The following is a 71,886-nucleotide window of genomic DNA, read 5'->3' as shown; positions in this document are numbered from 1 at the left end:
CTAACCTACATACACTGTCCATACATTTCATTTACTCACAACACATTAACATAGAAACATCTGGGGATGTTAAAGCTCCATGTACATTTTAGTCAAAACTTTCCATACTCGAATCACAAAGTGAAAAAAAAAAAATCTGAGCCTAAACTGATGTGCTTATAGGAATTTAAAAAAGATGCAACCACAGCCCCCTTAACTGGAAGAATTAACAAAGACTGAATCAAACATGCAAGTAATAGCCTATGTCTCATTCATTCTAAGGGTATGAAATCCTTTCTCAAGGAAATAGTGAGTATATTTAATGTTGTACATGGGTCATATACAATTTGGTGACATTTCAGCTTTGAAACTTAAAAAAAAATAAAAGGTTTCATCACTAAAGGGACATGCCAAAAATTTTATTTGTCATACCGGTAAAGCTAAATGATTAAAATGTTGATGTCCATCCAGTTAAATGGGCAGGGTCAGAGTGGAAAATAACAGGGTGGACATTCAGTGGATAAATTAGCCACTATATGGTCTGTGAATTATATCTAGCCAACATATTTGTAAACTTACACTATATTAATAATTGTACTTCTGTTCACATAAATATATTGAAATGTTTAAATTACATTAATTTCCCATGCCTGTATATCTTTCTATAACATAAAATGTTATGCTTGACCACATACTGTATGACTAACACCACAAAATGAAAGGAATCATAAATGAAACAAGAGTTAAAAACTTCAGATAACTCAAAATAATTTTGATGAATGGCTGATGTCCACCTAAAGTGTGTGTGATGACATTTCATAACATACTGTATGTATATCTTCAGTTAATGTTCATAGTATCATGACATAACAGGGTGGAAAATAAATCAAAGAACACACAAAAAACTCCACTGTCAGTGTTAAAATTACACATTTACTTGTTAGTGAGAGAATGTTTACTAAACTCATAATTGTATGGGGGAGGAATAGAAATCTGATTGAATTTTTTTTTTTTTTTTTATCATTGATGTGTTGAAAATTATTTATGTCTTAATTTTTAATTTTTTTATTTTTACCAAGCCTATTCAAATTGGAATCAGGTGAAATTATATAATATACTGTAAATACTACAACTTGTACTGTGGGCTTAAATGTCACCAAATTGTAGGATGAACCACATACTGTACTACAAACTGTATTCAATTTAGCGGATTTCATTTTCACCTATGCTTTTCACTTATGCTATTTAACAGCTAAAGATCATGAGAACAGCATCTGTATTTTGGCACTAATTCATCCCAAGTAAGTATTTTTGTAGACCGTGAGTGCAGCATCTTATGTAAACAACAGATTGCACTTCATTATTGAGCATATCTTTGGGAGGAATGGCAAAAAAGAATTCCGCTCCTTCCTCCTCAGTTTTTGGCCCTACCGTGAGAAATGAACTAAGAAAAGAAAAACATTATAGTCTGGGAAAATTCCAGAGGAAGGAGAGCATCAGTAGTCCTCAGCTGGAAAGAGAAAGACAGAGATAAAATTTCATTAACAAGAAGAAGAGGTCCCAAGTGGAAGTGGATGAGGAGCGTACAGTCTTTTTGAGGTTAGTGGCGGCATGAGAAATATCAGCATGCAGGTGGTTAGTGGAGACGGGGACAGCTTACTTTCAATCGTGAGAATGCAGGTGCTGGCAGCAGTGCCTCGGCTGTTGACGGCTTTGCACATGTACTCTCCTTCATCCTCGGGGAAGGTTTCTGGTAAGTAGAGGCAGTAGGTCTCCCCTCTTTCAATGTACTGATAGTCTTCCGAGTCTGGAAGCACCTCACCCTCAAACCACCAGGTGACCTCTGGCTTGGGTTCTCCTGTGATCTTCACTGTGAACCGTACAGGCTCAGCGTCAACCACTGACTGGTTCTTCAGGGGCTTTTTAAACCATGGAGCACCTGACCTGGCATGGTCCTCTTCGTCCTCGTAGGCAGCAGAGCCATTGATAATACTACCCTCTTCCTCCTCCTCTTCTTCCTTTTTCTGACAAGACACATGACAAGGGTTGCACACTCAGTCAGTTGGGAAAAATAGCAAAACAACAGAAATCAAACCCTGACACACACATGCAGTTCTGACATGCATTAGTGTTGTCATCATGTCCAGTAAGGGCCACCCTTTAGCTTTTAAACAAAGCAGCCCAGGAGAGGTTTACTTTTTGCAGAGCAGCGTCAATCTCTTTTTGTTCGAATTGCATCCTCTGTAATTTCTGCTCTTCAACCCTCCGCTTCTGTTCCTCTTCTCTGGCTTTTGCCATTTGTTCGAACCGTGCACGCATGTCCACTTTCTGTCTGAATGGTACATCCTCTACTTTTGTTGGAGTTGTTTTGTCCTCATCTTCATCCTGTGGAAGAAGATAGCAAATCATTCATTTCAAAGCTCCAGTAAGGGTATGTTTTTGGAGAAAATTTAGGTAATGCACAGTTTCTCATGGGTTTTCAGTTGGAATGGAAAAATGACATGAACTTTTAATTTGATATGCCCCCTTGCTCTTACCTCTTGACAGCGCTCTGCCTCTCTCTCCTTGATTTTCTCATCAATTTCTTTCCTCCTTGCTCTTTCCTCCTCGATCTTCTTCTGGATATCCTCCTCTGTAAGCTGCTTGATCTTCTCAAACTTGGACTTCAGTGTCTTGGCTTGGATGGAGCCAGTCCGCTTCAGCTTTGTTAGCTCTTCATACTCGGCACTCACCACCTCAGAACTTTCATTGATCTCATCCTGAACCAAAACAACAAATCACATTTATATAAGTGGCACGTAGGGATGGTTCAAAGATATAGATCAAACCTTGTCTGATTTCTCTGTTAAAAAAGAGTAAATGACAGTGTCACATGTTGTTGAATGATATATGACTTTGATTTGGTCTTTAATATTTATAGCCCTATCCTAAATATTTTCAGACACCTAATATTACATATTAAACAAGCAAATATGGGAGACTGGGGCTAGTTACGAGGGCTAGACCACTAGCTACTTTTTTATTCCAGTGAATATTTCTTAGTGTGGGTTTATTTTTGAAAGTCAAGTTTTCCCTTTCAAATACCTTAGTGCTTTATACAAAAAAAAACTATTGAATATTTTCACCATTATTGCCCAGGACAAAAGATACAGTTCATTGAACACCCGTTGACCTTTTTGTGACAATTTGCCCCAGTAGTGGGGCAGACTATGGGGTAAGGAACCTGCCATTAAACCAGTGGTGTAACTTTCATGTAAACATTGTGGGGACACGTTTCCCAACCCTACTACCCAATCACCACCACCAAAGCAAAATCTATGTTTCTCTTTCAAATCTACACCTGCATTAAACTACCTATTTTTGGCTTTTTAGGAACATGAAAAACAATTATGAAGCGCAAAAATATTCCTGAAAGAGCAAAAATGGAAAAGGTAACACCAAAATATGCAAAACATATTGTAACCTAAAAAATTATTGAACCTGCTATGGAAAAAAAAAAAAGCTACAACAAATTTACTTTAGAGGGTAGAATTCACTAAAAATAATTTTAATTTAATTAGGTTATTAGGTAATTCAAGTTTTGAATTAGGTGTTTGAAACCAACATATACAACCTCTGCTACAGAAAACACACATTTGTGCAATTGACTCTATTTGCCTTGGGTTTTTTTTTTGTTTTTAGAATGTTTTTAGATATAGCCATTGTGACAAATGGCCCGGTCTCCCCTATAATGATCATATTGGCATGTGAAACCGACCTCGCCCATCTCTTGCCGCAACTGTTCAAATTCTTTCTTCTCCATCTCCATTTTCTTGCGTTTGGCCTCCTCTTTGCGTTTCCTCTCTGCCTCCTCTTTCATCTTTAGCATCTCCTCAAAGTTGATCTCTAGTTTTCCAGAATGTATTGCTTCCTGTGACTCTGTCCGCACCAGAGTTTCATCATCGTCCTGTACCTTTCACCAAAATGGGACACACAGACCTCATCAAAGCTCAGTTCAGCCCTTAATATATTGCATTTGATTAAATATTATTTTTATATTTTTTGTTTATCTGCTTTACTCATAGTCCAGTTCTATTGTTCTATATGTTTGACTGAGAATAAATAACTATGCTAAATGTACAATCAATACAACCAAGATAATTAAACATTTAGATAATTAACCAGTAATCAAATAACATGTATACATTTCCAATTAAAGGGGTCATGACATGAGAAACCAAATTTGCCTTGATCTTTTGGTATATAAGAGGTCTTTGTATCATTAAAACGTCCTGCAAGTTTAATATTTTAAGACGTCCTCCCCATTCTAAACGAATCATTTATTTAATCAAGCTCAAAATACAGCTCGTTCTGGATTCATGGTTAGAAGTGACGTATCGGTTAGAAGTGACGTAACAGCGTTTGCATATGACCGCCTCCAGCACAAGATAACTACGCTTTAAGCGCAAGACAGCTACGCTCATTTCGTATCGCCGTGCGCATTGCACAAGTGTTCAGTCGATGGACAGCGAGCTCTGACAGAGACTACTTGTGCACAGGAAAATTACGATGCCACACAGATGTGCTTGATCCTGGCTGTGGTCAAACAAAACCTCTGAATAAGCTGCCGAAAGATCCAGACGTCAGGGAAAAATGGATGCAGTTTATTTTTTGCGGACGTTCCAGTCACGGCAGTGTTAACTTCAGCGTTTGTTCTGTACATTTTAAGGATGACTGTTTTGAGAACAAATCTCAATAAGATGCTTTCTTTGCCAGAAAACTGTTGCTCAAAGATAAGTCCGTGCCGACTATTCTGGGAACAACGACGACGCAAACTGTAAGTAATCTATTTTAAACTTTAAACTACTTTTTAAAGCGCAATTTCATTCATTATGAATAATCACAGTGTTTTTACTTAGTTTACTTGCATATTGTTCTGGCTGGGGGCGTCAATAATTGATACATAGGCACTGACGTTAGCCAATCATAACAGTGGGCGTTAACACTGAAGTCTTAAATGGAAAACGCCCCCAAAACAGACTGTTTGAATCAGAGGATGAGAAACAGGGTGGGAAAAGGTCATAAATCACTAGATTTTAAAAGTTTTTCTTAAAAAAAAATATATTAATACTATAATTGCACCTAAGGGAACATAATAATACAATAAAAAAAACCATGTCATGACCCCTTTAATAGGAACACGATATTTTTACTCTGATAGACTAAAAATACATCAAAACACTGTAATCACATAAAGCCAAGAATGCAAAGCGCTACATTATTACAGTTTGTTACTTGTTACTGAGAGCAAAAGTAGGCTATACAGCAGCAAAACATCTGGACCCCTTAATTCTGTTCTGTATTAATATTTAAATATAGATTCCAATAATACTACACTGCAAAAAAGTATCTTTGTCATATGTACAGATAAAAATATGTAAATATCCTTAAAACAAGACAATTTTGAAAAGGAATATAAAGACTTGTTGTATTTTACTTCTAATTTTCTAACAGACATTTTTTGCAGTGTAATCAATCCTTGTTGCAACGCTGATCTTTAGCAGGCTTACAGTTTCAGTTAAAAAAAAAATCTTACTTCTCCATCTCCACATCCAGTCATATTATCCTGATTCAGTCCAGGGCTCTTAAAGACACAATTTGAAAAGCGTAACAGACAAGCATTGCAGCTATACCATTTGAGCACACTGTATTTTCTGACATGAGCTGTGTGCCTCTTCACATTTGCAATTGAATTAATTATTTTAGATTAAATTAGAGACCTAAAGTATGGACTGAAATTACCACTGGTTAACAGTTGTTAGCTGACTAAACACATGTGCTCAGATGATAGAAATATATTTAGCAGATTGCATTTCAGCTTACATGCAGCACAAAGTATGTTTATGTTGAAGAATGTTATTAATCAGAACAGCAATTTTATAATTTACTAAATAAAAGCCTATTTATGGACAACCTTTGATTATTTAAAGGGTTAGTTCACCCAAAATAAAAGTAATCCATAAGACTTCAGTGGTTTAATATATGTCTTCTGAAGGGAAGCAATCACTTTGGGTGAGAAACAGATCCATATTTCAATCTTTTTTTACAATAAATCTCCACTTTTACTTTCAGAATTTGAAAGCATGTGAAAGTGAAAGTGGAGATTTATAGTAAAAAAAAAAAAAGAGAGAACTTAAATATTGATCTGTTTCTCACCCACACCTATCATCAATTTGGAAGAAATATTTAAACACGGGAATCATATGGATTACGTTTATGATGACTTTATGTGCTTTTTTGAGCTTGAAAGTTATGGTCATCATTCACTTTAATTGTATGGACCTACAGAGCTGAAATATTCTTCTAAAAATCTCAGTTTGTGTTCTGGAGAAGAAAGAGAGTCATACACATCTGGGATGGCATGAGAGTAAGTAAATGAAGAGAGAATTTAAATTTTTGGGTGAACTATTCATTTAAGATGTAGTTTCATTAGTTTAATCTTGCCACATGAATTAGTGTAGGACATTGACACACAGGGCATGCAAACATGAGTGAATATGTTACATCCCATGTAAACATCCTACCATGTTCTTGCGAGCTTCTGCGAAAAGTCTTTTCTCCTCTTCCAGGCGTCGCTTGGCTTCTTCCTCTTTCCTCTTCTGCTCCTCTTCTCGTCTCTGTCTTTCCAGATCCTCAAAGCTGATGGCCAACTTCCCAGGTGTGGCCCCATCTGAGTTTATCATGGCAAGCAGGATGTCGTCATCATCATTTAAAATCTAAGGGTTAACAGAGTTATGGAAAGAAAAATTAGTGTAGAGCATTTTATGTCTAATAAATATTGTGCTCCCACACCTTACAAAAAAGAACTGTGGTGGTACCATGGTAAAGTAATATCATATTTTGATATACTGTATACTTTGGTACTTAATGATTACCATGTACATATATTATATTCTTGACATTGTACTCCAAGGTACTTCAAAGAATACCATGCAAATACCTTAGTGTATGTCCAAAAACCCCCATAAAACATGTTATTACACGTTTTGTTTGTAAGAGCCTTTTCAGAAGCTCATGGATGAACTAACCATGCTTTTTCTGGCCTCAGCAAAGGCCTTTCTCTCTTCTTTGATGCGCCTTTTCCTTTCTTCCTCCACTCGCTTATGTTCCTCTTCCAGTCTCTGTTTTTCCAGCTCCTCAAAGCTGAGTCGAAGTTTACCAGGCCTGAATTCTTCCTTTTCCCCCAGAGTAACCTGAGTGTCCTCATCATCCTGGAACTGTGATTAATTATTTATTCATATTCAAAGACTTTAGCACAACTCTAAATGAGCAGCTTATTGCTCACTATTAAAACCATATCACTTACACTATAGTTAAACCTAGACATGCACAGTTGATCTGATTTAGTGAAACTTTTTATCTACAGGCTGTGGAAAATATACCCACCATGCCCAGCTTGGCCTCTTCAAATGCTTTTCTCTCCTCCTCCAGTCTGCGTCTGGCTTCGTCCTCTGCCTGCTTTCTCTGCTGTTCCTGTCTCTCTTTTTCTTGTTCTTCAAAGGTCAGACGCAGTTTACCAGGGGTCACCTGCTCCCTCTCTTTGGGCTGATACTCTGTATCCTCCAGCTTTTAAGAGACAGAAACATTATTACTCATTAGTTTTTATTAACATAAGGTCAAACAAAGCATTATTTTATTATTTTATAGTTCACATTGTCATCTCTAAAACCAGGTCCAGAAAAATGTCCTTTACCTGTTCAGCTATGGAGCGACGCTTGGCCTCACGGAAAGACCGTCGGTTCTCATCGTATCTCTTCTTCTTCTCCTCCTCAGTCTGCTTCTTTAGTTCTTCTTCTCGGCTCTTCTCCATGTCCTCAAAGTTGATCTGGATCTTTCCTGGTTGTTTCTGTGATTTTGCAGGCACCACTCTGACCAAAATACTGTCATCTCCTTCCTGTCATGTCATGAAGAGGAGCCCAAGGCAATTACATTAAGATCAATCTTAACATTGGAATCAACACACATCGTACTGAAAGCATTGTTACTGCATTCAAAAGTCAATGTTAACTTCCTATTTTTTAAGATTCTTTAAAAAAAATCACAAACAGGCTTAATCTGAAGCAATAACACATTTTTTAATTTATACTCCTTTGACCTGCATGATTTCATGCCTGAGCACTTAGACCGGTTTGAGATAAAGCCTGGCAGCAGAGGACATTCTTTTGGTGCAGTTGCTTCCATTTGTGTCATACTAGACAGAGATATGGGACTGCTAATTCAAAGAGTAGGACCTACAAGTGGTGTGGGAAACAGTTGCCAGTCACATGTTGTCCACGCTTGTTAAGTCTGGCTCCATAAAGTGTGCAATTTTCCTAAATTTAACACCTCTGTGCAATGTCAATGCAGCATTGTATAAAACTGGCATGCCTTTGTAATGGACAATGGACCATTTGGTGTTCATTTCAAATGATTATATTAAACTTTTGTAGTTCTACATCTAAATGCCCAAGCACAAAATGTAGCTTTCTGTTCTTTATTTACAAAACATAGGCAGTTCATATATTGCTTAGAAGTATATGTTCACTGTTTTGTATTCCACCCAGATTTCATATGCAAACATGAGTATTCTGTTTAGTAAGAATAATACTAGTATAAAGCTGAACTCCTGTGATATGAATCCAATACGAGCATCTGTCCTCCAACAAATTTAATTTAAAAAATCACAGTTCACATTCACAATGTTTTAGTATGCTTGTTAAAGGGATAGTTCACCCAAAAATGAAAATTCTCTCATCATTTACTTACCATCATGACATCCTAGATGTGTATAACTTTCTTTCTTCCGCTGAACATAAACAAACATTTCAAAAAGAATATCTCAGCTCTGTAGACAATGCAAGTGAATGGTGACCAGAACTCCAAAAGACCAAAATGTAACTCCTTTTTCACTGTACATCTTGTCACTGCAGTCTCTAGGCATGATCATGATTTCAATCTCCATTACACTTCCTTGTACTTGACACATGCGCAGAGCACTAGGTGGCGCTAAAACAAGTGTAATCGAGCTTGAAATCATGATCACCAATGAGACTGCTGTAAAGAAGTAAAGTGAAAAAGGAGTTATATTATGGTCTGTTTCACCCAAAACCAACAGGATTGCTTCAGAAGACATTGATTAAACCACTGGAGTCTGAAGGATTTTGTTTAAGCTGACTTGAAGTTCTGGTCACCATTCACTTGCATTGTAAGGACCTACAGAGCTGAGATATTGTTCTAAAAATCTTTCTTTGTGTTCAGCAGAAGAAAGAAAGTCAATCTTATTTTAGATGGCATGAGAGTGAGTAAAAGATGAGAGAATTTAAATTTTGGGGTGAATGAACCCATTAAAATAACGTGTTCCCGGGCGTTTATGTGCTTTCATTGCTACTTAACTCCATTCCATCATTTTGCTTACATACTAGCAGGTTTTAAAATAGTACTTTAGGTTATAACAGAGGATTGTTTGAGTGATGGCAGATACTGTATGCTGCAGATGGTGATTTTCCAATAGTGGAAGTAGCTGCAATTAAATCTTTCCTCCATAGTGCTTACAGCCACACCATGTTATCATAACATCCTGACTCACCTCCTCTGCTTTCTTGGCCAACTCTTTCTTAATCTTGGCCTTCTCCATGGCCTCCTGTTTAACTCGCTTCTTTCGCTCCTCTTCTGTTCTTTTCCTCTCCACCTCCTGCCTCTGTTTCTCCATCTCAGCAAACTTGCCCTTCACACTGCCTATGAATGGACAGAAAACAAACAGTTGGCATTAGTAATGGGATTACATTGCTGTTACAATGAATACGCTTGGTCTCTTTTTGAAATCAAATCCCTCCATTTTCTTATTTTGCCTCACCAGTAATTTTGGGAACGTAGGATTTTTCTATCTTGGTCGGCTTCACCTCTTCCTCTTCATCGCTGGAGGCAAGGAGTTCCTTTATCTGTGGAAGATCAGACAGACTTTTTGTGAGGTTAGGCGTTTTATCCAGGATCAGAAGCCATGCTGGTTGTAGCAAGCCAAGCAGACCTTAATCCTTGTAAGACAGGCACATATGACCTACTGGGGAGGATGCTGATTGGACCATCAAATGTGACATGGACAAGGGATCAGTAGAGTGTGCATGCAGCAGGCAAGCATCACAGATATTTGTTCATGGGTATTTTACTGATTACGGAGGCTTTTTTGTAAGAAAGTTTGTGTATATCCTTTTAAATGCCTGGAATCAGGCTAAATCTTAAGTAAACCATAAACAACCAACAGGCACTATCCTCATTTACCTCAAAACAATAGTGGCATCTATAATGTGTTATAAGTGACAGTGGGATAAGGCAGAGCAATCAATGGATGAAGTAACAAGCAAGGTGTTGAGGGGAAGATTTCTGTACTGACCATTTGCTTCTTGCGATTGTATTCTCTCTCTTTAACGTATTGCTCCCTGCGTTTCTTTTGCTCTTCCTGACTTCTCTTTTGGTTTCTCTCTTCTCTAGCTTTCTGCATGGCTTCAAATTTATTCTTGACATCTTCTTTCCCCAATTTAGGAACATAACTCCTCTGTACAGGTTTAGATGTTTTAAACAGTTTCTTAAAAAAAAAAAATACAAAATGATATAAGTAAAAGAGAGAAACAAAAAATTTGGTAATTCTTGTTGACAGAAAGGCAATCATTTATAAGTAATCATTTTGCAAACAAAGATTATTGATTGCAATACAATTACATAATATGATTTTGATTTTTTGGATTCAATAAAATAGCATATATATATATATTTATACTGTATATAATATGATAACATATTTATTTTAATACCTCTTGTTTTAGTGCCACTTCTGTAATATTAGTCACATTCGTGTCATCCGATGCATCAGCCACATCATCCATGCTATCCACTTGGATGATATTTGCGTCATTTGTTTTCGGGACCCTCTCTCGCTTTCTTGCCTTGCCAGGGGTCTTTGTCTCCTGTTTGGGCTCTTCCTTATCTGCTAATGTGTTCTTCTGTGGTTCATCTGTAACATCGTTCATTTCCACCTCTTCAATCGTGCAACTCTTGTCATGCATTTCAGCTGTGCCGTGTGTCATGTTTTCTTCCTCTTTATGGTTTTCTTCATTGATCATGTTTGTATCATTAGCATCAGCTGAGTCGTTTGTGTTTTCTGTGTCGTTTACATGTATTGTGCCTGTTGGAACATTCGCCAGACTCATCACTTCAGTCGTGTTGCCGTTTCAGCCACACAGTGACAGGGCCTGTTGCAAGATACGTCAGATGAGGCTGACATTGGGAGAAAGACATAATCACCACAAGATTTCATTGCTAAGGAAATTCATGTTACATTCTTACACTCTTTTAGTTTCTTTAGAACTGATATTAAATGAGTATTATTGTAGAATTATTAAGTGACATTAATATTCTTATTTCTAGATTGTTCATACTTATGCCAAAGACTTGAGATTCAAAATAGCTTCTCTTATTTTTTTTAAAAGGTACAGAAATGTTAATGAAGCCAACTTTGAATCCTGAATACTTAAAGTGTTAGGAACTGCAAGAGAGTTGGTGGTCTACAACAGATGATAGCTGAATGCATGTGAAGGGGCGGCCTCTACCACCAGTCTAATGGGACATGCAGGCCCTAATTTTAACCCCAGTCGCACTCCAGCCATGTGATTGGGGCTATTTTTACCTGCAGACATGAGCTGAGACTAAGAGGGGGCCTGCACCCAGATGGCACACCCCTGACTATATGACCCATAACAATGTGCACAAGAAAATTATAGATGTTCCATTTAGTTATAGATGTTTTCTCTTCTACAATGCAAAAGTACAATTACAAAATGGCTAAATATATCTGGATTTTCATCAAGTATCATTGTATTTCACAAGTTATCCAACAACCTTCATCTAAAATCCCACAATCCCAGAAAAACAGACAGATTAACCCATGCAGAACAGAGAATCATCATTTTGGGATGGCATACTACAAGTGCAATCTTATGTACCACAACATGAATCTGTCTTTACAGGTAATAATCTAAACTGCAATACACAGTCACTCTCCTCTGCTATTTGTATTGAAGAAATATCTCAAAAACTCACTGTTCTGCTGACTAAAACTCACAACTAACCACACCTCACTTTTAGTGCAATTTGTTTAAAAGCATTTTTCCTGCTAATGCTTAGAGATAAAGTGTATACAAACTATTAAATTAGATGATCAGCTTGATTAATCTGACTTAATCTTCTCATTTAAGGTTACTAAGTCCAGAACCTTGCTGGATCACCTAAGAATAAATGTTTTTGGTACTAAACAGTATACCCAGCATTGCCTTGATTCCCATGTGAAATTCACACTCAACCCATGCATGTCAAAAAATTGGTCATGTCAAAAGTATGCCTTTGGGCAAGAATTCTGTTCCCTGTCATTTATTCATGAACATGCACTCAACATAATATAATACATATATCTTTATCCTCTGGTAGAACAAAATCGATTAATCCTTTTCGAATATAGTATAATATTGCCTTCATGCTTTATTTAATGGCATGTGTTTTAATCTTGAACCTCTAACAGTTGTTATTTTCCTTTATTATTAAAGTATACTGTATTAAAATAAAGGCATTTCACATTATTATACCCTTGAGCTAATAAAATAAACTATAAACTATTATCAGGAGTCTATACAGAGAAAAGTAAAATGATAAGGTCAAACTGTGCAGCTAATGCACTGTAGGCCCTCACTTGCCCTTTGCTATTTTTTTTTTTTTTTTTTATGTATATTTTTTGTCCATATAACCAAAAAATATCTTACCTTATTTAGAGTGATATTCTCCCTATGTTTTTCATACGATTTTTTTCCCCTAATTCACGGTGGCTTTGAAAATGATAGAATCAAATCTAAATTCCCAAGGCACAGGTTTAGTCTCCTCTTCCCGTGCGACTAAGAGGCAAATGAGCGCAGTTTGGTATCGGTGGGCGCTATCCATAAAAATATCTTTCCCCCTCTCCATACCGCATTCCGCACGCGCCACCGACTGACGGCCTCAGCTGTCGCACCACATATGTCTCTTTATCTCTTGAGTGTGAGGGTCTTGTACATGAATTTATAATAGTTTCGACAGTATCGTTATTGACAGTTGATTGTTTGGTTTTCAATCGCTAAATGACGTGAATTACCTGTAGGCCTAAGTTACTAGTACATTTCGTCTTTCAGTCATTCGTTTATTAATTTCCTGAGGGCATCGTCATACTCTAATCGTGCACATGAGAGATGAGTTTTGTATATATAGATGCTTTGCGTAAGCAACGGCCAGGTTTGTTTGCTTTCTTTCATATTTTCCACATAAACATCACCTTGTTTACATGGAAAGCTATTGTTGGCTGTGTGAGCCAGTGGGCTTTATCTTGAGAGACTGTTGCATGTCCAGCCAATTCTGACTCACTTCACACAGCCACATAGAGCTGTGTGATAACCCAGATAATCTCAATGGTTTCTAGAATTCAAACAATATCAGATGGGTTGAAATAATTCAACATAAATTACAGGGCTGCTCGATTATGGCAAAAATCATAATCACGGTTATTTTGGTCAATAGTGAGATCACAGTTATTTAACACGATTAGGCAACTCATTGACTTTGGGAAAATCATGCATTTATTTAACTTTTAAAAAACTTGTCTTTTTAACAGTGGATTTCCTTGAGCTTGAAATGTAAACTGTAGGGGAGGAGGCTGTTTTCATATTATAATTATTTTATGTTACGGTAGTCAAATAAAGAAAAGAGTCCATTTGCCATTATTTACAGCAGGAGTGCTCACATTTATGGAATAAGATGTACTTTTTCATCATGTTATTGCAGCAAGATCTACCATGTAAGCCTATACATTATCACAATACTTGTCAGTAGTCGATAGTGAAATTTGACAATTCTCAATACTAGCTAAAAACAAATAATAACACTAATTAATATGTTAATTTTGGAAGAAAAGTTCTTAAGTATTATTCAAGACTAGTAAACAGTCAGTAATAAAATAACAATAAAAAAACAGCAATGAATAGAAATAGTTTAAAAGTAATAGAACAAAAACAATGCATATTAAGAAAATTATTTGTTATTTAACAGCTTTAAAAGTTTTTAAAAGCAGTAGACTACTCAAGTAAACATTCAGAATGAAATGCAACATAAAACTACTACTGGTCTTCACTGTATGATTATAATACATTAATAATTTTTAAAGCTACTAAAGATACTCAGTCAAGAGCAGTGATTGTTTACTCGTTTTCTTGTTCTGGTTGTTTGTTTATTATAATGACACACTAGGTGGCAGCAGGTCTATTAGCTTACATTTATACTTACAGGCCCGACATTTTAATACAAATCCGCTTTTTTCGCCACTGATTACACTTATCACTTTAGACATCACTCTCTGGGTTTACATGAATACATCACCAAGACAGGCATTTTGGCGTAATTTGTAAATGTATTTAACTGCTCAGGTGTGCACATTAGCGCAAGCATTTTCGGAACACAAGCATTTTCAGCACACACACACATAGGCCACCTGTCAATCAAACAGCTGTTACTAGATCGCTTAATTATAAAATTATGCACTCTGGATTACTTTCAACAGCAGGATAAGAATATTAACTTTCTAATAAGTGAAACAGGCCTATCCCGGACAAGCGTTAATGTCGAGCCCTAATTAAAAATTGTATTTAACATTCTCCGATAACAATCTGCAGTATAACTCCTAAAGTAAATGTATGTTGTTTTAAAGGAGTTTTAGAAATTATTTTGGAAAACAACCCAAAAAAGACTAATCCAAAATGTATTTTGTTCCAGTGTATAATGGGCTAAGACTCTCACACCATTATATTCACTTCGATCCATCTTTAATTCACAAAAAAAAAAAACTTTCTCTTCATAATACAGCCACTGTTATCTATACCTTGTCTTGTTTCACTGTTGCCCTTTTGTTTGCCATTTTTGTCACTTTTGCCTTTGTTTTTGTTAACAATAAAGTAAGCTGCATTTGGATCCTCAACCTTCGTCTGCCTTCATTGCCTTACATTCGTGACAGAACGACTGACCACCATGGATCCAGCGGTTTTACGTGCCAGATACCACCTGCTCTGCCTGAGGCAAGAGGACCGTCCGATTGAGGCCCACGTCCGCGACTTCCTTGGTGTTGCGGCTGTTGCGGACTTCCCGGACACCTCCCTTGTGGTCTTTTCAGGGAAAATCTGAGTGGCTGGCTGAAGGAGTGGCTGCCACCGGCATCACGCGGCTGGACTCTCCGCGACTTCCTGGAGTTGACCTTATTGATGTGCGGCTCCCCGTTCACTGTGGGCCATGCTGGGAAGGACCCTACCTCCCCACCTACTGTGGAGACTCTTCAGCCGTCCCAGGCTCTCCCTGTTACGCCTGCCCCGGTCTGCTAGCCAGCGCCCACGCCTGCCCTGGTCTGCGAGCCAGAGCCCACGCCTGCCCCGGTCTGCGAGCCAGAGCCCACGCATGTCACGGTGAGCGAGCCAGAGCCTATGCATGTCACGGTGAGCGAGCCTGCGCCCACGCCTGCCCTGGTCTGCGAGCCAGAGCCCACGCATGTCACCGTCAGCGAGCCGGAGCCCTTGCCAGCCACGGCCAGCGAACCTGAAGCCACGCTGACCAGGAACAGCGTCCCAGCTTCGCCAGTCGCACCAGCCCGGCGGAAGAGGAGAAGGGGAAAGGTCTCTGCTCTCCAGCCTCCGCCTGCCGCAGCCCCATGCCCTAAAACCCTCTTGGCTCTGCCCTCAGCGCACAGCGAACCCAAGCCGGCGCATACCATGGTAACCCAGCCAGAGCCTGTCGCCTCAGAAGTCAGTGAGCCAGTGCCTGTTGCCTCAGAGGTCAGCGAGCCAGCGCCTGTAGCCTCGACCGTCCCTGAGCCAGCGCCTGTAGCCTCGACCGTCCCTGAGCCAGCGCCTGTAGCCTCGACCGTCCCTGAGCCCGCGCCTGTAGCCTCGACCGTCCCTGAGCCCGCGCCTGTAGCCTCGACCGTCCCTGAGCCCGCGCCTGTAGCCTCGACCGTCCCTGAGCCCGCGCCTGTAACCTCGACCGTCCCTGAGCCCGCGCCTGTAGCCTCGACCGTCTAAGAGCCAGCGCCAGTAGCCATGACCGTCCAAGAGCCAGCGCCAGTAGCATGATTGTCCAAGAGCCAGCGCCAGTAGCCACGACCGTCCAAGAGCCAGCGCCGTTAGCCACGACCGTGCAAGAGCTAGCGCCAGTAGCCATGACCGTCCAAAGGCCAGCGCCAGTGGTCGCGCCCATCCAAGAGTCAGCTCCTCTCGAGCTTCCCAGTGCCCCGCCTTCTGAGCTTCCCAGTGCCCCGCCTTCTGAGCTTCCCAGTGCCCCGCCTTCTGAGCTTCCCAGTGCCCCACCTTCCGAGCTTCCTAGTACTCTGCCTTCCGAGCCTTCCGAGCTTTCCAGAGCTCCGCCTTCCGAGCTTCCTAGTACTCTGCCTTTCGAGCCTTCCGAGCTTCCCAGTGCCCCGCCTTCCGAGCTTCCTAGTACTCTGCCTTCCGAGCTTTCCAGAGCTCCGCCTTCCGAGCTTCCTACTACTCTGCTTTTCGAGCCTTTCGAGCTTTCCAGAGCTCCGCCTTCCGAGCTTCCTAGTACTCTGCCTTCTGAGCTTCCTGAGTTTTCCAGAGCTCCGCCTCCCGAGCCTCCTAGGGCTCCGCCTCTAAAGTCTCTTGAGTCTTCCAGGGCTCCTCCTCCCGAGCCTCCCAGGGCTCCGTCTCTCAAGTCTCTCGAGTCTTCCAGGGCTCCTCCTCCCGAGCCTCCTAGGGCTCCGCCTCTCAAGTCTCTCGAGTCTTCCAGGGCTCCTCCTCCCGAGCCTCCTAGGGCTCCGCCTCTCAAGTCTCTCGAGTCTTCCAGGGCTCCGTCTCTCAAGTCTGCCGAGCTTTCCAGAGCTCCTCCTCCTGAGCCTCCTGGGGCTCCACCTCTCAAGCCCCTCGAGCCTTCCAGTGCTCCGCCTCTCAAGTCTCTCGAGCCTCTCGAGCCTTCCAGGGCTCTGCCTCCCAAGTCCCTCGAGTCTTCTAGGGCTCCGCCCCTCAAGCTTCTCGAGCCTACCAGGGCCCCGCCCCTCGGGCCTCTCGAGCCTTCCAGGGCTCCGCCTCCTATGGCTCAACCTCCTACGGCTCCGCCTCCCGAGCCTCCCACAGCTCTGCCTCCCGAGCCTCCTACGGCTCCGCCTCCTATGGCTCAGCCTCCTACGGCTCCGCCACCCGAGCCTCCTACGGCTCCGCCTCCTGCGGCTCTGCCTCCCGAGCCTCCTACGGCTCCGCCTCTTACGGCTCCGCCACCCGAGCCTCCTACGGCTCCGCCTCCTGCGGCTCTGCCTCCCGAGCCTCCTACGGCTCCGCCTCTTACGGCTCCGCCACCCGAGCCTCCTACGGCTCCGCCTCCCACGGCCCCGCCGCAAGAGCCACTCCCGGCTCCGCCTCCGAAGCCTCGCCTCCGACGCCTCCTAGTTCCTTCCCGGCTCTGCCTCTCCCGGCTCGGCCTCCTGGGCCTCCCTCGGCCCCGCCCCCTGGGCCTCCCTCGGCTCCGCCTCCTAAGCCCCCCACGGGCCTGCCTACGCCTCCTTCGGCGCCGCTTCCCAAGTCTTCTACGGCTCCGCCTCCGAAGTCCTCCTTGGTTCCGCCTCATGCGGCACCGCCGGCCCCTATCCTGCGGCCACCACCCAGGACCCCCAAGCCTACCCACATCCCGTGGTCAACTCCCAGGCCTCCTGAACCTGTCCCTGCCCTGTGGCCAGCTGTCAGGCCTCCTGAACCTATCCTTGCCCTGTGGCCAGCTCCCAGGCCACCTGAGCCTGTCCTTGCCCTGAGGTCAGCTCCCAGACCTCCTGCACCTGTCCTTGCCCTGCGGCCAGGCCCCAAGCCTCCTGAACCTGTCCTTGCCCTGAGGCCAGCTCCCAGACCTCCTGAACCGGTCCTTGCCCCATGGCCATCTCCTAGGCCACCAAAACCGGCCTCTGTCCTCTGGCCACGTCCCAGGTCCCCTGAACCGGCCCTTGGCTCACAGCCATCTCCCAGGCCACCAAAACCGGCCTCTATCCTGTGGCCTTCTCCTAGGCCCCCTGAGCTGGCCCTTGCCTTATGGCCAGCCCCCGGGCCATCTAAACCTGTCCCTGCCCGGTCGATACCTCCCTGGCCCCCTAAACCTGTCCCTTTGTGCCCCCATAGACTGCTTGCCTGTCCTCTCGGCCTCCTTGGACTGCCTGTCTGCTAATCTTGGCCCCCCTGGACTGCCTGTCTGCCACTCGTTGCCCCCTTGGACTTCCTGCCTGCCCTCTGTGCCCCTTGGACTGCCCTCTTGCTCTTGTGCCCCCCTGGTCTGCCTGTCTGCCCCTGGTGCCCTCATTTTGTTTTTTGTGAGTTTTTGTCCTTGTTTTTTTTCTTTAGGATCGTCTGGAATCCGATCCTTTGAGGGGGGGCTCTGTTATGTATACCTTGTCTTGTTTCACTGTTGCCCTTTTGTTTGCCATTTTTGTCACTTTTGCACTCCTTAGTCTCCTTGTTAGCGTTCGTGTTCTCTGTCATTGTTTTCACCTGCCCTTGTTAATTTGCCTTTGGTTTCTGTTAATCACCTTGTCATCTAGTTTGTGTTCTGTTTGTTCATTGGCCCCTTTGTCCCATGTTTTTGTATTTAAACCCTGTCTGATTGTTCAGTCTGTCAGTCATTGAATGTTTGTGAATGTTGTTACCCTGGTCTGTGTTCCCTGCCCGAGTTCTCTATTTATGTTTATTTCCCCACTGAGGGTTTTCCTTTGTGTTTTTGTTAACAATAAAGTAAGCTGCATTTGGATCCTCAACCTTCGTCTGCCTTCATTGCCTTACATTCGTGACAGCCACGCATTGCCGATTTTCTTCATGATAAGATCATGAACACACCGTGAACGTGACACTTATATTATGATTCATTACGTTGTGAGCCATCATGTTATAATCTAGCTGCAGCAAACGCACACAAGTGATGAGCGTCCCCCGTGCCAGAGTGTGCATCAGCCAGGAGAAGATTCAATCTCTTCCCCGTCACTTCACCCAATTCATAGACATGGCCCTGACCACACAGAGAAATGCCAGTTTTGGAATTTATTTTCATAACCACTTCCTTATTATTTGAACTTTAATAAAGGATGATTTAAAGATATAACGCTGGGGGTTATATCATTGCAAAACAGAATGCGGCACAATAATCTTTTTATCGCGATAATCTTGTTTTTATAATCATTGTAAGCCAAAACCGTCATTGAAATCAATATTCGTTTATGCGCCCAGCCCTGAAAATGTATCAAATGTGTCACCTCAAACTTACATATATCTACACAAAAGTTTTTGTCTTGTAGAAATGATAAGCTGCAGGTTAGTTTCATGGATTTTATATTAGGCTTATGATTTGTATTGTTATTTATTTTAGAAAATGCAAATTATATAACTTTAACTCGTAAAAAAAAAACAGGACTTGTTTGTATGGTGATAGTGCACAGTGTGATTCAGACTTTCCATGCCTCCAAAGGGCTCTACAAAGGGAGAACAATTATGATAGACACGCTGTAAGATAGCTTCAAACAGAATTTCCAATAAAAATGACGTTTCAAAATGACCCTTAAAGCATTTTATTTTTGAATGCTCTCACAGAGATGGTAAAGTCTTTGAAGGGAATAGGGCTTAGGGATGATCGCTTCTGAATGGAACGCACCCCTTGTGTCAGTGGGGATCTGTTGGGTCATTGCCCTCTGACATGGCAGCATGCTTTCAAGATGAACAGTTCTGATGCCTTGCTCCAGTGACTAATAATATTCTATGAACAAATTTTGGACTGGTAATGAATAGTGTCCCTCTCCCTCCTCTTATTTTTGTGAACATTTTGGAGCTATTATCAATTGATTGTATGTTAATAGATAATAGATTAATTCAAGAAGTGATCACCAAAAAGAGTTGAAGACATTTGGAAACCCCCTCAGCCTAAAGTACAGCGCTGTCATCTGTAACGTGAGCTCAGACCCAGCATGCATTTCTCTCCCTTTGGCCGGGGGCACCTTTGAGCACTCCCCGTGGAAGACTCAAACTCAGTGTTAAAGAGATTTACCCAGCACCTCTGAGAAGCATCCCAAGGCTTTTGAAGGAGGATGTTTGTATGAGATGTTTGCAATGCCATGCAAGATGTTGCATTACTTTCCTCCTATATGAAAGAGGAAATTATTCGAGGCAGACCATAGTTACAATCCCGTTTTATAGAGATATGTAAAAACATAGCAGTAGATAAAAAAAGGAAAGTAGAACAGGTTTCAATAAAAACTGTGGAGTAAATTAGACAGCATTTTAATTTCTTCACATTATTAGCACTCTATAAAATCCATATAAACATTAATGAAGCTAGAGAACTATAACCAGAGATTTAGTCTGGAAGACCAATGGGGACAAGGGGAGAGCCCAAAATAGTGTCCCACCTGTGAGCAGAAATCAGCGCTATGGAGACAGCTAGCCAGCGGAAGGCCTGTTAATACTTCTTCTCTCACTACTGTGTTGCTCTAATGAGCGCCACCCCTGAGTTGTAAACTGTATGCTTTTCTCTCTGTTCTCAACATGGATAATTAAGTATATAATTTACTGGTGTTGTGAGTTTTCTTTTTTTCATAATATATATATATATATATATATATATATATATATATATGGTGCTCCTTTTCATAAACACTGTTTGTTCTGGAGAGCTTTGCAAAACCATTTAAGAACAAGGGACAAAGTTTGTTGAAAGTAGGCTAAATCTTGTATATCGTCTTTCAAAGTTGAATGACTTGACAAACACAGCAATAGAAGGTGTTATAAATAGCTCAATGCTCCAAGTGTGGTGAATGGTGCTACAGCAAGTCCTCTCTATACAGGTGGAGTGGAGGTAGTCTGGCACTTCCTCAGGTTGTGACCTGTGACATTTTTTAGCCAGCTGCCCATTTGAACTGGATTTAAGGGTGGAAAAAAAGACACTATCTGTGTCCCAAATGACTCACTATTCACTATGCACACACACACACACACACACACACACACACACACACACACACATATATATATATAAGTGTAGTTTCATCCCAAATGGGACACTTCATGTTTTTGTTTTTTTTACTACATGGAAGCATTCGTTGTTTAACTGATGACGGAAGTGATGTTTCAAATGCACATGATGTGTTGCAACTCAGTTTAACACTTATATCCAAAATAACAAACATATTTACTGGGTGATGGTAAAACTTTCAGTTCATATTTGAAAGGTACTGTCTTTACTGATGTTTTGCTGGTTGCCACATTCTCCATTGTTTACAACTGTCTTTGTCAGACCAGCAACGCAACCAGGTAACTCCACCCCTTCCGCTACGTACAGCAGGTCGCGTACGGTCACATTCCACGCTCCATTTTGACGTTTGAAGAAGTGCATCATCTGGGTACTTGCAGCACACTTATTTTGTCGCATTTTCAGTAAACACTACTCGCACTACTTAGACTAAAAAGTGGTGTATATTAGTGCAGAATTGTGCGGTTTGGGACACACCTATACAGAGATCATTTGTTAGAACATATCAAGGAAAAATAGAATATTTTGTTCCCCATTTATTTACATTTAAAGAAATGTATTGGTTGGTGAATAGACTCAAGTCTAAAACTCATGAATGTTTGGCAATTTGATGACCAAGATGATTGAAAATCTTGACAGACTGCAATTATCGCAAAAAGAGTATACGCACTGTGATAACAGTGTGGTGTGTGTGGTCCCAGTTATAATGTTTACAATGTGACAATTAACTTCCCTCTTTCTTTCTGTTTCATTTTTTCTTTTTCTCTGTTTCCTTTTCTGTTTGTTTATCTGTCTGTCTTGCTCACTCTATCAGCAGGTCAGCTGTTGGGCAAGCTTGGCATTTATTCTACAGGAACAGGTGCAGATCTTAACACAGGAAGGATGGTTTGCAGTTGGTGAGAAAGAGAAACTACTTGTATTTCTTTCACAGTTGCTGAAATATGCAACATAACAATTCACTCAGGCCTACTCCAATGATTTTTGGTTCAGGCACTGAAATAAACTTGGATAGGTCTAGTTTCCTTTATTTTGTATGTATTCTGTTTTATATTAAGATGCATTTTGTGATGAAATCAGAACATACATTTAATGATTTAGTTTTTTTACTGTAGCTTGTGATTACTGTGATTATATTGGTCCAATTGTGATGTGTGCAGTATTTTTCATAATACACCAAAACTATTTAAAGGCTCTGAAACAATAATGACATGAATAATATTGATTATGATATTGTTTATAACTGATGAAAAATGCACAAATAATCATTAAAGTGATTTAAGCCCCACGTTTAAGTAGTGTTCTGTGAACATTACAGTATCCTTTCCTCATTATGACTAAAGTCCAAAGAGAACTGTATTTCCTCTGCATATCTGCTGACAGATAACTGAAGTCTCTGCTATCAGGTACCAGAGCTAAGCTAAATTAAGGCTTGTGACAAGTGAGAACTGGCTGGCTGACCAGGAGCTCAGAGAAGACGTTGACTTATCAATCTCAAATAACTTTGCTATGATCTGAAATACTTGTTTGTGTCAAAGATCCCAATAGAAATATGACTTATAGGTGTTTCACTGTGTATATACAGTATGCTTTAGTAATATACAAATTCGAGTTGGAGTATTGGTCTTGAGAGCTCTGTCATATGCATTCATTAGTTACTGTAAATATGTAGGATCAATGCATAAATAAGTTGCCTTCATTCTTACGACACATCAATTTATCCGGTTTCCAGAGCTGTTTATTATTATGGCACCACCATATCTTTAGCTGAGCCGGTTTTACAAATGACTCCCTCATCTGGTGATTTGTAAGAAATTCATGTGACCAATGTATTGGAATTTGAGCCCAAAATTAGGACATTTTTTGCATGAATAAAAAGTTTTTTTCAAGGTCAAGTCAGTAATATTTCTATATCACTGTTCACAATACATATAGCTTTAAAGCACTGTTACAGAAAACAGCCTTAGTTCACCCAGAAATTAATAATTCACTCACCCTCATGCCATCTCAGACGTGTATAACTTTATTTCTTCTGCTTAACACAAATTAAGGTTTTTGAAGAATATCTCAGCTCTTTATGTCTAAACAATGCAAGCAAATGGTGGCCCAAAAAGTATATAAATGCATCATAAAAATAATCCATATGACCCCAGTAGTTAAATCCATGTCTTCAGAAGCTATATGATAAGTGTATGTGAGAAACAGATAAATATTTAAGCCCTTTTTACTATTAATCTTCACTTTCACTTTCACATCCTTTTTCTTTAATTTTGGCAATTCACATGCTCTGCACATATGACCACCAGGGAAGAGAATTTAAAGTAAAAAAGGTCTTAAAGATTGATCTGTTTCTCACCCACACCTATCATATTTCTTTTGAAGACATGGATTTAGCCACTGAAGTCGTTTGGATAACATTTATGCTGCCTTTATATGCTTTTTGCAGCTTCAAAGTTCTGGCCACCATTCACTTGTATTGCTAAAATATTCTTCGAAAAATCTTTGTTTGTGTTCTGCAGAAGAAAGAAAGTCATATACATTTAGGATGGCATGAGTGTGAGTAAATGATGAAAGAATTTTATTTTTTGGGTGAACTATTCCCTTAGAACTGCACACAAGAATTTCACCCACTGTTGCACTTGTGTATATGGTCGTGAGACAATAAAGTGATTTGATTTGAAAGATGTGAATACATAAATACAAATGAATAATCAATTAGAGAATGTTAGCTAACAAAGTATAATTTCACTAAACGCATTAGCTTATATTATTATTCTTATCACAATTATTATTATAGCACTTATGGATTATATATTAGAATAGTAAAATATACAGTATCTAAAATATTTATTCTATATTTTACATTTATCCCCAGCCCAACAGATGGCATGAAAGTGCCTTATGTCAGTAAATGAGGAACATCCAACCGGAATGACAGAGGAAGAGCAGTAGGCGTAAGTGAAGACGACAATTTTGTTGCGAATGATCTGACCAGCCGCCGGGAACCCTGTGGAAATCCGGGGATTTGTTGGTGTCAGCCACCGTTGTAATTTCGATCACCTCACCCGTCCCATACAACGCGGTGTCTTGCCACCTATAAAAGCCTGCTTGGATGTCAACGGCCGTAAGTCTCCATCCCACGGTATGTTATTTAATACGCTGCTCTCAGCACAGTGAGAGCAGCAATCTGTCGTTTGTAGTGCATCGAAACAGCGTTCAGATAATGTGCTACTTTGAGAGTTCTTTATGATGTCAACCAGCTATTGTCAGGTATCGGATTCATAAGAGATCAAACAGATATGCACACGTTCGCAGCAGCCGCTGCTCGAGATCTCACTCAGATCGCACAGTTCGGTGAGGGGAGTGGCGCGCGCTGCGCTTCCGTTTCTCCCTGCAGCTAAAAACCGGACAGCTAACGGCTATGCTAAAGCTAACGGTTAATGAACAGCCAATGTTGCTGTCTTTCTTGTGCTTATCCTGGAGACAAGTCCGTGCAATAACGACACACGTGAAAATATGATGTAACACTGCAGTAAATTTCGATTCACTTTGAAGAATGATGTCGAAACTTTTGTTTTGTTTTGAGACGCTCTTGTCTGTGTTGATCACATAAATTGCGGCTTTCTATCTTTGTCATCATGTAAAAATAGCGTTGAGTTATAGCTCTTAAACGGATTTGGCGGCGGTTTGATGTGGTTTCACGGCGATAAAGAGGCGCTAGACACAGGTAACTAGCAGAACCGGGATTGCTTGACTTTGTATAGTATTGTTTTGTTGGTAAATGGCTGTTTAGCTAGCTAATGTGTCACTTAATGAGTCGCTGGTTCAGCTAGCAGGAGAGTTCTGAAATGAACCTGCACTTTTCCTGTGTTTCTGTCGACGAGTTGATGGGTGTAATTTTCAGTTTCTTTATAGAACTTGAAGTCCAAGGAGGCGTTCATATACTATAAAATATCATGTTGTACAATTTGCTAGTTGCACCCTTCTGTGATCAGCGTTTTTGTCTAATGAAGAAGGCCTTGTTTGACATCTATAGCTTTATTTAAATGCATGACTTGTATGATACTTATAGCAATGTATCTTTGGGGACTGGAAAAATAGTCATTGTTTCTGTAATTATCTAGCTGATGTTTAATGCAGCAAGTTGTTACGATTGCTGTAATTATGCCTTTAACAGTTAGACGCACCTGTCAAATGTGCGTGTGGAAGAATGATGTTGAGCTGATGGGAGTTTTACACATGACACACGGACATGTCTCAGATTGCAGGTCGTTGCCTGGTGTGTATTGCTAAACACAACACAAGCCATTGTAATCCTCCTCCACACACCCAGCGCCGATAGACGATTGATGATTGTAGCTCTAGCGTTGCATCGTCCATCCGATTTGCCATAAACGTGCGATAAAATCGACTTTTTGTTCTGATAAATGGCATTTTTCCAGTTGCAGGCATTAAGGATCTGTTCCGCGCTAACAGTGCGCCATTTGTATACTGCGGCAGCCGAGTGTCTGCGGCCGTCTGGCGCACAAGCAACCTTTAATGATTTCCCTTTGTTATGGAATTACGTAAGAATCATAGGCGTCGACTCAGTTCGTTGACCATGCATGTGGGTGTTCAGATTTGATCTATGGCTCTGATGAGTTGTTATCATGTGCTTTGTCAGGGGATGAGTGGAGTGCAGGTGCTGCGCTCCAGGCTGCGGACTACTTGAAGTGACTTCCTCTTTGGGCTCAGGATGGCGCAAGGAGGGCCTCAGCTGGACTATCACATACTGCAGGACCTAAAGCAGCGTTTCCCAGAAATTCCAGAGAAAGTAGTGTCTCAATGCCTTCTTCAGGTGAGAACCTACTTTGGATGAACAAACTAGAGGTGTTTGGAATAGATGAGCTTATAATGATCAACATTTCTAAATAGAGGTCATATACTGAGGAATACCAGCCAAAAATGATATGCTGTGTTATGACACGATTATGATCATAATTATTGATTATGTCCTCTTGTTATTGTAATTATTTAAACTGAAATGAAAATGCTCTCATCATTTACTCACCCTTGTGCTAGCCGAGATGCGTATGACTTTCTTCAGCAGAACACAAATATTTTTAGAAAATTTTCTCAGCTCTGTGGGTCCATACAATGCAAGTGAATGGTGGCCAGAATTTTAAAGATCCAGAAAGCATATAAAGGCAGTATAAAAGTAATCCATAAGACTGCAGTGGTTAAATCTATATCTTCAGAAGCAATTTGATAGGTGTGGATGAGAAACAGATCCATTTTAAAGGGGTCATATAATGGTACATGCACTTTTTCAAGTTGATTGTACTGAAATGTGTGTTGGCTGTGCCTGTACACAACCATCCTATTATGATAAAAATCCATCCAGTGTTTTTGTTTTAATCTCCTTATATATTTTCCCCTGCCTCAAATCGAGCCGTTCGACCGTGTGACGTCACACGGTCGGACGCCCCTCCCAGGATTTTTGATTGACAGCAGTGTTTCAACACAGACCCGCCCTCGCTCGTGAGCGAGCTGTCAATCATAGTCCGTCATCATTGTTGATACACTGGAGCAGAATGGCGCCTAAGCGATTGTGGTGTTCTGTTCTTCGGTGTAATAATGAACACAGCAGTCATTTTGATGTTCCTAAATCTGAACCGCTGAAGACGCAGTGGCTGAGTTTTGTTTACTGATGGGAATATTCCCCACGAGCAACGTCAATGCGTTCATGTTTGCGCGAATCATTTTTCACCAGACTGCTTTATAAACGAGGGTCAGTATAAAGCTGGTTTTGCTAAGAAGCTGCTGCTGAAAAAAGATTCGGTACCAACTATTTATATTCCCTCTGCACCTCCAGAAGAAGTAAGTGTAACGTTTTATTAACCTTTATATTAATCTTTACAAATCGCTTGCACGCTTCACAATGAATGTGGCTAATGTTTACACTCAGGGTACATTACGGCATGTTTTCCATAACGTTATGACGTTCTCAATATAATTCATAATCCCACGTTTATAATGAACAACGCGTTATGGTTATTGTGTTATTAAAAACTGTGTACGCAGGTGTTACAGTTAACATGGTAACACTAAGTTACACCTGGTTTACTTGTATGTTACTGATTAAGAAGTAATGTCAAAAAAACAGTTATACGGAGAATAACTCCAGAACGGAGGGGCGGGGTGACCAAAGCTCATTATCATTTAAAGTCATATGCTCTGAAACGGCGTGCTGAAAACGGAGCTGTTTTTGAGCAGGTAAAATTTGTGTTTTCTTAAAATACTAATGAGAATTTTTAATAAAAGTATATTACAAAGTTTTCATTTAGACCCTAAAGATTCATATTAACTTGTACAAAAATGGCATTATATGACCCCTTTAAAGTCCTTTTACTATAATTTCTCCTCCCTGCCCAGTAAGTGGCGATATGCACAAAGAATGTGAATTGACATAAACCAAAGAAGAAGAACGTGAAAGTGATACTGCATTTTGGTCACCATTCACTTGCATTGTATGGACCTACAGAGCTGAGATGTTCTTCTAAAAATCTTCGTTTGTGTTCTGCAGAAGAAAGTAGGTTCATACACACCAGGGTATGAGGGTGAGAAAAGGATGAGAGAATTTTCATTTTTGGGTGAACTATTCCTTGAGGTGAGTAATTTCTGCACTACTAGCATCACCAAACAGAATTGCAAAAATAAACATCTGAGAACACCATCTGTCTTCCATTGGTCAAACAAACATAGTCCCACCCCAAACTGTGCCATAGGTTGAGCCAGTGTAGCGGTGTCAAGCTGGCTGGATTGCTCAAACAAACAGAGCAACATTTGTGTGTCATAGAGCCACAGTGTATATACACTTGTATAGAGAAATCAACTTATGAATGGTTTACTTGAAGTTGTCTATGCATATTAAGCTGCAATAATAGAAAGTATTTTAACATTGAAAAAAATTACACACATCATCTCTAATTTCTATTAATAGAATTCTCAGTGGCTCAACATCTAGATTCCAAAACTATTTCATTCTACCCCAGTGCTATTTGCTGTAGTTCTTTAACACTTATTTTTGTGTGCCATTATGAACAGAAGTGAAACATAAAACAAACATCTGTGGATCAGAATGCTTGAAACTCAGTCATTGGGACCAGTTGACATTACTGATAGATCCATACAACAATTTAAACACCTGATTTTGCAGTGCATTCATGTGGACAACAAACTGGTCTGTGATTGGTTACAATGCTCAATGCTGCTCAGTAGAGTGCAACAGAACCCACCCATATTTTTAGCCATCTTGATTCTGAAAATGGGTATTTGGGCATTTCTTTCATTGGTATTACAAAAACAAACCTTCATAAAAGAGTTCTATGCCATTAACCAAATGAACCAGCTGCAATGTGAATCACAAAAGTACAAATAGTTTGAAAATTTGACAGAAAATTGGTACAAGGTCACCATCTTTCATGACGGCATGATCTACAATACCATAAAGCATTGCAAATGACTTAAATAAAATGATTGATTTAAAGTTGCAAAATATTCAGTTATTGGTAAATAAACAGTTAGTTTGAGAGTACAGAGAGACTGACTTGATCACTCACAGAGCCTTATGGAAGTGGGCGGTCACAGCAGAGCTTTTTTTTTACTTGCCTTGTTGCCTGTGATTCCCTGATTGGTGTGTCTTTCTCTGCCTTATAATGGGGAGTGTAGTTCTTCACTAGGGATTCCGCTATTAAACACAGTTTTAAACAATGAAGTTGAATTAACACATACTAATCACAGCTTCAGCAGAGGCATATACCATCGATGAACAACCTCAGAGCTCACGGTAGGTCTGTCTTCAAAGGTTTAGAAGTTTTCATTAAAAATCAATTAGTCTATGGAGAAAATGAATGGAATTTTTGCATCCATAACACGGCTGTTGTGCTCTATGCTCAAGTTGTAAATAGAAACCTTTGACGCAACACGAGTATGCTGAAAGGAATGCTGTAACTGAAACTCTCCATGATTAGTTTATTGCTGCAGCCATAAATGTAATCTTGATTAATTGTTTGAGAGATTGACAGAGTTCATCAGTCTATAAGCTGATAGCATTCATATATCATGCTTAGTCATTCTGGGCAAATGCCAGTTCTTAGAATCACATTTGTGTTAAGTCATTTTGTCAGACTGGTGTCAGGTGCAAGTACAGGTTTCCTTCACTGTTTTCCATTTCCTCTTCAGAACAACAATAACCTGGACCTCTGCTGCCATCTGCTGGCTCAAGAGAGTAATCGATACCTGTATGAGGAGTTCCACAGTCCAGATGAGGTGCACTTGAACCGGAACCACATGCTGCGTATAAGTGTGGGTTACCCTGCTCCTGAAGGAGCAAAAAATAATGCTGGCGGCCGGGCTTTGGTCCACAGTTCCAGTGAGAGTCACATTGAGCATCCTCGAAGTGGCTTCCCTGAGCCTCTCTCCGCCCCTGCTACCATGGTGCCATCACCAGGGTTCAACCCCTTCTTCGTGAACGACCAAGGACGCTCAAACATCTCCACTCCTCCACCCAGCATCCAGGGCATGTCACCTACATATCCCTCCATTGCACGTTACATGACTCCCATAACAGTTACCCTCTCCCAGAACATCCCCTCTGCCCCCCAGGCATTGCAGATTCCTCCTGGTGCTTATTGTAACAGCGGGAACACCATGTACATGCGTCCCTCACCCTCTCAGAGTCCTCAGCCCACTCCCTGGCCGACGTCTGGGACATCTGTGTACCAGCAGTCTCCTTACGCCACTCCAACATATCAGTCCCCTTACAGCTCTCCCCAACATCAGGTCCAGCAGCCGCCCCATGTTTTTTTGCCCATAAGTTCCCCCACGCTCCCTGGCCTGTCTTACCAGCAACCCATGCCCATGTCCCACAGGCCCTACTTGTCCTCCAAAGGTCCAATGAAGAACCAGATAGAGATCACACTGGATGGACAGCGAACACGAAGCAACTCCCCTGTACATACTCCAACACTCTATATGGCCAACAGCCCTTCCCCGAGTTCCCCATCTCGGGCTATTAGTATGAGCGGACCCCCTGGGGCCACCATCCATCAAGGAATGTATGTGCACCAGGGTGTGGCAAGGCCCCGACCTGCATCATCTCCCCAGCCTGCCACTTCTGCATTCATCAAGATCAAAGTGTCCCCTGGACAGGCACAGTATTCATCAGGCTCTCCACCAGTTGAGGCAGAATCCCTCCTCAATATAGTGGACCAGGGAGAGCGCCATGCTGCCCCTCCCCCCATCCTGCCCATCTCTGTGCTGCCAGGGAACATCTCCTGCCAGATCAACCGCATGCCTAGACGATCCAGCTCTGGCTCGGATGACTATGCATATACTCAAGGTAAGAATCTGCTTATGTAAGGCCACAAGAATATACATTGTCTCATGTGACATTTTATGGATTGTTTGATTGCATATTGCTTTTCAACATCGCAAGCTCCAATCTCATTGGCTTTCATGCAATTTCCAGTATGCAGGTGCATAGGTCTTTAACAGTAAATGGATGCTTCTGTGGAAGAGATAAGCACAGGATTAGTTTTATAGTATCTCACTTTGGATGGATATTAAAGAGTTTTGTTTCAGTCATTTATAAAAAAGAAACGAGATATCGTTGAGCACACTTTTATATATGCCTTTGTTTTCCGAGTTATGTCCAATTCCAGATTTATGTGCCCCAAAATAATCACTTTAACAAACAATGGTCCATTGCTGTGCATATTGCTCATATGGCCCTTTTTGTTTTAGTTTGCAGTTCGTGTATAGAACAAGCTGCAAAGACCAAACTTCATGCCGATAGTAAAGTCTGGCTAGGTGAGACTAGTGTAATCTTGATGGGGGGGGGGGACCTTATTTCAGTTTTAGGTATGGTAGCATTTGAAATGGTCAAATTCAATGTGGTTGACTTGTTTACAGGGACAGCTAATCTTAATTTTTTTTTTTTTTAAATTCTATTTTTTTTTTTTTTAGATAATAATTGGGCTTGGGGTGGATGCCTTTTTCACACATCAAGAAGATTTTCCAGATGATTATCGATATTAATTAGGATTTGTTTTGATATAAATAGGGCTAACCATTGCACAACCCTCTTTGTCTTTTCAAACATATTTCTCAACACAACTTTGGTAAAGAGTGAGCAGCAGTGTAAATTAAAAGGGGTCGCACACCGGACATGTCTGGCAGACGACATGGCACATTCTAAAATTCATAATTATTTTCAATGAAGGTACATACCACTGCTCTCCACCTCCAGAGGCTGCTCAAATATCTGCAGGACCAGGAGCTCGACTCTCAAAGTTTTCCTTTAAATTCGACCCAAAAGGACTCTACTCTAGCCATCAGTGGATGATATATTGTGTATATGAATCTTTCATATAGCCTAATCTATGTATTTTCAGTTACAAGTACATGCATGTCTTTTTGTGGTTTGACTGCTTAAATTAAACCACTTTAAAGAGACGTACAGACAAATGACAATTTCTAATCATTCAGTTTGTGCAGGTAAACCAGTTTTACACACTAACCTGCAAACTCTTCAACGTCGCTTTCATTTTTTAAGAAGTACAAAAACCTTCATAACTCCTGTGCAAGGAGCTCTAATATATCCGACCTATGTTGTGATACCTGTGCCTTGTGACCTGCTTCAATAAATGTATATCACCTCCTTGTGGTCTCCCAATGCTATTACACCAGACATTTAACAGAAGCCCAACTGTTGATCAATATATCAATGATCAATAATCGATATATTGATATTTCATAACATGCCTAATAATTATATAAAATATAATTATCTTAGAAATTCATATTCCAATTCCTGCATCTCTTTGCATCTGTATAGTGTCTTTTTATGCATGTCAGGATAAGGTGTCTAATTTGTTTAATGTTGTTTGTATCTTCCCCAGCACTACTGTTGCACCAGCGTGCACGGATGGAGCGTTTGATAAAAGAGCTCATGCTGGAACGGCGGAAACTGGAGCAGTTGAAGGCAGATGTGAATGAAATGGAATTTGACGCCCTGCAGAGACGTATCAGACGAGTGAACAGCACCAGTCTAATTCTTCGTGTAAGAGAGACTCACTAATTTTATAGCTTTTAGAGTGTTGGAATGCATCTTTTTGAAGGGGGTGGGGAACACAAACACTCACTTGTTTTACCTCACATATAAAGAGTATGAAAAAATTCTCCAAATTAGCCTCCCATATTAGCAAACGTACCAAAAATGTACATGCAGTACCTCTTTAACTATGAATCACATCTGTTCACTCAGTTCTCACCCATTCTACGCGCTTCACAGAACATGAATGAATCTCATTCCTGTACATGATGTACTCATCCAGTAAAGGCGTCATCTTATTCCTCTGAATTTACACAGGCTTATGTGAAGTGTTGAAGCGATAAAATGCTTGGAATATATTTTGTGTGTAGTTAATGTTAAAGGAGAAGTGAAGGTAAAGAATGGTGTTGTGTGCATGTTGTCTATGTTGCTAGCCTGAGGAGATGACCAGAATTCGGTCCCAAAACAGACAGCTCCAGATTGACATTGATTGCACCATTAAGGAGACAGACCTGCAGTCTAGAGGTAAAAATAGCACAAATGTAGTCACCCTTATGACACACAGTATGAACTGAACATATACACGATCAGCCACAACATTAAAACCACCTGCCTAATATCATGAAGTTCCCCCTTGTGCCGCCAAAACAGCTCTGACCCGTCGAGGAATGGACTCCACAAGCCCTCTGAAGGTGTCCTGTGGTATCTGGCACCAATACGTTGGCAGCAAATACTTTAAGTCCTATAAGTTGCGAGGTGGGGCCTCCATTGATCAGACTTGTTGGTCCAGCACATCCCCATAGATGTTCAATCGGATTGAGATCTGGGGAATTTGGAGGACAAGTCAACACCTTGAATTCTTTGTCATGTTCCTCAAACCATTCCTGAACAATTTTTGCAGTGTGGCAGGGTGCATTATCCTGCTGAGGCCACTGCCATCAGGGAATACCGTTGCCATGAAGGGGTGTATGTGGTCTGCCTCAATCTTTTGGTAGGTGAAACGTGTCAAAGTAACATCCACATGAATGCCAGGACCCAAGATTTCCAAGCAGAACAGAGAATCACTCTGGCTCCGCCGGTCTGCCTTTTTTCCCCATAGTGCATCCTGCTGCCATCTCTTCCCCAGGCAAACGACACACCATGCCATCCATATGATCTAAAAGGAAACATGATTCATCAGAACAGGCCACCTTCCATTGGGCATGTGAGCATCAGAACAAGACCATTGAGCATCGGTGGTGGACGGGTCAGCAGGGGCACTCTGACCGGTCTGCAGCTATATAGCCCCATATGCAGCAATCTAGAGTGCACTGTGCGTTCTGACACCTTTCTATCATGGCCAGCGTTAAGTTTTTCAGCAATTTGTGCTACAGTAGCTCTTCCGTGGGATCAGAACAGACGGGCTAGCTTTCGCTCCCCACGCACATCAATGAGATTCTCTGACCCAGTCGTCTAGCCATCACAGTTTGGCAATTGTCAAAGTCGCTCGGATGCTTACACTTGCCCATTTTTTCCTGCTTCCAACACATGAAATTCAAGAACTGACTGGTCAATTGCTGCCTAATATATCTCACCCCTTGACAGGTGCCATTGTAACGAAATAATATGTAATGTTATTCACTTCACCTGTCAGTGGTTTTAATGTTGTGGCTGATCAATGTACACTGCATTATTTCATCTGATTGCACATAATGTGCTACTGGTTATGATTACTGATTACCTTTTTTTATTTTTTTTTTAGGCAAGTTTGATGTGAGAGCCATGAACAATTTTTATGATAATATTCAGCCTGGCCCTGTTGCACCACCCATAAGAGGTGGGAATTCAAAAAGCTTTGGATTTTGAAGTTCTTGTTATACTATGTTTAATCATGTCATCTTATATTGTTCCTTTGCTATACTAGAATATATCCCAGATATGGTTTTCATTAAATATAAAAAGGGTTCAAAAGTCAGTGGTGCATTTTTTTTTTCTTAATTGTTTTCTTTTTTCATTACAAATTGTATTAGCATAAAAATTAGTGAACAGTTTACATAAATCACATCAATGCCTGGACGACTTAATATTTAGTTTTGTTTTTTACTTAAATCTGAGAATGTTACAAAGAGCATCTTGTGTGCTTTAGGGGAATCAAGGAAATCTCACAAATTTGCTTTTTTGATTAGTGACCTCGAAATTTTACTATTTTACGTAAATTTTTCTTTGTTTAAATTTTTTTTAAATCCTGAACTTAATCTTCAGGTTTAAATAAAAATTTGAATGTCACATCTTCTATGTGGAGTTTAGAACCCCACAGTATCTTATGCAATTTATAGATTTTCTTCCCTTGAGCTAATATTAGCACTTTACTCATACTGTATATCCTGTCAATTTTGTCCTGATCTCTAACTACACCAGTGGAATGGAGGGTATTAAGTTGCTTAATATGATAGTGTTTCTTGCACCCTTGTTCTATTTTCATTACACTTTTGTTGCTATATTGGGCAAGTGGCCCAAATTCAGAGATGACACGGGGCGTGGCTAGAATGCTAGTGCAATTAAGCAATAATGTGTGTTTAGATGATGAACTGATGTTTTGTGTGTCTCATGATGTCTTGTTTCCTTTGAACAGTTAAACCTCCAGTTGTGCAAAGAGACGAGGATTACGAGGGAGCTCCATGGAACTGTGAAAGTTGCACTTTCCTTAACCACCCCGCGCTGCACCGCTGTGAACAGTGTGAGATGCCGCGCAACACTTGAGCTGTATAGCTGGTTTCACCACCACCCCTCCTGACGGGTCTTGAATTTTCTACTAATCTACTGTTCCATCATGCACTATTCAAGCCCCACCTACTATCCAATTATTACTTCTCCATGTGTCCTCAGCTTCACCCAGCAATAACTGAGCCGTACCCCAATGAAGATACCTACCTACCCTAGTTCAATGTTATCCAATCAGATCCCACCCTCTTTCACCTCTTGAGGAGCTTCCTGCACTTGTATTTTTTTACTGAAAGATGCTTTAAAAAGAGGAAGGAGGTTGACTTTACATAAATGAGCAAAAGGGACTGACTGGCACTGGAGTGGACTCAATGTGTGGTTTTAGGAGAAGGAGCTTCCAGATGTATAGGAGGTGTGGTTTACCAAGCTATCATTCCAAGCAGAATAAGACTGCTGCGTTTACACAAGAAAAGCCTGAACAATCCCATGCACTGGGCTTCTCTCACAACAACTTCAATGTATTGAAGAGCAGGAGCCTGAATAAATTTAATATAGACTTAACACTGAATGTGCTCACAGTGAGCTCTTCTCGTTGAATGAAGAACACTACAAGTCCTGCATATGAACCTATACCTGGTACTTTTATGCATATTATGCCACACTGTATTCTGTGTTTTAAGATGTTTATTTCCTGTGCAAATGCCTCAAGTTGCTGTACTTAATAAAGGATCTGATTCTATGTAACAACACTGTAAACTCTGGGTTGTTGAAATATTTATCATTCAGATGTTAAATTATGAGGATGAAGTCCTATTGTCTAGGGATGGGTATCAATACAGATTGACCAATTTGATTAAATTCTGATTCACATTCAAATTTGTTTTTATTAGATTTTGATTTTATTCTTATTCACCAGTACTTTAGTTACAGTGCTGTTTTAAAGAAATTGTGTCTCAGCTAATGTAGGAAATTGTATAGTGAACCTTCTAACTTGGTACATTACAAAAATATTGATTCTAAAAATATATATAAATTACAAAAACGAATAGGGCCTAAACTACCCAGATAAACTGCTATTTAACAAACATAATCAACACAACCAAATCTAAAGTAAACTTAGAAGTAAAAGATCAATCTTGCCATTCACATTTTTTTTTATCTATTTTGGGATGAAGATAACTAATTGGAAAATCAATGTTTTTACCCAGCCCTACTATTGTCAACACATCCCTAACCCAATTTAAATGAATATACCACATCCTTGTTTTTATCTGTTTATTTGGTTAGTATATAAATGAGTACAGTATGTCACAACTGCATTTGGGATAGAAAAATCCCAACAGAAATCACACAATCACTCAAAAACACCCGAAAGTGTGACATGCACCCTCATTCAAACACACCATCATTCACACAACAGACCAACAGTGCTAACAATTATACAGTCTGCCCTTCACTACCTGTATGGATATGTTTGCAAAATAAGACTAATAAGATCTCGTGGGCAATCTCAAGTCAAAAACTAGACTATATGCAAGGCTTGACCTAGATTTGTATACAATGCAAAGTATCTGTACCCAAATCCTTTGTGAAATGAAGATCTCAGAAATATTTTTTATGTGCACTAAGATTTTAATCCACGTGATATGTACAGGATATGTGCTTAACATAAATCTTAGTCTATCCTACCACTTCAGAAGGGCAGTTTTGTTTTGATGTACATCTGTGGCTAAGTGGAGATCTTTTTAAGTATCCTGACCAGTCTCATAATGATAACTGCTGTTTGGCTTATGGGACATGCAAATTTAACATCTGTCATTGGGATACCCACACAAAAAGTATGCCTTTACTGTACTAATAACATACTAATAGCATTCCTCATTTCAAATCATTATATGATTTTTCAGTTATATACTCTCAAATGCCATCTAAATAATTTTTCTCAAAACTGACATTTACACCTAATATAAGCTATTACTACTGTAAGTAATAACTGAATCCGTGTATTTCAGGGCACTGTTTGATTCTGTCAGATTTGTAGAAGCCTTCTGTTTGCCTTGCATCACATCCAACCACAGATGGAGGTTTCCCCACAGATCACATCACAGTATTCCTATGAACATAGCCCGACATCTGGAGTTAGATTCTCATCTGACCGTAAGATGAAGATCAGAGAAGGTGTTAGAATGACATGAGGAGAGAGAGTGGATAAAAATGACAGAATGAAAAAGAATAGAATTTGAATGATAGGGTTTAATTTCATGAGATTAACGAGAGAGAGAAAATAATAGTGAATGGTGATTAAAAATGAGGATGCAAAAAAGCATCAAAATATACAGAATTTACATCCATATCTAACAGCTTGGCATTGCTCTGCACTTTTGAATGTTTCATTGTGTGTGTGTGTGTGTGCAAATTCAAGATCCCTTCTGCAAAGAGAATGGAAATTCAGTGCATTCAGCTGCTATACAAACAGTGAAGAGGACATTGAAGTGTATTGTGGATATTGTAGCAGGTTTAGTAGTAATCTTCGTAGTTCTTGGGGTTCAGGCAGTAGAGAATTGCTCCTCCGAAGGAGAAGATGGTGGCCCCCCAGGCCAGACCATAACCCCAGTTAAACTCATGGTATATTCTTAAACTGATGGTCTCGATGAACTTGATAGGATACAGCACCAAACAGCAAGCCTGTAGAACCACTGTGAGAGACAAGAGCACTGGCAATGAAATGTGCAGTCACCAAAAAGACAAAAGTAGGTTAAGAACAAACACACATATATACACATACACACACATATACATATATTTATTATATACACATATATATACATATATATACACATATATACATATATATATACATATATACACATATATATATATATATATATATATAAAAATAATAAAACAAATCTAAATCTTTAATGGGTTTTAATTCCTTGAGAAGTTTCACAGAGTGAGTTTAGACTTCAACGAAATGTACAAATCCTCCAAGAGAGATGGGACATTTTCTTTTTTGTTTTTTAGCTATACCTTACACCTTTCACCCTTTCTGTGATGCATTAATAACAAGGATGACTGATTATTTAAACAGTTGTGTGCTGTGGCTTTTTTGTAATTGATGCTTTGTGAAGCAAATAATGTATTTGCTGTTTCCTTGTCCATTAGCTACACTGTTTGCCTTAGAGCCAACAAAACATTTTAAATTCATAATACATGAACCCTTATTTAACGTGTATGCAGAACAGAAATGGAAAGCCAGCTCATAAATGTCTTAGATGCAAATGTGTGTGTCTGCTGTGTGTGTGCATGGTCATGTCCATATCACCTGCAGCAAAGAGCATAACTGCGACCGGCCGGTAGAAGCATCTCCTGGAGCGAATGCAGACAGACACCAGAGCCACCAGGAAGGAAAGGAGGATAAGGAACGAGCCACCCAACAACAACGCCAATGTGGCGATCTGCCAGTCTGCATTGAAAACATAGATATGACAACAAATTAGCCACAACATTAAAACCACCTGCCTAATATTGTGTAGGTCCCACTTTGCTGCCAAAAGAGCTTCAACTCGCATCTCAGAATAGCATTCTGAGATGATACCACAATTATACAGAGCGGTTACTGTAGCGGTTATACAGAGTTACTGTAGACTTTGTTAGTTTGTAACAAATGGTTGTAGACCATTCTCAGTTGACCTTTCTCATCAACAAGGCATTTCCAGTGCTGCTCACTGGATATTTTTTGTTTTTGGCACCATTCTGATTAAATTCTAGAGACTGTTGTGTGTGAAAATCCCAGGAGATTAGCAAATACAGAAATACTCAAAACCAGCCAGTCTGGCACCAACAATCATCCTTGCAATTATCTAATCAGCCAATTATGTGGCAGCATTGCAGTGCATAATATCATGCAGATATGGGTCAGGAGCTTCAGTTAATGTTCAAATCAACCATCAGAATGTGGAAAAATGTGATCTCAGTGATTTGGACCATGGCATGATTGTTGGTGCCAGATGGGATTGGCACTGTTTTGGCAGCACAGGGGTACCTACACAATATTAGGCAGGTGGTTTTAATGTTGTGGCTGATCAGTGTACATAACATATAGGGACAACAGTTTCATATTTTATTACATTGCATGCATTATATGTAAAAATAATTTTAGAAAAATAAGATTCAAACCCTTGGATTTACCATGGGTTTCTGTATATGCAAATCAAAAAGCTTTTTTGAGCTTTTCCCAATCAGTGGCTGTTTTCAAACCGGGATGGGCGATTTTCAACCACTTTACATGATTTGACTACTACATTGAGATTCCCTTCTTTCATTGAATAGTTTAGAAATGCCCATCATGTTTGGAAACACCCACTGATTACTACTTTGAGATTCCCTTCTTTAATTTGATAGTTTAGAAACAGCAATACTGGTTTGAAAATGCCCAGATTGGGAAATATCCATTATTGTTTTGCAGAGACATACACTTCCATAAATTGGCCATCCAATTAGATCTGATATTCAACTTAAGTCACAAAAACAGACAAACAAAGTCAGCTTAAATATTACACAAAGTCACAAACAATTACACATTTTCATGTGTCTACTGAACACACCCTGAAAGTTCACAGTTTAGGTAGAATTTCTTTTTAAAAATCCCCAAGTTATTTACTTATCTAAAAGCTATTTGATTCAGTGATCAACAAACTTGGTGAGATGAGATTGGAGGTGTTGGTCAGAACTGCCCTGCTCAATAAATATTGCTGACAAATTTTGAGATTTACTGCAAAAAATAGTTTTCTTACTTAGCATTTTTGTTTTGTTTTCCAGTTAAAACAGCTTAACATTTGTAAAACAATATAAATTTACTTGAGAAGCAAAATTACTTTTTTTTTTTCATTCAAAAGGGACATTTTTCTTACTCCATTGGCATTTTGTTTTAATCATTTATTATTACACAATAAATAGTGTTACTTTTCTTTCCAAACTTACTAACTTATGCCATTCTGCTTCTTAAGTATTTTTAAAGATGTTTAGAAATTTATACCAGGAAAAAAAAGACGAAAATACTCATTAAGAAACAATTTTTTTGCAGTGTTGCTATTCCCAAGAACTATGCCGTTCCCATTCTTTTAAAGAGTTCACTCAAAAAAAATCTATTTTTAAGACACATTTTAATTGTATGACAGATCTCCATCAAACCAAACATAGTAATCTTTAAATAACGTATATAATAGGAATTCAGAATAAATGTGACATTACACTGGAGTATGAATGTTTAAAACAAAAGTAAACAAAACTCAAAAGTTTAAACAATACAATTTTTTAAAAGGACAAGCAACTACATTTGCTCTGGTGTTAATTTAACTCATTTTATACTTACAGTTAAGCAAACTGAAATAAAGAAAGTCATACAAGTTTGAGATGGCATAAGGGTAAATGAGAATTATAATTTTTGGTTGAACTATGCCTGTAACTGCAAATAGTCAAATGTCAATTCACATACTGACACCTACACTGGCTAACTGGCTAAACTAGCGCTGAAGAGAGCTTATCGGCAATTCTGGTGGGCTAAATGGGGCATCACGTAATGTATTCCTCCCTCCCTTTCCCTCTTCTTGTGTCCTTGTCTGTGCTTTCATTCAAGCACTCAAAGACACTCAGCTAGAGTAGGGCCTAGAAATAGCACAGAATCCTCTATGGAACGCAGACTTGGGAGGGGGCAAGGAGAAAGACAGAGGAGGAGAGGGAGGTGCATGAAACAGTATGCCTGCTTCCATATCTGACGAAATGAGAGTAAATGTGTGGAATCTCACATGCACACTGAGATGACTCCTGAGAAATCTCATTAGGTGAAGTCAGCAAAAGGGAAACGTATTACGAGTAGAAAATCTCAAGGAGTGACTTGGTAAGTTCTTTTTAGCTAGACTGAGTAAGTAAATTTAGACAGGATTTAATATGACGAATTGGTTTTAATAGGCTAATATATATATATATATATATATATATATATATATATATATAGGTCTGGAATTTATTACGGGGAAAAAAACATAATATTATAAGCAGTACCACAAATAGTAAAACACATAATGTACCTCCAAGTTGTGCCAGACACTGATCAGACATTTCAGAGAATTGTAGTTTGTCCGTTTCAGAGCAAATAAATATGACTTTAATAAGGATCAATAAATCAACAGATACTCATGACAGGTTTGATTCACTTTCTATTATACAGGGGCAAGAAAATCTATTGCAACACCACTCATCCTGAAATAAATCATAGACAGCGTATGTTTGCACTGTTACACAAGTTACACAAACAGGAACATCACAGCACATTGATAATTAACTAATATTAATAAGGGCGTAGATTTGGTTTGAAAGTTGTTAGGGACATATATATTCAAAATATTCAAAATTTTGTTATAAAGAAAATGCAAGAAAGTCAGTCTGGTAATAACAAAATTGAATTTTCTATTTCTCTGCCATACCACATTAAATATTAGCCTGTTTTTTTTATTTCTGAAGAATAAACAGGTTTAGACTACTAGGGCTGCATGATTTGGAGGAAAAATGTATGTGCGATATATTTCTTGGATTGTGCGACAGCAATATGCAATGTGATAAACCTCAGATTAATGTTTCAAATATACATAACATGCATATTGGTACACATCAAGAAAACAATATCCAAAACATGAAGTGACATTCTTAAAAATGTTTTATCCAGCATAAGACAAATGGAAATCTAAACCGTAGGCTTATCTCATCTCAAGATAAACAAATTATGGGGGAAATGGAGCATTGACACCACTTTACATTTTTCTGCTTTCCAACTCCCCTCACTCCCACATATTCTTTTGTAATATTGTTTATTTATACATAGTTACATTTTAATCTGAAAAAGTAGGCTTTCTGAACAAAGTAATGTAGTACATTTCAACTAATTACTATTTAGATGACGAAGGCCTGATTTTATTGTACATTTTATTGAAAAAAACATGCTTTTCATATCTATCCCGAAGTTCTTCTCCAATGTACAAAATAAAACATGCATTGGCTAAATGTATACTATTAATTGTGCAGAAAATAGTTATAAATGCACACATTCTTTCATTGATGTATACCGAATGATTTTGACAAGCTGCTTGCTCGTGTCACCTGAAGTGTGCCTATGCATCTTTATAAACTGACCAGATGAATGCATTTAAATCATACCGCAAGTTAATTTGCAATATATCGTGAAATTTAATCAATCTTGCAGCTCTATTGACCACCACTAATATTCTTAATTTGGAATAGCAATCAGTTCTCTGGTCAGTTAAACTAGCATCTTAAAATCCTGCACCTCCAATCCACCCCCTAACTCAAATTCAAAGGTGTCTTCCTCAAGAGTGTTCATAAAGAATCCTCCAATAATTGGCCTGGATGCAAAACTCAAAATGCTTTTTTGACTTGTACAGGAAAGATCTGTAATCGACTCAAACAACTGTGATTGGTGCATTCTGAACAGCGCTGACAAAAGTAACAGGTGCCACATGACAACACCGTTTATGCACTGTTTCAGAATAAGTCATACAATAATTTATATATGAATAATGATACTGAGAAACTTTATTAGTCATTAAAAGATAAACATAGTTTAAAGTAAAAGTATTTGTGGTAAAATTGCCCAAATGTTGGTTGGGACATTTCAAATTATATGAAAGTTGCTAGGTACAGTATCTCACAAAAGTGAGCACATCCCTCACATTTTTGTAAATATTTGATTATATCTTTTCATGTGACAACACTGAAGAAATGACACTTTGCTACAATGTAAAGTAGTGAGTGTACAGCTTGTATAACAGTGTAAATTTGAGGTCCTCTCAAACACACAGCCATTAATGTCTAAACCGCTGGCAACAAAAGTGAGTACACCCCTAAGTGAAAATGTCCAAATTGGGCCCAATTAGCCATTTTCCCTCCTCGGTGTCATGTGACTCGTTAGTGTTACAAGGTCTCAGGTGTGAATGGGGAGCAGGTGTGTTAAATTTGGTGTCATCGCTCTCACACTCCCTCAATCTGGTCACTGGAAGTTCAACATGGCACCTCATGGCAAAGAACTCTGAAAAAAGAAAAAAGAATTGTTGCTCTACATAAAGATGGCCTAGGCTATAAGAAGATTGCCAAGACCCTGACACTGAGCTGCAGCACGGTGGCCAAGACCATACAGCATTTCAACAGGACAGGTTCCACTCAGAACAGGCCTTCTAAAGATGATGCACAAGAAAGCCCGCAAACAGTTTGCTGAATACAAGCAGACTAAGGACATGGATTACTGTGGTCTGATGAGACGAAGATAAACTTATTTGGTTCAGATGGTGTCAAGCGTGTGTGGCGGCAACCAGGTGAGGAGTACAAAGACAAGTGTGTCTTGCCTACAGTCAAGCATGGTGGTGGGAGTGTCATGGTCTGGGGCTGTGTGAGTGCTGCCTGCACTGGGGAGCTACAGTTCATTGAGAGAACCATGAATGCCAACATGTACTGTGACATACTGAAGCAAAGCATGATTCTCTCCCTTCAAAGACTGGGCTGCAGGGCAGTATTCCAGCATGATAACGACCCCAAACACACCTCCAAGACGACCACTGCCTTGCTAAAGAAGCTGAGGGTGAAGGTGATGGACTGGCCAAGCATGTCTCCAGACCTAAACCCTATTGAGCATCTGTGGTGCATCCTCAAATGGAAGGTGGAGGAGCACAAGGTCTCTAACATCCACCAGCTCCGTGATGTCATCATGGAGGCGTGGAACAGCAGTGCTGGAAAGAAATGGTGGCCACACAAAATATTGACACTTTGGGCCCAATTTGGACATTTTCACTTAGGGGTGTACTCACTTTTGTTGCCAGAGGTTTAGACATTAATGGCTGTGTGTGGAGTTATTTTGAGGGGTCAGCATATTTACACTGTTATACAAGCTGTACACTCACTACTTTACACAGTAGCAAAGTGTCATTTCTTCAGTGTTGTCACATGAAAAGATATAATCAAATATTTTCAAAAATGTGAGGGGTGTACTCACTTTTGTGAGATACTGTACATGTCCCTACTGTCCCTACCTAAATCTATGTCTATGATTAATAAAAATTGTTTGTTGTTTTAGGTTTGAAATTTTCAAAGCATTATTGAAAAAGTTTTGACTGTTTCTTAAAGGAATATTCAGGGTTCAATACAAATTACCTCAAAAAGTATTTCTACTCATCCCTTCCTTTCTTTAAAAAAAAAGCAAAAATTGAGGGTTACAGTGAGGCACTTACAATGGAAATTAAAGGAGCCATATAATTATAATTGTATTAAAGCACTCGCATTGATTTTTCTGTTAAAACTTGTGTATTATTTGAGCCGTAAAGTTCTTTCAATCGTCGTTTTTGTAGTCATTTTAGGGTTTAAGTGTTTACAGCATTACATCGTCATGGCAACAAAGTTGTAAAATTGGATATAACTTTACACAGAAAATGTTAGCAAGTGATTTTATCACACTAAAATCATGTAAACACACATACTGTTTATGCCTTGAGGCTATACTTTTGAAATAGTGAGTATTTTAACATTTAAGGGTTGGCCTGAGATGGACTGGCCACCTATCCAGGGTGTTTCCCTGCCTTCGGCCCGAGACAGCTGGAATAGCCTCCAGCACTACCCACGACCCTACATAGGACAAGCGGCTATAGAAGTTGGATGGATGGATCACACTCACTTCCATAGTAAGGGCCTCACTTTGACCATGATTTTTGCTTTTTTTAATGAAAAGGAGGGACAGGTCAAAATAATTTTTGTGGTAAAAAATTAGGCTATAAATGCTGTTGATTGAGCTTAACTTTAAGCAACCCTATTTTACACAACCACCAAAAGTATAGTTGTCGTTGTCTTTGCATCTGCTGCTGTATTATATTAACAGCACAAATAAGTAGAAAACTGCTGATTAGAGATTGATGCACTCATGGAAATAATCTAAAAGTTGTCATTATTTCAGAAATGATTTTGGGAAGTGCGAAGTTGGAGAAAGGGCTGACAAATCATACATTAGCAACAAAGACTGATAATTTTTTTGTTTTGTCATCATTTAATAAATTATTCCATTATTGAACTTCAGAAAGGGCTCACAACATTGTATAAGTTGTCAACAACTGTATGTATACACCACACGTTTGGATACATTCACAGGAAATTATTATTACAGTAAAAACTGTCAAAGGAAACATTATCATCATCATAATAATAATCAATAATTTTCTCTATTGGAAAATGATAATTTCTAACACTTAATCATGTCAAAACATCATCTTCAGAGAGGGCTTGAGAGCTGCTCTGGGCACTTAGGCTGCATTCCATTGTACTGTAGCTGCAAAAATAAACAAACCCTTTTAACCAAAAAATGGTTTATGGCTCAGAAATATAAATATCTCTGTCACCGCAGGAAGTTGGGGAGAGACGTATAAAAACAGAGCTGTGAATCGCCACTGATGTTTGCCTCCATATAAAAACAGAATTCTGACAACACAACCTCTGACCTCTCAGAAAAGCCAACACAAGCCTGTGAATCTTCAACCAGAGTGACTTTCCCTCTATCTGAGAAAAGGATTTCACATGACATTTATGCAACCTTGAGGTCTATGTCTGTGGGATCTTTGGTAGAACGGAGCTTATCCGAAAAAGCCTCCAGGAATACAGATGGAAATGAGGATAGGACATAAAAATCAAATATTTAATTGCTATAATCTGTTTTTTTAGCAGGTGTGCCTCTTGGCTAGTTATTCCAATCTGATATCATGATGAAGGAAGAAAGAATGCCAATGTCACAGACGAGTGGCTAAATTCCGTCAATAAGACACAATGTCTCCACATTCCTTGCCGTTCCGGGAGGGAAATAGGTGCATATGCTAGCGCACACTCGATCACACACCTCCCTCCACATTCAACCCACTCTCCGAACGACCATAACATCAGCACAAAAAAAGACTGTATCTTTCCCCGAGAGCTTTCACAACCTCTTGCTTCTGCTTAGTGTGTGCATGGTGCATGCATGTGAATGTGAAAGGGAGTGTGTTTACATTAACATATTTGCATTTTGAACTTGAGAGTAACAGTTAAGATGAACTTAAATCATGTCCTGACTCAATGAAAAGGCAGTCAGCAAGCAAGCAAGCAAACCAATGTTCTGGTCTATAGAAGGTTGTGGAGTCAGCCGGTAATTGCAAAGCTAATGAGATTTAGTTTAATGCACACTGCATGACACAGAGAAAACACAGAGGAAATGGATTGACTGATTACAGAACGCCTAAAATCAATAATGCACTGCAGAGAGAAACAGCCCATTCACCTAGACTGCTCCTTTGGTATTTTGACTGGCGCTTCATGACTTTATATGGAGTCAAACTCTGCTTTTTAAAAGTGACGGGACAAGGTCCAGAGCCAAACAAGTTGGCACTGCAACATAGACCTTAAATCTGAACTGCTTTTTGGCTATCCAGGACTACAGATTAAAAAATGTGCCAACTAACAGCATTTTACAGACATAGGAAAAAATGCAGAGAGGAACTTTTATGAAGAGCTCCAAAATGCCATTCAAAACTTTATGCATGCCAGAAATTAAGTTTCTTTTTTAGTGCAAAATGACATTTCTAGAATGTGCCGCTTGTTTCCTTGGTAACTAATCTGTCCACATTAGGGCCTCTGGGGAGCTCTCCCCTCAAAGTTAACCTCACTCCTTGGCTGGTGAGGAGTCTTCAACAAAGGCTCATTTTGTAGACAACAAAAGCAGAATGAAACCCAAGCTGGACCACTGATCCCATCCCACATTCCCACATCATCCACAAGCCCTTCCACCAAACAAACTGCGAATAAAATACAGTATCTCATTAAATGTGAAGGATCAATATCAAAGAATTAATGAAGCATTCTTCACAAACAAAGTATCTGTAATAAGATTAATCCCAAGTCTTTTTATAAACCAGAACAAATTCAATACTCTTTCCAAAGCATTCGTTCAAGCCCCTTCTGTTTATTCTGAAAAACACTGAGAAATGTGTTGACTGTGTTTTTTTCCATCCAGTTTTTAGAAAGAGCTGGTTAAGCACTAGTTAAACAATGATCATAAGGATAATGATGCACTAGAGTGCAAAGGACCCCTTTTGTTTTCGCCAAAAAATGATATGTAGGCTAGCCATTTGCAGACTCACTAAAGTTAAAAAAAAAATATGCTCCTTTTTTGTTCTTCGCACATTTTAAAATAAATAAAAGCAGTATATCGTAGAAAAGATGGATGTTTAACCATTGTTTACAGCAAAGTTCCAAAAGTAATGGGTCTCACCGGTCCCCAACGTGCTGCTACACCGCCAGGTCGCGGAGGAAGCGGGCTTCCAGCACGACTCCCACAGGGACAGGTGGTACTGGTCATCCGCGGTGACCCACGCCGGACTCAGAACGGCCCCGACATCTAGGCACAGTGCGAGGAAAATACACACCAGACCCACCAACTTCAGGGGCGTCAACGCCGACACGCGCACTTCCTCCGCTCCGCTCACGGACGAGGCCATGTCGGCAGGATGCGCCTGTGATGGTGATGGTGATGATGAGCAATATTGCGTTGCGTTACGTCGCGGAGAAGATGATTCCAAAATTCAGACGTATGTCTTTTGATCCGTATTAGCTATCAGTGTTGTTGAGCATGAGGGACGCTGTGGCAGCTGCCCTCGCGCTCCTATTAACGCGACTGCATAGCCCATTACTAAATCATCTCTGCTGCACCTGCAGGGTCCTAGTGCCTTGCTAGAACTTCCACGAGCCTCCATCATACCCCCTCCCCTCTTCTCTCTCGTATTAGTCTCACTCTATCTTGCTTATACAAACAAACATAGAGCAACTGGCACTCTGTTCTGTTTCAAATCATAGATTTCTCAGAATAATTAAAGCATGACAATCATAAACAAAACACTTTCCAGACTGTTTGACACATACTTGAGTGCTGAATTGCAGTGACTGATGTTTGAAAATGTACAATGCAATCAAAATGTTTTGCAGAGAGGGGAAAACATTTAAATATTTCATCAGAAGAGGTTATTGAACTGGAGTGCAAAAAAGCAACAAAAAAAATCTTAATATAAAAAGATTTATTTTGTCTCTTCAGAAAGTGGATAAATGAGATGAGCCACAGTAATACACTCAAAATTATATATTTTTGGCCTATTTTTAAGATTAAGAATTTCCTAACACAATTCATTCAAACTGAATTGTGTAATGTTAAACAAATTTAAATGACTAAAACTTGAAATATGTAGCTTTTTATTTTATTTTATTTTATTTTATTAAAGATTACTTGATTAAATTTGATGGAATTTTGTTATGAAATTGGTTTCATGGTTCAATACAAGTTAAACTCAATCGACAGCATTTGTGGCATAATATTGATTTCCACAACATTTTCTTTTCTTTATAAAAAGCAAAAATCTGGATTACAGTGAAGCACTTACAATGGATGTGAATAGGGCCAATCTGTAAATGTTAAAATACTCACTGTTTCAGAAGTATAGCCACAACAAGACAGAAACAATATCCGTGTTAACATGATTCCTGTGATAAATGTATGTATGATATCATGTCAACAAACACTGAAACCCTAAAATTACTATAACAATTATGAATTAAACAACATTAGAGCTCAAATAATATATTAATTTTATTAGAGGAATTAATGTAAGTGCTTTTATAAAATTACAAGTTTCAAATGTCTGCCTTTAAACCCTTATTTTAAATGCCTTATCTAAAGAAATTGAGGGACGAGTAAAACAATTTTTTGTTAATCAACATTATGCCACAAATGCTGTTGATTGAGCTTAAAGGTGCACTCAGTAACTTTTGTCTTTGTGTCATCTTGGACTTACAATGAAACATTCCGGCTTGGATGCAGCATCATTTCAAATCAACATCTTTCGGTTTCAGATGCCACTGTAGAAATTTAGTATTCACAGTCATTCATGATTACTTTAATCAATGAGTGAACTGTCAAGTTAAGTCGTCATTTTTATTTGTATAACACTTTTCAAAACACACATCGTTTCAAAGCAGCTTTACAGAAAATCATGTATTTTAGAAAATTAAACTGTAATATATGTAATGTCTTACAGTGATCATTGTGTAGTTTGATTAAATATGATTGTAAAATGTGTATAGAAATTAAATAATTAAATAATAAATGTATTTAGAACCCCAGTGAGCATGCCGAGGGCAACTGTGGCAAGGAACACGAAACTCCATAAGATGTTGGTTAATGGAGAAAAATAACATTGGGAGAAACCAGACTCACTGTGGGGGCCAGTTCTCCTCTGGCCAAACAACACGAATAAAATGCCAATATTAGTTATTTGTGTGCAGTGCAAGTCATGGTTTTAAGTTTGAAAATTAAGTAATAGTTAAGATCCAGTGTTTTAAAAAAAAAAGTATATATATATATATATATTATGATCTTTAAGATTAATGACTAATGTCTTTGAAATCCATCCTGGATTAACAGAAATTCACATAGATGCAATTGTCCTAGTTAGCTGGCTGATAAAGGCTTTGTTGGCAGTTAAATGATAGCCAATGTATTCCATTTCAAGAGTGTAGTCCATCAATAGACAAAGGTGATGCAGGCAGAGATAAATTATGAAGGGCAACGCAGTTCAACTTGTAGGGCATTTCTGTGAGATTCGGTGGGTCCATCCTAAAGCCAAGGTTCAGGCAGTGGCATATGAAGTATCCGATATCTTACAGTTGGAGTTGGCATCAGTTCATCCTCTCAAAAAACTGAAGTGATGACTGGCTAGCACTGGCAGTAGTTTGTCGTCATCTCTCAGCAACACACAGCAGTGGAGTCCGACACCAAGCAGAAACTGAGATGAATCCCGATGCTGAGAAATGGAAACAAATAGAATAATATTAGCGTAGATGCCATTCAATTTTATGCAGAGTTATAGATCATGTTAATGTTTCTGGTTCCAGCACCTAAATAAAGCAGCCTAATTGTGAGTTGATGATAAATTAGGTGTATGCCTGGCTAAATAGATGAGTCTTTAGCCTAGACTTAAACTGAGTGAGTGTGTCTGAGTCCCGAACAGTGTTAAGGAGAAATTTCCATAGTTTAGGAGCTAAATATGAAAAGGATCTACCTCCTTTTGTGGATTTTGATATTCTTGGAATTATTAACAAGCCAGAATTTTGCGATCGTAATGAACGTGAGGGAATATAGCTTGGTAGAAGGTCACTTAAGTACTGCGACCATTCAAAGTTTTGTACATAGTTAACAGAATATTTTAATTAATATGAAATTGAACAGGTTGCCAATGTAATGATGATAAAATGGGGCTAATATGATCATATTTCTTGTTTCTCGTCAGCACTCTGGCAGCTGCATTTTGAGCCAATTTAAGTTTATTTATTGATCTCGCTGGACATCCTCCCAGTAATGCATTACAATAATTTAGTCTAGAGGTCATGAACGCATTAGTTCATTTTTCGACATCAGCATCAGAGAGCATGTGTTGTCATTTAGCAATATTTCTCAAGTGAAAGAATGCTGTTCTACAAACATTGGAAATGTGATTTTCAAAGGACAAATTGGTATCAAATATAACACCAAAATCTTTGCAGAAGAAGATGACATAACAGTACATCCATCGAGGGTCAAATTATATTTTAGCGGCTTATATTTAGAGGTTTTTGGTCCAATCATTAGTACCTCTGTTTTGTCGGAATTGAGTAGAAGGACATTTCTGGCCATCCAGTCTTTGATTTCATTGATACACTCAGTGAATTTTGTTAAAGTTGGGTATCGTCGGCATAACAGTGGAAACTTATTCCATGATTCCTGAAAATATCTCCCAGGGGAAGCATGTATAAGGAGAAAAGCGTATACTATACATGTCTTCATTTTAATGTGAGTGGTGATGCATTCCTACATATATTGCAAAATTACAAATCATGTCTTTATGAGTTAAACTTTTTTATTGAGGAAAAAACTTCCAAATGTACCGTTACCTTGTATTGAACCTGGAATACTTCTTTAAGGAAAATTAGCTTTTACACAAGTCACAAAGTGACTAGATGAGTCAGGACAAATATTTTAAAAAAAATACATTTCTTTTTTTCATTGAATATTGATCGAGCAACATAATTTGTGTGAAATAATAATAATAATAATAATAATAATGTTAGGTTGTTATGATTTAAATCCTTTAAAAAGCTTTGGGGGTAAAAGGCTACCAGGAGGATTAAAGTGTTATAGTGTAAATATGCAACAACAGTTATAGGGCAAAATGTGTCATTTTAGGCAAATACTTTTGAGACATTAAGAAGCTTTTTTTGAATAAAAAATTAAGATAATGCTTATTCAAGATAACTTGTTCAGAAAACTGTGCACCATTTCCTGTTAATATCAGTCACATTTGGCATTTCATAACATCTGAAGTATTCTATTAACAAATTATGGCAGGGCGGAGGGCAGGGCCGGGTCATGATCCTACACACCCGGTCCCGTATTAGGCTAATTATGCATCTGTGAGGGGTAAAGGTCGACTGCAGGGGATCGTGCAGGAGAGAGAGATCGTTAATGGACATGTCCATCGTGTGTGTTTGTGTCTTCTTTTAAGTTTATCATTAAACTATTATTTATATTGAAAAGCCGGTTCTCGCCTCCTCCTTTCCATTGATCCCTTTACACAAATGTTTACAAATGTCCATTGTGATTGGATCAGTCAATTTGAGACAATTAAAAAAAAATTCCATAACATCTCTTTGCACCATGTGGCATGGGGGGCGTGGTTGTGTGTCGGTCTGCGGGGGAGAGAGAGAGGTAAGGCTTGTCACCTGGTTTGTAATTATCTCTAACACCTGTGTCTTGTGGTAGTGATAGGAGAGAGACATTTAAAAGGGACGCCAAGTGTCGAGAGGGAGCGAGAGAGTGCATCCAGAGAGCTCCACAGACTGAGTGTGATATTGTTTTGGTTTATGTTTACATTTCTACGGCGGTGACCGTCGTATGTTCACAAAATAAATTAAAGTGCTGATTTCAAACATGCTTTGCTGTCTCCTGACTCCTCCATTGCTCAACGAACCTGTTCACACACCACTTAGGAAAATTAAACCCTATGTGTTTAATGGGGGCCTTTAGCCCCTGCAACCGGGGGCTTTTTACCCCAAATACTAGCCTGTCACTTATTGGACAGTTATTAAAAAACTTTAATCACCTTGAACAAAACTGAAAATTACAAATAAGTATTTTGCATTTAAATAAATTAGATAATTTCAGGGTTTCTCATTGGTTCCATTTTAAAAATTATTAAATATTAAATCAAATTATCTCATCAATCAGGAATATTTAGCAGTGTATAGTGACAAACAGGTGTTTAGGAAAGTGCTGAGGCAATTTTGTTGCTGTTTAGTGTTTTTTGAGAAAATAAAATCAAGAGTGCCTTTTACCCAGGGGGGCCCTTAGCTTCGTATACCCTATATCAATGTACTGTATTCTAGATTGGAAAGTACCATGGCTGTGAGTGATTAACAGGTGCCGTCTGCCTAAAAAAGCAAACAATACAATGTTCATAATTTGAAAGTCTGATAACAAAGAGCACCTGTTATTTCATTAAAAAAAAACTTGACCTTGTAGGAGAGACTCACCCAAGAATATAACACAGTAAATGCATTCTTTGTGCAGCTCACACAACACACTCACAGGAAAATAACACATTCTTAACTAAGCTCCACAATGTATTAATACTGCATTCATGAAATTCTATCTGTGTCAGTCCTTCATGTAGAGAACAGGCTTTACATCAGGGAATAATGAAAATTATTTCCCTTTGAGTCCAATTAATGATTATGGCACAACACTTCTAAAAATACTGGACTGCCTTGAAGGTGTAAAATGCGTCAAGAAGGTAATAGATTGGTAGATGCAATCTCTGCCTCAGTTTCCTGTTTTTTGCCCACAAATTGAGACAAGGCCACCTCTTTCTCCTCTTATCCAGGTCAGAAGAAAATGTTATTATCAAGGGTTTTGAGTGGGAACAATAGGTATAAGAAAGAGATACTCTGTTGTATGGGTGTACAGAATGTACACTGCAAATAAAAAAAAATAAAAAAATAAATGTAAGTATTTATATCTTTTAAAAAAAATCTAAACATCCTTAAAACAAGGGAAAAAAAATTACACGAGAAGCAGAATGACATAAGATAGACTTGTTTTCAGAGAAATCTAACTAAATGTTAGGGTTTTTGCTAATGGCTTAAAAAATAATCAAAAGTTTTTTTTCTTACCTAGTGTAATTGGAAAATGCATATTTATTTATTTTATAAGGGTGATATCAGCTAAAGTGGGCTGTCAAGTATAATGGGACATTTTTAAAAAATCTTTCCAATAATGCCTATGTAACTTATTAAAATGTAATATAGGATGCTTACAATTCCAAATGAAGGACTTTGCTATGCTATCAAATTACTTGAAATAAGAGAGGGGGACTTCTACAGGGAGAGACTGTAGCAGGTAGTTAAATTTTGAAATACAATTCATTATAATAGCATTAACCTTCCAAATCATAGATAAATGTAATGAAGCACACCTGCCCACATCACTCAAAAACCTTTTTATTAAGGGGTAAAAATGAACTCTAACTAAATCAGACAAATTTTATGGGAATAAAATGTCCAAATACTTAATGCCCTGTTTGGGCCACTGGAAGGCACCCAGTTGGAAAGCCATTAATAGGCAGTATGCTGTAAGAGTCAAAGCTTTGGATTTAGACCAATTGACTCTGTATCCTGAGAACTTAGAAAAGGAATAAATAATTCTATGGAGGCAAGGCATAGATCTAATGGGGTCAGAGACGAGTAAAACAATCTGAAATCAATCAATTTGTTTGTACCGCTGCTACTGCGTGTCTATAAAGTAACTTAATCCATCCAATAAAAGTATTTAAAATTAAAATTAGCCCTTCCCGGACTTCCTAGGTTGCCTAATAAAGCCTGTAGACTGATTTTCATTCAAAGGGAGCAGGTCACTTTTGCAGGGAAATCCAAAGGATATGGCATTTATGTCTGAGCCTTGTCTCAGTAATAGCTTCTCTTCCGCATCAACAGACAGTCTGCAACATTAGGTAACGTTATCTTAGAGATGGAATCCAGCAAATTTCAGGCACCCAGCACAACACACTCCTACACAAACTCTGAGTGAGCCAAAAAAAAAAAACTAAATTGTATCTACTGAATCGCATGGGAAAGTGGAAACATGATCGTGGTCGAGCAAAAACTAGAACGTTGAACATTGGCAGGGCATTTGATTCCTAGATGGGCCTTCGTTCGGTTTTGGGATCAAAACCGACCCTGAATTGGACAGGTAAGCTAACTTGATCTTGCCTGCTAATGCTGACAAATTGCAAGCTACCTTGCTTTGTAACTTTCATATAATTTCAACGATCTTCTCTTTATGCTAAATGTCAGGTATACAGGATTATTTTAAGCAAATATGCTGGTTTCTTATTTGCAGTACAACAGATGACATACAAAACATAAAATAGTGCAACATAACAGTGCAACAGAAAACTGTCTGATATAGTTCGGTAGTATGTAGCTGTATGTGTGTAAGCAGTATGATAGCTGATAAGTAGTTTTAGTGTAGTCTTAAAGTTTGAAGTAGAACAATCATAACTGTGTAATTTTAATTATGCTACCTCATCTGTCAGCATGATGACAGTGAATCACATTCAGGCTCATTGTACGTTACGTCATTATTTTGGATGCTAGCTCGCTCATGTCCCTATGGAGTGTGTGCACGAGTGCGAGCATGAGCAACAGGTAGCTGGCTGCAGTTCACTTAATGTCCACATGTGTCATTAATAACAAGGGTTTCTGAATCTAACATACTGCACCTTTGATTGATTAGCCAGAATTTTTGACAATATTTTTATGTCTAGCTGGACCGGGGAAATTGGATTGTAACTCTTACACTCGCTTGGATCTTTGTTCTTTTTAAGAATCGGACTGATCCAGGCTAGTGCCATGGTTGGCAGAAGCTTTCCATTCTTTAATGATTCTGTTTAAACTTCTAACAAAAGTGGAGCCAGTTCTGTAGCATAAGATCTAAAAATTCAGCAGCAAAGTCATCTGCCTAGAGGCAAGGTCTTAATTACCTTGCCATGCTCCTCCAAGATTATCTCAGAATCAAGATAATTTTTTGCTCATCTTCAGTTTAAGGAGTTCTAATGGTTCCATAATGTTTCTAATGTCTTCATTAGTAGACGAAGAAACAGAACTATAGAGATCAAGATATCATTCTTTAAAAGCATTATTAATATCAATGGCTGAGGTAAACATTTCACCACCAGCAGATTTAAAAAAAATACTCTGTCTGCTTTATATTTCTAACCAAAAGCTTCCCTGCTTTGTTCCCCAACTCAAAATATGACTGTCTTGCCCTGAAAAGCCAAAACTCCACCTTCCACAACAAAATATTAGTATAAGTATTATATCTGCATTTCAGTCTGGTCAATTCTCTGAGGCCATCAGATGACATTGGGTGCTTCAGCTCGGCCTCTGTACTTTTAATATTCCCATCTTACTCCACGAGTTCTCGTGCTTCTGATTTTTTGATGAATGAGTCATACTGTATGATACTGCCCCTAAGAACTGCCTTAAGTGCCTCCCAAGCCATGCCCACAGAGGATACTAAGGACCAGTTGGTCTCCATATAGACATTGATTTCAGCCTTTAGTATTTGATGGAATCCAGGATTTTGAAAAGGGATACATTAAAGCGCCAACTATATGATTCCTTTTTCTCCGTATGTGGTAGCACCTCTAAACTGTCCAGGGTGTGATCTAAGACTAAAATGCAAATGTAACTGAACAGTCAACAACAGATGAAATGAGTGACTTAGATATAAAAAAATAAATCTATTCAAAAATAAATCTTATGGGCTGATGAAAAAAATGTATAGTCCCTACCAGATGGGTTCAAAAGCCTCCAAATATCTGTTAGACCAAGATTTTTACACATCCTGTGCAGCGTCATTGTTACTCTAGAGGGCTTACACACTTTTGCTTTACTATGATCAAGGACTGAGTCCATGAAAAGATGAAAGTCTCCTATCAATATTATATCATGAGGGGTGCCAGTGGCTTGCAACATCCCTTCAAGATCTATAAGCCCTGGTCATGAGCATTAGGTGCATTAATATTAGCCAAACTAGATCACACAACCTTAAATACCAGGGCCCCCATTGGCCATATCAGTAACCCATACCTTATTGAGGAGACTCTACATAGATTTCCATGTATTTTATGGATTTTATACATATCTAATGATTATTTGTAGCCCCTAATCCTAAACCTTTTTTTGCATTTATACATTTTACAAAAAACATAGTTTAGTATGTTTAATAAGCCATTTCCCCCGTGGGGATTGCTGGCTGGGCCCCACAAGGTGGGTGATCTCAGGTTTTACTATCCTTAGTATAAACATGTACACATGTACACACACACACACACACACACACATTCATTGTCATACTATACCTTTGTGTATGTAATTTTGTTTTAAAATGAAATTAATTGTTCATTGATTCATTGGCATGTTAAGTTTTACATTTTCTGGCCCATTTAACCTGTTAAAGCAGCCAGTTTTACATGATAATGGTGTTGTTGTCTTTTTTGGGTGAATTTTGACAAATTAATTGTTATGGAACAATTTTTTTATTTTTATAAAACATTATTTATATAGAATTATAAAGGAGACCTGAAATAACAAAAAGAAACATAATGTGATTTTATGCATATTTATTTGATAGTTTTTTAGAAACATAAAATAAAAAGTGGCCCATTATATCGGACTTCACCCTACAGTACAAAGGTTGCAAAAATAATAAAAATTATTTTCTAAACAAGAGAAAATGTAATATGCCATTTTGCTTCTCAAGTAAATCTTGTTTTAAGAATATTTAGATATTATTACAGGAAAACAATACAAAAAAATGTATTTTATTTTTATTTTTTATTTTTTTTGCAGTATGTGAAGGGTGCCCCAGGACTTCTAGTTGAATGTTCGCTCTGGCAAAGCCTTGAAAACCTATTCTAATCAGAAACAGAAAACAAAGAGCAACAGTAGTCCCCCAAAATATAGCTTTTGATTCAACATTGATTCAGCATTAATTGCAGCAAATAATTAATATGCATTTTGTTCTGTTTTTTATGTTTTCATGTTTCTTCATTGCTTTGACAATACAAAAGAGAGACAGAGAATATGAAAAAAGATTTGAAACTGCTGAGAAAAGGGGAATTGGGCGCATCCTCACACATTATACTGGGATAAATGACCTCAGCACCAGGAGAGTGGACGTCGACAAAGCTCTCATCAACATGGTGAAAAGCATCATCAGTGCCAGAGTCATCATCTCAACACTTCTGCCTCGCAGAGATGTTCCACAAAACATCATCAAGAGATAACTGCTGTGTGTGCACTCATGCCAAATGTACAAATAGCAAATCACCAGCGCATCACTCACGCCCATCTATATGACCTCCACGTTCATCGAGATGGCATGAGACTGTTTGCAAAATTCATCAAGGACGTGGTTCTGAGGAGCCCCCAGATAACATGTCCTGTCAGCAAGGACTTTATTATTACTGATATTATTATTATTATTTTATTTTATTTTTTTTTTATACATAATGCATTTTAATTGATTTACTATATTTCAAAACAATATTGGGTCCCAAAATCATATATTATTCTTTCTGGTAAATTTAACATTTCTCAATGTCCTCATTTAAAATAACATGCTACAACATTCAGGGGGTGATCTCTTCATCTTTTGGAGAGAAAAGCACTGGTTTATTAAATATTGTATATAGTTCAGATTTAATTATATTACTTGAGACATGGAATCATTTAGAGTCTCAAACCTACACTCCTTCAAACTACAGAGAGTTATTTATACCTTAAATCAAAAACCCTCATGTTAAAAATGTAAGAGATTTAGGAAGAATTATAGTTTGGTTTAAAAGAGCATCTTTTGCACTATATTCAACCTGTAAAAAAAAAGGGGAAACCCATCTGGATGAAACTTAATAAGGAAGTAATTTGTTCAGATGAGGACACTTACCTACAGTATGTGAAGTGTATATCCCCCCATACGAGTCTCCCTATTATAACGAGGACACCTTACCAACATTACAGTCAGAGATCATTAAGTTTCAGTCTCTAGGCTCTGTACTGTTAATGGGGGATCTGAATGCAAGAACTGGAAAGGAGACTATATTTGTTCAGCTGGAGATACATATATTAACACTACACATATACAGCAGAATCAACTCTGTACTAAAACCCGTCAGAGCTATGACAACACGATAAACAAACATGGGAAACACATCCTGCAGCTCTGTAAAAGCCTGGGTTTATATATAGTTAATGACAGGACAAGGGCAGACTCTCTGGGTCGATTTACTTACTGCTCCCCTCGAGGTAGCAGCACACTGGACTATGCTATTACAGATATAGACCTCAATAATTTGAACTACTTCATGGCGATGTCACAACTTCCTTTCTCAGATCACATCCATATAGTCAATAGTCTTAACAAGTCAGCAAATCTGCCATCTTCTGATCAGAAAATTCTATTGTATTCCCTCCCCACCAAATTTTTATGGAAAAATGACAATCCTGCACATTCGTGTTCAGAATATGATAGACACATTATCTACACCAAATTTGGACTAGACAAGAAAAGTATCAATTTGGCAACAGAACAGTTGACTAAAATATTTAACACAGTGGCTAGCAAAGCCTTGAGAAAAAGACAAATGTACAGAAGTAAGAAAAATTTGTGAAAGCTGATTGGTTTGACAAAGATTGTCCAACATCAAGAAAGGAATTACCGGTACGATAACTATCAAATGAAAAACACAGAGACCCTGTAAACCAGCACACACAAACCACATATCACCAAAGTCACTACTAAAAAAAAAAAGAGCTGAACATATGACAGCAAAACTCAACAAGATTGAGGAGGCTGTCAATGAAAACTACTTCTGGGATTTATCTAATAATTTAGATAAATGAAAAAAAAAACTCAAGTCCAGTCCCATCTGTAACCCAAAACTCTGGACAGAACATTTCGAAAAACTCTATTCACAAAATAAACCAAACCCTAGCAAAAAGCATCTGACCTCTCAACTAAATAATCTGGAACACACAATAAAAGATCAACTAAACCATTTGGACACCCCCATAAAAATGAACTGACTGAAAAGATGAAATCCCTCAAAAATAAAAAATCTTGTGGCTTGGATGGAATATATAATGAGATGCTGAAACACAGCAGCCCCGAACTGAAGGATGCTATTCTGAAATTATTTAATCTCTTATTAAAATCAGGACACTTTCCTGAGAATTGGAAGAAAAATCAAATAACACCAATTTTCAAAGAAGGGGACAAGTACAACCCAAATAAATACTGGGCATTACAGTAAGCAGCAACCTTGAGAAACTATTCTGTTGCATTATAAATAACAGATTATTGAACTTCATTCAAGAACACAAGACACTAAATAATGTCAAATTGGATTCATGCCTAAAAAGAGAACAACTTATCACATCTACACACTTCACTCACTTATACAGAAATATGTTCAGCAAACAAAACAAGGCAAAATATTTAGCTGCTTCGTTGACTTTAAAAAGGCCTTTGATTCTGTTTGTCATAACGGACTCTTCGTGAAACTAATCCAGAGTGGAATAGGAGGACAAACATGTGATGTCATAAAAGACATCCACACAGACAATAAATGCTGTGTTAAGATTAATGACCAAAGAAACAATTATTTCAATCAGACCAAGGGAGTTCGTCAAGCCTGCAGCCTCAGCCCAACTCTATTTAATATTTATATCAATGAATTGGCCACAACCCTTCAAAAGTCATCTTTCCCTGGACTGATCTTAGGTGGCAGAGAAATCAAATGCCTCCTTTACGCTGACAACCTCCTGCTGCTGTCACCTAATGAAGAGGGACTACATGAAAGCCTCTCCATTTTAGAAAAATACAGCAGTGATTTGGCCTTACCAATAAACACGGAGAAGACCAAAGTCGTGATTTTTCAGAAGAAAAATTGCATTGTGATCAATAAATATATATTCACAATTGGGGGAACAATCCTTCATCATGCCAACTGCTATAATTATTTGGGTCTTACAATCTCTGCTTCAGGACAGTTTGATTTGGCAATAAAAGATCTGACTGATAAAGCCTGTAGGATATATTAGTATAATACAAATAAATTCCCCATTAAACTGTGGCTGAAAATCTTTGACAACCTATACTTCTATATGGATGTGAAATCTGGGGCCCCAAATATAAATTAAATTATGAATGGGACAAAAATATCAACTAAATTCATCCATCCAGTTCAGATTGGCAAAACTGAAACAGACAGAAAGATTAACACAGGAAGAATACATTCATAATTGGCAGCACAAAGTCACACAAGTACTTAAATTAAACTACTTCCACAGAATCAAGACTGATTATAAATTGGCACAATATTAGATCAATTTTAAAGGTAATGGAAAAAGAAAGCTACTGTCAAAGTACCGTCTGAGTGAGCACAGGTCGACACAGACAGAACCGGAGACCCAGAGAGGACAGACTGTGTTCATACTGCCCTGAAGGATTTGTGGAGGATGAACTTCACTTCCTCACTCACTGCAGTAAATATGAAACCATTAGAAACACACACAATACACAAATAGCTCAAATTCTACCAGAGTTCCAGGACATAATTGACTTGGAGAAACTCTCATTTCTTATGGGAGAGGAAGTAGAGTGTGTTCAGCTGGCAGCACAATATGTGTCATCCTGTCATTATATGAGGGAGAGAGACTGACCCCTCATCATATTACAGCTCTATTCAAATTGATATTTTAATTGACTTGTTTTATCTTCCCTTTCTCATTGCTCTCAGTATTTTACTTTGTCATTTGTATTTTATTTTATTGTCATTAATATGTATTTATTGCATATACATGTTCTTTTTATGTTTGTAATGTGTTTATTACTCAATGCTTTGGCAACATTGTACACTGTATTCAGTCTTGCCAATAAAGCTAATTTGAATTAGAATGAGAGAGAGAGAGAGAGAGAGAGAGAGAGGGGGGGCACAAGACCAAGAACGGCGAGAAAGAAAAGCAATAATTAAAACAACTAAATTCGTCGACTGGACAAATTATGTTTGATCTCAACCAATTACAGAGAGTTTTCATTCATTATTTATGCGTGGATTTTTTTAGGCAATACATGCAACTGAAGTGCAGTTTGATCCAGCCATTACAAACTAACCACAATTGTCTATGTAGACATCCAAAAAAGCTTTCAAAAAGAAAGAATATTGTTCTATACCTATACTGCATAATCTCGAAATGTCCACCTCGTCATCAACTTTTCTTTAATCTCCAGTTATTTCTGACTGCTGACTGAGCATGCGCGGAATCAGGACATCGCGAGAAACGGAGTACGCGTTTGGGTGTTACGGGTAAACTCAGTTTATAAGTATTCTGTCAATCAAATTTTACCTCGCTGATGCTTCTATTAATTATATACAAAGGCATAGTTTCAGACGCGTCGACGGTTGTATTAATCTGTGCATTTTTAAGTAGAAAGCCGTGTCAACACGCTTCAGTCACGTACACGGAGTCGCTACTCATCGAAAACAAGGACTGAATAAGAGGCACAATTTAAAAACATGCGCTTTTTTTGACGTTTCGAGATAACAGATTTGTGTGTCGTTATAGTGAAATAACGTTTGTTAGTGTTTGTCATAATGTACCCTTTTTATTCGCCTCCTGTCAAAGGTTGCTAGGAAGCTAACAGTTTCCGAGCCATAGGCTAGAGAATGATTTATGTTTATGCTGTTTATTTAGATTTAACATAGGGCTATCACTCTTTGGTGTTTATTTAACTCCGTACGTCAAATCCATTATGTTTTTTGCTGTTGTTTTGGCTCGGAGAAAATGCATGGCCACACTCTTATATTGTGTTTAGGTGATACACATTGATGGGTGGCTGTTGATTAAATCAAATCTGGTTTGTCACTTCTCTCCATCCCAAGGTCCAGTCGCCCTGTTTAAATAGCTGCAGGAATCATGGGAGCCGGTGAGTCCATTTATACTTCTCAACGATGCTGTTTTGTTTTTCTCAACATTGCCAGATTCTTAGTGGGTGTGTATGTCATGGTTATCTGTGAATCTAATGGTGCTCATATCAAGAAAAGGCATACTTTTCAAGTTGTGGTTTATCAGCACACTGTCTCAGACATATTCCCTTGTATAATCCGAGCCTAATCAGGTATTCCTGGATCACAATATGGCATCTGTTTTATTTCTCACACTCTCAATGCAGGCTACTCATCCACAAGTCTCTGTGCCTAGAACAAACGAGGCATTTCAAAGAAATCACTTTTATCAGTCATAGCAACCTCCCTTCTCTATAATGTTCACTTATTGTTTGTTTCCCCTTGCAGTGTTCCTGCCAGCGGATGCCGCACACTCAGTGCTGCGAAGGCTCCCGAGAGCAAACTTCTTGGAGGAAATTAAACAAGGGAACATCCAGCGTGAGTGCAGAGAGGAAATCTGCAATTATGAAGAAGCCAGGGAGGCATTTGAGAATGATGAGAAAACAGTGAGTGTGGTTAAATCTGTTCCTATGTTCTGGTATGTTCTTCTGTGAACCCCACCTCCTCTTAGGTGTTCAGGGGCCAGTTGCACCAGCTATACGTAAGTTACAACTTAACCTAGTTGTGGCGTAAATGGGCACTAAGTCACAATTTATGCACTACTAAATATTTGAGTGTTGCACCATTAAACTTAGGTAGGACCCCTCCATATAAACTAAATATTTACGGAGGCCTCCTACCAGGAATTACAGTTGGAATAATAAAGCAGACTCCCTTAATGACATCATTGAGCTCATGTTTTGGTTGACAGGCTTTAGTCCTTTTGACATTAGTGATGATGTTGGCATTTACACTTATTTACTTTTACGGGAGAAAGCAATATGTAAAAAAAAAAAAAAAAAAACTTACCTCTTCGGCGTGAAACAGATCTAACAGTGCACTTTCCTATGTATGCCACACAGTGTCAAGTTTCAACATACAAAATGGATATAAAAATGAATAAATATAAATTTTTCCAGTTGTATTGGTATTTATGAATTTATTGTCCCTTATTCATTTTAGATACAGTTATTGAATATTGTTATTTACATAGGCTAAATATACCATTAATGAAATCTTATTTTATAACGTATCGTATTTCAATGGGGATATCATTTATTACAGCTGACCAAACAAGATTTGAACCAGATCAAACTGAAATTCATGGCTGTTTAACACTTATGTGTACAAATTTCAAGGCTGCTTATTGCATAAGTACAGGTAAATGTCATATTATGTGACTATGCATTACTTTACGGAGAGCTTACGACCTACTAGTTAAGTCTTGCCTTAAGAACAGGTGGTGCAACCAAATTAAGCACTGACTTATTTACAAACTAACTAGTAGTTACCAAGCCCTTAGTGTGAACTTTACATCTCAACTTAAGTGAGATCTTAAGCACAGCTGGTGCAACCCTACCCTGTTCTGTGGAATTTCCTTCAAGCAGGAAGAGAGCATTATAGACAGGAAAAGCTCACTGGCTAAAATTGATCTTGGGACTGCTAATAATGAGTCATTCGGGTTAATGGTGTTTTGGTTGTGTTTATATCTAAATAACAGACCCACGATGAACTGAACACAGAATGGCCCTGTGGTTATTTGCATTCTTGTGTGTTGATGTAAATGTATGAAGACATTGCTTGGTGTTTGTGTGCATGGAGGGTTATGTTATTTACATTTCGAATTTGCAAGAAAATATATGTGAACCCTTTGGATTTACCTGCGTTTATGTATAAATTTGTCTTAAAATCCGGTTTGAACTTCATCCAAGTTACAATAATGAACAAACACAATCCATTTTAACAAATACTACACAAATTATAGTATCGTTCTTGTACATATTGAATACATCATTCAAACATTCACAGTGTAGTTTGGAAAAAGTATGTGAACCCCTAGACTAATGACTTCATCAAAAGCTTATTAGAGTCAGAAGTTGGCATATCTGGCATCCCATAAATCAAACAAGATTGGAGGTGTGGGTTATAGCTACATTGACTTATAAAAAGCACTCAAACCTTTAGAATTTGTTATTTACAAGAAGCATCTGCTGACATGGACAATGCCTTGCAAAAAAGAGATCTCAGAAGACCTACGATCAAGAATTGTTGTTTTGCATAAAGCTGGAATGTGTTACAAAGTTATCTCAAAGAGCTAGATATTTATCTGTCCACAGTTAAACAAATTGTCAATAAATGGATATGATTTAGTACTGTTGTTACTCTCCCTAGAAGTGGCCTTTAGCCAAGATGACTCAATGGGCAAACCACAAAATGTTCAATGAGGTAAAAATAACCCTAGAGTGACAGTTAAAGACTTGAAGGAATCATTGGAACTGGTTATCATCTCTGTTCATGAGTCTACTAAACAGAAAACATAAAAAAATGCATGGTGTGCATGGCAGGACACCACAAAAGAAAGCAGCTGCTTTCCAACAAAAACATTGCTTCATGCCTGAAGTTTACTAAAGACCATATTGACACTCCACAACGCTTCTGGAAAATGTTTTGTGGACTGATGAAACTAAGGATGAATTGCTTGGGAAGAACACACAGCACTTCGTATGGCGTAAAAAGTGCACCACATACCAACATGAAAACATAATCCCAATATTGAAGTACAGTGGAGAGATCATCATGATTTGGGGCTGCTTTGCTGCTTGGGGACCTGGACCTTTTGCCATCAGCGAGGGGAAAAATGTATTCCCAAATTTTTAAAGATAAGTCCGGGTGGCTCTGTGCCAGCTGAAGCTCAATAGAAGTTGGGTGATGCAGCAGGACAATGACCCTAAACATCTAAGTAAATCCACTACAGATTGGCATCAAAAAAAGAAAATACACCTTTTGGAGGAGCCCAGTCAGAGCCCAGAACTTAATCCAATAGAAATGCTGTAGAATGACCTCAAGAGAGCTGTTCACACCAGACGTCCTAAGAATATGGCTCAGCTGAAGCAGTTCTGAGGAAGAATGGTCCAAAATTCCTTCTGAACATTGTGCAGGTCTGATCCGCAGCTACCGGAAATGCTTTGTTGAGGTTAATGCTACCAAAGGTGGATCCAGTTAATAAATACAAGGGCTCACTTACCTTTTCAACAGCACTGTGAATGTTTAATGGGATGTGTTTAGTAAAGAAAATTTTATGTAAATATTATAATTGTTTGTGTGTTGTTATCTTAAGCACATTGTGTTTTGTCCATACTTAGATCACATTTTATGACCAATTGATGCAGAAAACCAACTAATTTCAAAGGGGTTCACATACTTTTTTCTTGCCACTGTACAATTATGTCCTTTGCTGATTGTATTCTATTGCTTTGTGACTGGTTACAGAGGCGATTCTGGGAGGAATATCAGCGCGAAAGCAGCCCTAGGCCTGGAGGTCTGGAGTCTATTGCTGGTGGAGTTCATTCCCTGTACCTGATCTTACCGCTGCTGCTGGTTTTGCTGCTCATTTCTGCAGTTTCCATTACAGTTTGGAGATGTCACTCACGCAAAAGATCTCAGCAAAGCCCTGCCATTGGGCGTCCACAAAGAGACACAACCCTATCTGTGGTTTCAATGGATCAGTGGGGGCGGGACATCCATCCTGACATCAGTCCTCACTCAGAGATCAGTGCTCACAGTAGTCCTGCCTACCAAAGTGCTGATCTCACACCTGGGCGGGGCAGTCGTGGTGACCCGCCCCCCTCATATGAGGAAGCTGTGGGCCATACAGAGATACACATTGAAGCAGAACCTCCACCACAATATGAAGACATCATCAGTAACCATGGTAGCACTGTTATCATTGGCCAGGGAAAGTGACAGATCTTCCAGGGATATTATCCAGACACATCTAGAGCTGCATTTTTAGGCCTCCACTAATAGGGTAAATCCTATCATTTCTTATTCACACAAAAGCCTGGAGGTTTTTGAGATGGGAAAATTGCTTGGGTCGTTTATTTTTATTACTATTCATATTTGTTTTATAACTTCACTAATTGTATGATAGCCTTGATTTGAAATTCCAGCTCTAGCAAAATAGTTTGCTTCATAACAGCCTCTTTACATCTAAATGCAATTTCTGTTTCTCAGACATTGTGAAATTAATTTAGTCACAAAATTCACAAATGTGAATTTAGTAATTTGAGCTTTCATCAGATTGCTTCGTTTCCAGAGATCAACTCATGACAAATTTAATCATGATGATAAAGCACTGTTAAGGCTCGGTCACACATAACATTGCATGGTGGAATTCTGTGGGCAAAATACAGTCATCTCAATGAGAATCCACATGATCGAACTCCAGTGGCAAAGAATTTCCTCTTGCAGATTTTGCATGGATTTCAAATTTGGTGAACTTGGCGTTGACCAATAGGAAGTTTCTTGGTTTGGCAGTGACCTCTGAGTAGGCGGTGCTTACACAGTTACACTGAATATACACAATGGACAAGGATATCATTTTAGTGGCGAGTTTCTTTTCAGCATAACTCTGCCAGAGTAATTTTTTTGCTGATTTCACACACGCACTGCATCTGCCCATGTCATCTTCACCGTGGAATTTCACAGTGCAAAGTTATGTGTAACAATGCCTTCGATTCACGTTTTTCCTAGTAAGCAAAAGCTATAAAAACATTTCAAAAGAGAACTGGGCACCTTTTCAGGCCTCTCATGGGACCATTTAGACCCATAATTTAAAATAACAGATTCAATGAACAAATAAATAAAAAAAAAAACATGCACAATGTTTTCAGGAACAATTTTAAGTTGCAAAATGCAATGTTTACTGACATGCTATACTTTGTCAATTGGATAACATTCATAGGCTATTTCTATATAACCTTTGTTATTACAAAATGCACTGAGCTCACAACCTCAATGAAACATTGATGTTAAGTTGATTTTGATTCTTTTCTAGATGAGGTGTGAAACACTGTGTAAGATGTAGTTAGCATCTTGGAAACTTCAGCCAATGGTAAACCGTTTAACAATGTGAAATTTAAGTTATGCTTGAGACATTGTTGAAAATGTTGCTGATAACTTTTAGCAAATCGACCAAACAAATGTAAGCAGTTTTATTTTATTTGGCATAATGGTTGTTAATGCTGAATCAGCACAGGTCCAAGCTGTTTTTGCCCAGTGGGCACCAGGCCAACATATGTGAGGTTTTGTTGACTTATTTTAGAAGAGCAAACTGCTCATATCTGCTGTGGCCAAATACAATACTGAAAAATACATTGTATTGTACAATTAAGGTTTGTTATTGTACCATTTCTAGATGTAGTAGACAAGTAAATGGGCTGTGCATAAGTGGTCCCTTTTTGGAACAATTTGGTCACAGCCTTGAGAAATGCATCATAATTGTGGCCAAGGATTAAGCAGGGATAAGTAGGACAACCAAGACATGGTTTTACAGAATTTTCATTTTTTGATGAATTATTCTTTTTAAGGAGCAAGAAGCATGTGTTTTCTTTTGTTGTTGCTGCAAGCTGTTTGCTGACTTTCTTTTATATGTTTTTAGGGTAACAAAGTTGTGTTTTGTTTCTCTAACAACCTCCCTGACAATGTTAAGAATAACAATTATGACTACCTTGACCATGCTAGTTGTATTTGACAGAACCTTTCCCCTGGTAAATTTTAAGTATGTTTAAGATGCATACCTCCCTTGCCTTCCTCGTGACAAATGAAGATGTTTACATCTTTCTCTTCCTGAAATGTATCAGCTAGGAACCATATTTGGACATTTGATCCTGGCTTTTGGGTTGGGCTTGTCTGGAACTTAACAGGCAACACAAACTTTTACCTCTTACTTTTATTCTTGGTTTCTTGTTTAGAGTGTAATTACGAAATCACCTCAGGCCCCAGCTATACTTTACACTGAAACCAAGAGAATATCACAGTAGGATCACATTATGGGAACAAGCCCTCCTACTACCCAATAAAAAAAAGAAAATAAATTTAACAGTATTAAATGTCAGGAAAGTGTGTGTGGGTGTGTACATGTATGTGTGGATGTGAGAAAAAGAATATAACAATGGAAACAGTGTGTTTGTACTTATTTAGTAACTATGAGTGAAAGTGCTTTTTTAGGGCACAAATTGCTCTTTGTAGAGGAATATGAATTGATGTGTAATGTATGATAAATTATATAAAATTATGGCAAATGCTGTTTGGTTTATATTTGTGGCTTTCTACAGTTTACATTATGTCATGCTCAGCCAACATAAATATGCAATAAATGACATCACCAGCAATAACTCAGCCTCACTTTGCCTAAATTTGTTTGTGTTTTAAAGGTAATGTGAAATATTGCTACTGTAATTTGAAATTCAGGCTGATGATGCTGCAAGTGTGGCTGACTTTGATGGAAGGCATCTGTTGCTGGATATTTGCAGGCTGATATTTCTGTTAAAAGCATGGGATGGTGGTGTTTATTGCTTTAAGCCTTACTCAGAGATAGGTAAATGTGTATATAAGTGTATTAAGAAATTTAATTTTTTGTAATGACTGAGCTTGATTTTATTTGTAATAAAAGTTTTTTGGCCCTTATACTTCTTGATTTGTTTCTCTATATATGTGGATACAGTTTGTTTGTTTGATAATGTATTTTTCTTTTTGGTCAGACAACCAGAATCTAATAAACTGTATTATGAATACAATATCTAATAATTAGATGATGGAATTTTTTATATATATATATATATATATATATATATATATATATAAATATTAGTATTGCCTATTATTAGTTTAACAGATCCAAATGAATTAAAGATAAAAATTCTGTGATCATTCACTCACCCTTGTGTTGTTCTAAACCCAAATTATTTTCTGCCTCGGAGCATAAAAGGAGATGCAGAGCAGAATGTTAGTTTCAGTCACCATTAGCTTTTATTGCACCTATTGTCCATACAACAAAAGTGAATGGTGACTGAAGCTAACATTCTGCCTAATATCTCCTTTTTGTATTCCATGGAAGAGGTCATACAAGTTTGAAACAACATGAGGGTGAATAAATTATGACAGAATTTTTATTTTTGGGTGAGCATTTATGCTTCTGCCAACAGTACATTTAGTACCTAAATGATCCTGCCTGAATCAAATGAAGCTCACAGAGGTAGTACTTTGCAGTAACTCGTTAACTTTATGAGCAGATATTCATGCTAAAGGTCTTTGCTGTTTCATGACACAAAGCTTTGAGTGTTCTGTTACCTTGGAGACATTTGATCATTATCACTAAAGCTTGAAGTTGTGAAAGAGAATTTCAAGGATACCAGGGTGCTTTACTGATAAGATATAGCCAATGTGGATGGTAACAAGTATTTTTACTTCACTACATTTAAAGGCATAATATCTTACGTTTTACTCCACCACATTAAAAAAAAAAAAAAAAAGGGCCGTTACTTGCTACTTTGAAATTAATAAATAGCATTAAATTAAAATAAACTAGTAGGCCTTGTTCTCGTGAATGAGGACTCTCCATAGACAAAATATTTTTTATACTGTACAAATTCTGTTCCCTATCGAGAGGTCTCTCCTATTGCGTAATTAGCTTACGCTATGGGAAAACTCCGTTTCTCGAGAAATATTGAAGTCTTTATGTAAAACGCATTGCAGCTGCACAGCAGACAGTGATGAGCGAGGCAGCTCGGTCATTGGCTGTGCTGCGGCAACTGCTCGAACCAGTGACGGGCGACTTAGAACGCCGCGACCAATGGGGCGCATCCGCGATTCAGCGCTCAGAGCCTGCTGAAATTAGCATATGAGGGATATATAATGAACGTCCCGTCATGCCAGTTCTTTTAGATTTAATCTCCTTCAGCGAAGACCTTCTCTTCACTGGATCCTCCGGATTTTTGGAGTCTTTCGCCGCCGTGGACAAGCTTACAGCGGGACTGCTGAGAGGACGCCGGCATCTTCAGCCGCCTTCGAAACCTTCTGCTACGCCATCCGGCGCGCATCGCATATCCTTTACTGAACAAGCGTTCGCCCCCGCGACGCTTTTTAAGAGTAAAAGAGTTATTTTCCAGGCGTTGTTTCAAATTCCTTCAGCCTGGGCCTCGTGCAGAGGCCCTCTTTCCGGCGGAGATCGGCACATCATCTGCACTCGCTGCCTGGGTCTGGACCACGCAGAAGCTGCACTCATTCAGGGCGGATGCCCTGAATGCGACTCCTGGGCCTCGCCGAGCTGCGCACTCGCTTTGCCGCTTTCACCGCAGCGAGCCGGCTGCCTCGTGCTGCCACCTCTGTTCGAGCCGCGCAAGAAAAGCGCCGCTCACAGAGGCTGCCAGAGCACCTCGACTCGGTGATGTCACGCCGGCTCAGTCCCCGCGGGCATCACCGCTACCAGATGTCTCCCCGCCCGGTCCATTTCGCGAGCGGACCTGCACCCCTCCAACAAAGCGGTGGGTCTCGCCTCGCTCGGCACATCAGGGGACGATGACGGAAAGGATGACAGCCTCTCTCGACGCTGCATCCGACGACTGGCACCAGCATGGACTCGGAGATCGTCCGTGATCCTGTCTAAGGCCGTGGAAGACCTCGGGCTCGACTGGTCTTCTCCGGAAGAACCCGCCAGCAGCCGGCTGGATGAGTGGTTCCTGCAGGCGCCGGCAGGCCCCGACAGAGACCCTCTCCTTTCTTCCCTGAGGTGCACGACGAGCTCACAAAGTCGTGGAAAGCCCTGCACTCGGCTCGCCTAAAGCCTTCTTTCTCTTCTTCGCTCTCCTCAGTGGACGGCGCGAGAGAAAGAGGCTACGAGGCAACTCCGCCTCTAGAGGAGACTGTGGCCAACCATCTATGCCCACCCTCCACCGCTGGATGGAAGGCCAGAGCTTCTCACCCATCGAAGCCATGCAGAACCACATCAGCTCTCACCGGTCGCGCATACGCCGCCGCCGGTCAAGCTGCGTCAGCGCTGCATTCGATGGCGGTTCTACAAGTGTTTCAGGCCAAACTTCTCCGCTCTATGGATCGAGTCTGGACCTGAACCCGACGCTTTTAGGACCTGCGCAGTGCTACGGACGTAGCTCTGCGAGCCACAAAGCCACCGCCCAATCCATTGGCCGGGCCATGGCTAATTTGATCGTCCTTGAGCGCCATCTGTGGCTAACGCTAACGGAGATGAAGGATGCGGATAAGGCACCCTTCCTTGACGCACCTGTCACTCCGAGCGGCCTGTTCGGACCCACGGTGAGAGATTTCACGGAGCGCTTCACTGAGGCGGAAGGATTCGCAAGCTATGCATCACTTCCTGCCTAAGCGCTCCAGCTCATCTCAAAAACCGCCCCAGCAGCAGCAGCGAGCCAGGGCAGAGCCGCCCGCCTCCCAGCCGAAGAGCAGACCTGAAAAGGACGCTCGACGCCGCCGCGTTCCGCTGGCCGAAGAAAGCCGCAGGAGCAACGAGGCCCTCGACCCAGAATCACCCTGAACACAGAGCCTCGTAAGTCTTCCTAGCAGCAGGAAGAAAGAGAGGAGTACGCGTCTCGCAAATGCCGGACCGCTCCTCGCAAACATTTAAAACATTACCCAGTCCCCTTACAGGCGGCTGGAAATGTCTATACAGCAGTCAATGGGCCAGTCATAAAACTCGGCTCACCTGCAATCAAACGCCGTTTCACGGCGACACACAGAAATCACCAAAAGAGTAATTTTCTGCCTGTGTCACTAAGGGGTCACATGTCCACACTAAAGTGCGCATTCCCACATATCAATACTGTCCAAACAGTGCCAAACACCTCCCCAGCT

The 71,886-nt window shown here is 39.2% G+C and overlaps 4 protein-coding genes across 9 annotated transcripts in view; 2 read left to right on the top strand and 2 right to left on the bottom strand.

The window, feature by feature from the left end:
* The window catches only part of nexn (nexilin (F actin binding protein)), a 13,204-nt gene extending 65 nt beyond the window's left edge, over positions 1-13,139 (bottom strand). Inside the window, exons 1-15 of one of the 4 annotated variants that reach the window (XM_052093661.1) lie at positions 12,801-13,139; positions 10,803-11,265; positions 10,385-10,576; positions 9,851-9,935; positions 9,584-9,732; positions 7,712-7,912; positions 7,405-7,584; positions 7,047-7,229; positions 6,543-6,734; positions 5,555-5,602; positions 3,737-3,931; positions 2,517-2,738; positions 2,176-2,364; positions 1,640-2,003; positions 1-1,489 (exon numbers count right to left, since the gene is read on the bottom strand). The exon at positions 1-1,489 is cut by the window's left edge and continues 65 nt beyond it. In XM_052093661.1, coding sequence (XP_051949621.1) covers positions 1,476-1,489; positions 1,640-2,003; positions 2,176-2,364; positions 2,517-2,738; positions 3,737-3,931; positions 5,555-5,602; positions 6,543-6,734; positions 7,047-7,229; positions 7,405-7,584; positions 7,712-7,912; positions 9,584-9,732; positions 9,851-9,935; positions 10,385-10,576; positions 10,803-11,198 — 2,610 coding nt within the window. In that variant the 5' untranslated portion in view covers positions 11,199-11,265; positions 12,801-13,139 and the 3' untranslated portion in view covers positions 1-1,475. Of the gene's footprint in view, positions 1,490-1,639; positions 2,004-2,175; positions 2,365-2,516; positions 2,739-3,736; positions 3,932-5,554; positions 5,603-6,542; positions 6,735-7,046; positions 7,236-7,404; positions 7,585-7,711; positions 7,913-9,583; positions 9,733-9,850; positions 9,936-10,384; positions 10,577-10,802; positions 11,266-12,800 lie in introns of all 4 variants that reach the window. The other 3 variants (XM_052093660.1, XM_052093659.1, XM_052093662.1) reach the window with 3 other exon arrangements.
* Positions 13,140-24,040: 10,901 nt separating this feature from the next.
* tab3 (TGF-beta activated kinase 1 (MAP3K7) binding protein 3) lies at positions 24,041-35,643 on the top strand. 3 transcript variants are annotated; one of them, XM_052093646.1, is made up of 7 exons: positions 24,041-24,226; positions 25,766-25,939; positions 29,326-30,484; positions 32,046-32,206; positions 32,632-32,722; positions 33,939-34,013; positions 34,809-35,643. In XM_052093646.1, exons 2-7 carry the CDS (start codon positions 25,838-25,840, stop codon positions 34,934-34,936), a joined length of 1,716 nt encoding a protein of 571 aa, XP_051949606.1. In that variant the 5' UTR covers positions 24,041-24,226; positions 25,766-25,837; the 3' UTR covers positions 34,937-35,643. The 3 variants fall into 3 exon arrangements, with proteins under 3 accessions (XP_051949606.1, XP_051949605.1, XP_051949607.1); XM_052093645.1 differs by having other exon boundaries at positions 24,041-24,244; XM_052093647.1 differs by lacking the exon at positions 24,041-24,226 and adding an exon at positions 24,268-24,829.
* Positions 35,644-36,163: 520 nt separating this feature from the next.
* On the bottom strand, positions 36,164-47,677 carry LOC127621074 (transmembrane protein 47-like). Its single transcript, XM_052094517.1, has 3 exons — positions 47,244-47,677; positions 38,223-38,363; positions 36,164-37,593 (listed from the first exon to the last, which is right to left on the bottom strand). The coding sequence occupies exons 1-3, from the start codon at positions 47,467-47,469 to the stop codon at positions 37,415-37,417; spliced, it is 546 nt and encodes a 181-aa protein (XP_051950477.1). The 5' UTR covers positions 47,470-47,677; the 3' UTR covers positions 36,164-37,414.
* A 13,741-nt stretch (positions 47,678-61,418) lies between these two features.
* Positions 61,419-68,681, top strand: prrg1 (proline rich Gla (G-carboxyglutamic acid) 1). The gene is made up of 4 exons (XM_052094201.1): positions 61,419-61,482; positions 62,059-62,102; positions 62,470-62,627; positions 65,491-68,681. Exons 2-4 carry the CDS (start codon positions 62,093-62,095, stop codon positions 65,962-65,964), a joined length of 642 nt encoding a protein of 213 aa, XP_051950161.1. The 5' UTR covers positions 61,419-61,482; positions 62,059-62,092; the 3' UTR covers positions 65,965-68,681.
* Positions 68,682-71,886: the final 3,205 nt, after the last annotated feature.

The sequence above is a fragment of the Xyrauchen texanus genome, chromosome 27 (assembly GCF_025860055.1).
Source record: "Xyrauchen texanus isolate HMW12.3.18 chromosome 27, RBS_HiC_50CHRs, whole genome shotgun sequence".
NCBI classification, from domain to species: Eukaryota; Metazoa; Chordata; class Actinopteri; order Cypriniformes; family Catostomidae; genus Xyrauchen; species Xyrauchen texanus.
This window is presented reverse-complemented; position numbering and strand designations above follow the sequence as displayed.

What these genes read in the sequence shown, in the direction of transcription:
- tab3 (XM_052093646.1), top strand. Translation starts at nt 25,838, where the DNA reads ATGGCGCAAGGAGGGCCTCAGCTGGACTATCACATACTGCAGGACCTA. An exon ending in TGACTATGCATATACTCAAG is followed by an intron (nt 30,485 to 32,045) that starts GTAAGAATCTGC and finishes TATCTTCCCCAG; the next exon opens with CACTACTGTTGCACCAGCGT. An exon ending in GCACCAGTCTAATTCTTCGT is followed by an intron (nt 32,207 to 32,631) that starts GTAAGAGAGACT and finishes CTATGTTGCTAG; the next exon opens with CCTGAGGAGATGACCAGAAT.
- LOC127621074 (XM_052094517.1), bottom strand. Translation starts at nt 47,469, where the DNA reads ATGGCCTCGTCCGTGAGCGGAGCGGAGGAAGTGCGCGTGTCGGCGTTG. An exon ending in TAGCAGCACGTTGGGGACCG is followed by an intron (nt 38,364 to 47,243) that starts GTGAGACCCATT and finishes TTTTCAATGCAG; the next exon opens with ACTGGCAGATCGCCACATTG. An exon ending in AGTTATGCTCTTTGCTGCAG is followed by an intron (nt 37,594 to 38,222) that starts GTGATATGGACA and finishes TGTCTCTCACAG; the next exon opens with TGGTTCTACAGGCTTGCTGT.
- prrg1 (XM_052094201.1), top strand. An exon ending in TTGAGAATGATGAGAAAACA is followed by an intron (nt 62,628 to 65,490) that starts GTGAGTGTGGTT and finishes GACTGGTTACAG; the next exon opens with AGGCGATTCTGGGAGGAATA.